Below are 66,125 nucleotides of genomic sequence, written 5' to 3'. Positions count from 1 at the left end.
GTGGTCCCCACCTATCAGCGGCCCTGCCTATACATGTCACCATACTGTACATAATATAATGTACATGCAGCAGCCATTGTTCATGTTATAAAGATCAATTGTCTACATAATGGTGGCCACACACATATCAACACCATCATTCAATCAGCAGATCGCAATTTCAGTGGAAATTGCTGCATCATTCAGTATTTTCATCAGTGGTGACCTGCTTGTTTGCAATCACTCATACTTAGATCAATCACAAATCAATACATGTATGGCCAAACTAACAATTGGTAAGGCCGGGCTTTTGGTGGCCACACACGCTTCGTTTTTTTTTATCCAATTAATCTACTAGTTTATGAAAACCATAGAATGTGAAAAAAAAATCAAATAGCTGTAACATTCCTTCTGATTGATTCACACAAATTTGATTGGATCAAACTGAGCTTGGTCGTGGATTGTTTTGCATTGATAGGTAGCACTGAGATTGCATGGTGGAAACAGAGATACGATAGGTGACCCACAATTGTCAGGTATGATTGTATCTTAACTAGTGATCAACCGATATTGGTTTTTCGTTGCCGATACCGATACTGATATTTTAGCCAATGCATATCGGTATTGACCGATAAGCGCCCATATTTATTTTTTTTTTTTTTGACAGGTACTCTTGTGGAGAGATCTGGGGGTCTAAGACCCCAAACCCCTCCTCTGCACTTAAAAGCATTCAAAACGCCAAGTTTGGCTGTTTTGAATGCTGTCTTTTTTTAAAATTTGGCGCCGAGTACCTGGAAGTGATGTCATGACATCACTTCCGGGTTTTTACATGGAGACCTGATCAGAGCCGAATGTGACTTTGATCGGGTCTTCGGCGGCAGTGCAGGCCGGTTGCCCGGTCTCCTGGTGGGACGGGAGACCCGGGAGAGCCGGGGGGGGGGGGGGGGAACATCCCCTCCAGCTCCTTGTAATGACAGCCGAGTGGCTTCTCAGCCACATCGGTTGTCATTACAAGACAGCCGACCGTCGGCTATGGACGCCGGTACCGGGGTGATGCCTCTAGCTGCAGGGATCACTCCGGTGCAGCACTTTCTGAAATATCGGCAATATCGGTAACCTCCGGGGCCGATTCCGATATATCGGGGAAAGTGCATATCGGCCCTCGATATATCGGCTTTGCCGATAATCGGTCGATCCCTAATCTTAACTATCAATCGAAAACTGCTCTATATAATCATTGGTAGCCAACCATACCTCACACAATCTGATTGTACAACGGCTATACAGTGTAATATTTTGAAAGCTGGCTATACACTATACAATCAGACTTTAGAATCTTGTTATTGTCAGGAACTATTTTTTTTACATTCAGTTGTCAGCGGGGAAGCCCGCTGACAGCTGATGATTCGTCAGTTGTTAAGGATGTGACAGCTTCTCCACCTGCTCCTTAACAACCAGCTATTCACACTTTGTTAAAGAAAAAACAAACAAACTGCAAAAGGCACGCAAAAACGCATCAAAAACGTGGGTTAAAAAAATGCAACAAAAAAACGCAACAACCGCGGCCGCATAGATGTGAACCTAGGGTGACCCTTTTCAAAAACACACTGGCTGAAAAACGTATAGATAGGAACTGCTATACACTATACAATCAGACTTTAATATCTCCGTACAATCTTTTTTTTTACATTAACAAAACATTGTAATAGAAGGACAGACCTAAACAACCCATTCTATTTTTTTTTCCAATCAGGCAGGCCCTTACACTACATAGTTGATTGTAGATCTAAAAGAGATTGTACAATCAGATTGAATAGTACATGGGCAGCTAAAGCGAATTGTACAAGCAGATTGTATAGTGTATGGCCATCTTAACCGGTTCCGGACCTTCCACCGCCCATTTACTGTGGCAGGCAGCTCTCCTGCGCGAAACGACGTAGACCTACGTCGGTCACGTGCCTGCAGCTAGGGGGCGAGCGCGCGCCATCGTCGGCATGCTCCCGCCCCCACTCGGCAGCGGGGACTCTGATGCACGGGGCATGTGGCTCCGATTGCCGCCTGCCACCCGCGATCGTTCCCCGCTGAGAGAGAACTGTTAGCTGTTGTAAACACAGCCGACCGTTCTTCTCCCTGGAATGATCATAGAGCTCATGTGATCCTGCTATATAGGATCACATGTCTCTATGGTCATTTCAGAAGCCACGCCCCCCCCAAAGTTAGAAACACTCCCCCAGGCTCACATTTAACCCCTTGATCACCCATAATGTTAACCCCTTCCCTGCCAGTGTCATTATTACAGTAACATTGCATATTTTTAGCACTGATTACTGTAGTAATGTCACTGGTCCCCCCAAAAGTGTCAAAAATGTCAGTTAGGGGTCCGATCTGTCCGCCGCAATGTCGCAGTCCCGCAAAAAATCGCAGATCGCCGCCATTACTAGTAAAAAAAAAAACAATAAAAATGACATAAATCTTTCCCGTAGTTAGTAGACACGATAACTTTTGCCTAAACCAATGAAAATATGCTTTTAGCAATTTTTTTTACCAAAAATATGTAGCAGAAAACAAATTGGCCTAAAATGTTAAAAAAATTTTATTTTTACATTTTTGTTTTTGAGAAGGTCATATAGCAGAATGTGAAAAATATTGTTTTTTTTTAGAATTGTTGCTATTTTTGTTTATAGCGCATAAAATAAAAATCGCACAGGTGATCAAATACCACCAAAAGAAAGCTTTATTTGTGGAGAAAAAAAGGACGTCAATTTTATTTGGGTACAGCGTCGCATGATCGTGAAATTGTCCGTTAAAGTAATGCAGCGCCGAATCGCAAAATAGGGCCTGGTCATTGAGGGGGCAAATCCTTCCGGTCCAGAAGTGGTTAAAGGAGATTGTACAATCAGATTGAAGAGTAAATGGGCATCTAAAGGGAATTGTACAAGCAGATTGTATAGTGTATGGCCATCATAAAGGAGATTGTACAATCAGACTGTAACATGCATGGTGAGCTATTGGGAGACTTTGTAGCGTTTGATAAAAATCCGTCTTCCTCCCTAGGCGATGATTCAGTGACTTTCGTTTCTCCAATTGTTTGTTTTCTCCTGTTTGTGGGCAGGTTTTCTAGAAAGCAGACGGGGCCCCGGGGTGAGCATTCACCAGAAGGGCCCGGCCTCTTCCAGGAGGGGTCTGTGGGTGAACAAGCATTGTGCAGTGTTGATGTCCCTTCATTTAGGATTCAGGAAGAGCCTTGCTGATTGGCTGAAGGGTCTCACTTGTCATTGACTTTCTGCAAGGCAGAGGTGGGGGGTGATGTGTTATGGGTGGAGACCTAGCCCTCCCCTTGGATGATGAGTCCTCCATCTTGAATGTGGCAGAGGAATATTATGCTGATTGGACATCAGTGAAAAGTGCACCTGTCATTTACATTGTACCCAAACACATTACTGATGCCCTTATTGAGGCTCAAGGCACACAGAGCCTCTGTGTCCTCTCCAGTAATTCTCAGGCTATGCGTGCAGGTTGTTAATCCACTGGTGGTTAAAGAAGTTACTGAGGTTTGAGGTACAAAGTGCCTCCTTCCAAGCAGGCCGTGTTTGAAACCACTCACCCATTTCTTACCTCTGTTGGGGATTCAAACAGAGAGATGTCTGTTCCCGGGTTCCTCTACGAAGCTCAAGTCTTATCAAGATGAAGGTTTCCCACCAAAACTGAATCTATGCCTGTTGTGCCAATTATGAGGGGTTACAGCCATCCCTGTGCTGAGTTCCCAGGTCTGTACACCTGCTGTGCCCATGTTGAGGGGTTCTCACCATCCCTGTGCTGAGTTCCTGGGTCTGTACACCTGCTGTGCCCATGTTGAGGGGTTCCCACCATCCCTGTGCTGAGTTCCTGGGTCTGTACACCTGCTGTGCCCATTATGAGGGGTTCCCACCATCCCTGATGTTTTATTGTTTATGTATTTTATGTTATGGAGAATGTAACAGGAGGAATTGGGAACACATTAAAGTGGGTGGTGACACCCAGAACTCCCAGATGGTCAGATATTATGGCCAGGAGATCTCAGCATTGAATTGCATAGGATATAAGAAGAGAGGGGCTGAAACGCTTCACCTATGATTGTAATTTCACTTTTGTGTGGACTGACTCTTTAAACTGGAAATTTTCAGACATTAAAACAATCTCTGTATCCTGTTTAGAGCAAAACTCAGGAAGCCCTCAGTCATTAATATGGTAATACCGGAAGACCGACACCCGTCTGTGTAATTCATATTATAATGTTGATCAATTGTCTCTTTTACATGATGGCTTCATATCACACCCACCCAACACTCAGAATATCAGACCCCAAGCACTGATCACCATGGGGGGCGCCTTACAGATCTCCATCACAACACTGAGCCAGTCGCATCAATCTCTGCACCAGAAGAGCTTACACTCAAATGTCTCCCCACAGTCACACTATTAATATTATACATTTATATAGCTCTGACATATACTGCAGTGCTGTACAGAGAAAACTGAGCCTGTCACCTAAGTCTCTGCACCAGAGGAGCTTACATTCTAATGTCCCCCAGAGTCACACACTATTATTCTTCTTCTTATTATTATTATTATTATCCATTTATATAGCTCTGACATATACCGCAGTGCTGTACAGAGAATACTGAACCAGTCACATCAATCTCTGCACCAGAGGAGCTTACATTCTAATGTCACCCCACAGTCACACACTATTATTCTTCTTATTATTATTATACATATAGCTCTGACATATACCACAGTGTTATACAAAGAACAATAAGCCAGTGACAACTGTCTCTACACCAGAGGAGCTTACTCTCTAATGTCCCCAACAGTCATGCACTATTATTGTTATATATTTATATAGCTCTGACATATACCATAGTGTTGTACAGAGAACACCGAGCCAGCACATCATCGATCTCTGCACCAGAGGAGCTTACACTCTGAGGCGGGTGATACATAGTTTAAATTCTCGGCCGGTTCAGCAGGCTGGCTGAATGTACGAAGTTGATCGATCAATTTGGGTAAAACCAGCATGCTGGGTTTTACCTGCCATTATCACCAGCGGCTGCTACAGCGACAAGCAATAAACACAGTCCCCCCCCCCCCCCCCTGGAGAAAACAATAGCCCTGCAGGAGGGATTCCCCGATCAACGCAATCTGTGTTAATGGGGGAACCAAATACATTTCTTTCCTGCAACCAGTGGTTGCAGCAAAAGATGGTTCTGCAAAGTAGTGACTAGGGGGGCTGAATACAAATGCATGGCACACTTTTCACATATTTATTTGTAAAAAATGTTGAAAACCGTTTATCATTTTCCTTCCTTTTCACAAATATGTGCCACTTTGTGTTGGTCTATCACATAAAATCCCAATAAAATACATTTATGTTTTTGGTTTTACCATGACAAAATGTGGAAAATTTCAAGGGGTATGAATACTTTTTCAAGACATTGTTAGTCCTACCACAGTCACATACTATTTTTATACACTTATATAGCTCTGACATATACCGCAGTGCTGTACAGAGAACATTGAGCCAGTCACACCAGTCTGTGTCTGTGCCACGTCCCTGAGGACGTCAAGTATGATGAAACGCGTCGGGAGGAGTTGAACCACGTGACGCAGACGCACTATCCGAGCTCGGCCATGTTACCGGTTTGAAACAAACCATTACTATTACTTCATCTTTGATTCTGCCTGATGTTTTTGTGTACATTGTCAGTACCCTGTACATTTTTTATCTTGTCTTCATTCAAATTTTAAAGTGATGCTTGCGCAATGAACGCTTTTATTTTCTTGTACTTATATCGTTGGAACCTTTTTCCATGAGTCTAAAGAATCTGGACCCAGCGATTGTTTTGGATACACAAGCGAGATTGACTGCTGCTAACCCCAGAAATCACCTGGATCTGGTAGGAGTCAGTGTGTACTTTCATCTTGGTGGTGGATCCATCCTTTTTCACATACGTACGGTCTGCTTCACCTGAGGACTTCGGAATGCTGTCTGAGCGCTGCTTTATTTTATACACCAGTCTGTGTGCCAGAGGAGCTTACACTCTAATGTCTCCTCACATATGTGAAACCTAAACGGTTGATAAATCTTGTCTTGTCTCTCTATGAAGGTGACATGTCCCCCCTATAATACCACCATTGTCTCGGCAATACATACAATCTGTACCGAGTACAATGACATTGGCGGTCCGGTGGGAGAAATCCGTCCCAGACTGGTGATTAACATGCAGATGAGTCTATTTGCAGTGATATCGGAATGCGCTGATTTTCTGTGGCTAATTTTAGCTTGCGGCATTAAATCTTTCATTGCCAGGTGGCTTTAATACATAGATGGGGAAGAATCTAACAAAAGACAAATACTGAGATCTCGTGTCCCCCCCAAACCCTGTATATCTAAAGGCAAAAACATTTTCCTGGTAGCTTTTAATGGAATGGAGAGAGGTTAGAACCTCTGTCAGATTTGTGTTGCTGAGTGAGTCTAGATTTAACCACTTGCCTACTAGGCCTATTTTTGACATTTGGTGTTTACAAGCTAAAATCAGTTGTTTTTGCTAGAAAACTACTTAGAACCCCCAAACATTATATATATATTTTTTTTTTTAGCAGAGAACCTAGAGAATAAAATGGAGATTATTGCAATATTTTTTTATCACACTGTATTTGCGCAGCGGTCTTCCAAACGCAATTTTTTTGGAAAAAAATCACTTTTTTGAATAAAAAATAAGAATCCAGTAAAGTTAGCCCAATTTTTTTCCATAATGTGAAAGATAATGTTACGCCGAGTAAATAGATACCCAACATGTCATGCTTCAAAATTGCTCAAGCTCACGGAATGGCGACAAACTTTGGTACTTAAAAATCCCCATAGGCGACACTTTAAAAATTTCTACAGGTTGCCATCTTAGAGTTACAGAGGAGGTCCAGGGCTCAAATGATTTCTCTCGCTCTAACGATCGCGGCGATACCTCACATGTGTGGTTTGAACACCGTTTACATATGTGGGCAGGGTTTCCGTATGCGTTTGCTTCTGCGCACGAGCTAACGGGGACAGGGCGCTTTAATTTTTTTTTTACTATTTATTTTATTTATTATATTTTATTTTCACACATTCCTTGTAATAGAAATAGGCACGACAGGACCTCTTTTTTGTGAGATCTGGGGTCAAAAAGTCCTCAGATCTCACAAGTACACTAATAAAGATAGAAAAAAAAAAAAGACAAAAAAAAGGGACCTTTAAGCCGGTTGCTAGGCAACGACGTTTGCCGTCGCTCCGGTCCTCCAAGAGCATAGAGTCGAGTGAGGGCGAGCTTGCCCTCACTCGACATCCTGTCTGTGAGAATCCGGAAAAAAAAACAATATAGTGTAATATTGTCACAATAAAAAATGACTAAAAATACCCAGAAAGAACGGAACCATCAAACAACACTCAATTAGTGCACTTAAAATTTGTGCTGTGAAACAAAATGAGTGCCCGTGAAAATATAAAAAACAATCATAATAATAATAAAAAACAACAGAATTTTTAACTTAAACTTTTACATTTTTTTTTTTACTTTTTGATCACTATTTGAGTTGGTATTATGTTTTTGCACACTTGGTAATAAGACTATTTGAAGACTTATCTGAACACAATTTTTTTTATAGTGGGCCTCATTTTCTGTTTATTATTGTTATTAAAGCGGCGTTTCTGCCTTGGGGGTGAAATTTAGCTAAAAATACCCCCGGGACAGTCAGGGCTAGTACATTCCACAATGGATAGCCTCTGAACTGTCCCGGGTCGCACTTACCTTTTAGAAGAAATACTTACCTTGAAAATTTCTTCTCCAGCGCTGCCATCTTGGATGTGGGCAGCTGAAGCCAGCGCATCCTCTTCTGCGTCCTCTTCCATGTCCTCTTTTCCGAGAATGCGCCTGCACCGGTCCTGCTCGTCACTTCCAGTGCGGGCGCGTCATCCCTCCACAGCTTCTGGGCATGCCCAGAAGCTGTTTAGCAGGGAACGATGCGCCCGCACCGGAACTGACGAGCGGGGCCGGTGCAGGCGCATTGACTCCTGGGAGCGATGATGTTCAGCTCCCAGGAATCAATGCAAGGAGTAAGAGACGGCGTGGGCCACGGCTGCAGAGGGAGGGAGTGGAAGAAAGGTGAGTATATTTTCTTCAATAACAAGGTAAGTAAACAAAAAAAAAAATCGTAATTATCCATTTGTTTTTCAGGTGACCTAGAGCAAGCAGATGGCCCAAAATCGATTTTGTTGATTTTGAGGCTGGAACTCCGCTTTAAATACATTTTTTTTTTTTGCTTACACGTACTTCTACACCTGAATACGACTCTATTTTACACACTTTAACCTCACAAGCATTTTGAGTAGTTGTAATGGTGAGTGCTGCAATTCACCTTATAGGTGTGGTCAGTTGTCACCATAGCAGCGCACCTTTCCTTTTGCCTTTTTTATTCCAGATATAAGTTTATAGTAAAGAAAACTGTTTACAAAAGTCAGATCTCTTTAAAATAAAAAAAATAAAAAATAGCTGTATGAATGTGATAAACATTTGCACAATCAAATAAAAAAATCGCCATATTTTGCCTAATATGATTTTTTCCTATGATTGCCAGTGCCATCTAGTGGCCATAATGTGGTATTTTTCCTGAAATTTTATTTAGAAAAGGACCACATTACGACCACTAGATGGCGCTGGCGATCATAGGAATTAATCATATGGCTTATGTCTTAAAATACAGCCCCTTTTTTTTTTTGTGGCAGTGCGAATGTTTGTCACATTTATACAGCATTTTTTTTAATTAAAAAAAACAAAAAACAAATAAGAAAAAACAAATAAAATATATATATATATATATATATATATATATATATATATATCTATATCTATATATATATATATATATATATATATATATATATTACTATTGATAACAATGTTACAAATAATACAATTATATCATATTTGTATTTTTCTGTAATTTTTATCAGTATTATTCCAATATTATGAGACAGGAAGTGATGGGAAATCTACAGTTTTTGCCACCAAAACAGGAATAGAGGGGGCAATGACAAGTGTCTAAGAAGGGAAATCCCTCACTTTGTAGTTTCCCTTGGGCTCCCTGTTGTGTCAATGAGACAGGAAGTGAGGGGGAAATCTCCCCAACAAATAAACTTACTGGATTTCTAACCTCTCTCTTCTCTACTAAAAACATTTTGGCTGTACATATACTTTACAGTCACTGGCAGGACATGTGTCCCTGTCACGAGGACAGTTATATAACAGGACAGGAGAGCGGTGTGTCACACTGGAATGCAGGAAATGTGCTGTCAGAGGGGTGAAATCATGAACTAGTAAACAGGTTAGTACATAGCTGAGATATTTAGATGACACCTGGGGACACTGAGGATGAACCAACCAATCAGTAATGGGTAGAAACAGTTTAAAAAATATTTTACAATTATAATCAATGAACAGTCACAAAAATTGGACCACAAATAACAATAAACACTCATCTGTTTTATTCTATGTATGACATCAGAAGAGGCCACAAGTTGTCACTTGGTGACCTGGTCACATGACCAATACTAAGAAATTGGTTGCATGGACTTGGCGAGAAGATTTTGGGGAAGGGGGTGTTCCGGCAGAGCCAATTTAGAGACCTCCTCTGCCTGAAAAATCCCCAATGTCGGTGTCTACAGAGCCCCTTCCTCCACAGAAGCACCCACATTGGTCCATTGACAATGTCCCTTTTTTGGTCACGTGACTAGTGCTCACAAAGTGCTCTATATTGGTCACATGACCAGTGTCTGTACATTGATCTGTTGATGGGTGTCCCATTTTGTTGCATGACTGGTACCTGTTCTTTGGTCACATGGCCAGTGCCTACACATCAGCTCATTGAGGGGTGTCCCTTTTTTGATCACATGACCAGTGCCTTTACATAAGCCTCTTGATGGGTGTCCCTTTTTTGGTCATATTACTGGTGCCTTCATTTTTGTCACATGACCTGTGCCTCTACATCAGTCCATTGAGGAGTGTCCCAATTTTGGTACATGACCAGCACCTTTACATCAGTCCATTGTAGAGTGTCCCATTTCTGGTCACACATGACCCCTCAATCACCGGCTCAGGCAAACCTCTATCCATCAGCACCTGGCGTTCAACAGCCAAGCCGTCAAAGCCAGTGACTGTAAAGCAGGATGGAAGATTGGTCCTTGGGACAGCAGATCCACCGCTGAGAGGAAGCTTCCAAGGAAAATCGGCAACCAGCCACACCAGATCGGCGTACAAAGCCCGACGAGGCCAGTCTGGAGCCACTAAGTTGACCGGCATCCCTTCTACCTCGGTCCTGCGTAGAAGTCTTGGAAGAAGCTTGAGAGGAGGGAAGGTGTAAATCAGAGGATACTGACCCCACTGGGGCACTAGCGCATCTGTGGCGACCGAGTCACAAACCTCTGCACCTTTCTGTGGAGCCAGGACGCCAACAGATCCACCTCGGGGATGCCCCAATGGAGACACAACTGATGAAACACCTCCGGATGAAGGGAACACTCCCCTTGGTCCAACGCCTGCCAACTGAGGTGATCCTTATAAATAAAAAGTGTGCCACTTCATATATAATCTCTAATGAAAATTCAGTATATGCAATCAATGTCTAAGTAAGAGTTAAAACAAATGATTACTAAAGGTGAACAATAGCCACAAATCAGGCTAAAATGAAACAATATTATATTCTGCTATAATCCAGTGAATAAAGTGTAAAAATGAAAAGAAACGTGTCAAACAGTCACCAAATATAAATAAGGAGGGGGGTGCATTGATAAGTGCTTACACCTCAAGTGAAATGTCCACCAACGTGTCTTCTCATGAAAAAACCGAAGCTCAAAAAGTGCTCCCCTCCAGGTCTTCTTTTCGGTGCCCGTTTTTTTATTGCCGATACCGATATTTTGGTCATCGCATATCGGTATTGGCCAATATTTTCGTACATTAAAATTTATTTTTTACTTTTTTTTTTACAGGTACTCATGTGGAGGGATCTGGGGGTCTAAAACACCCCAAACCCCTCCTCTGCACTTAAAAGCATTCAAAACGCCAAGTTTGGCTGTTTTGAATGCTGTCATTTATTTGAATTTGGCGCCGAGTACTCGCAAGTGATGTCATGACATCACTTACGGGTTTTTACATGGAGACCCGATCAGAGCCGAATGCGGCTTTGATCAGGTCTTCTCTTCAGCGGCCGTGCAGGCTGGTTGCCGGGTCTCCCAGTGGGACAGGAGACCCGGGTGAGCTGCGGAAGGCGGCGGGAGGGGGGACGTCCCCTCCCGCTCCTTGTAAAGACAGCCGAGCGGCTTCTCAGCTGCATCGGTTGTCATTACAAGACAGCCGACCGTCGGCTATGGACACCAGTAGCGGGGTGATGCCTCTAGCTGCAGGCATCACTCTGGTTCAAGCACTTTCCCAAAATATCGATGATATTGGTAACCTCAGGAGCCGATTCCGATATATCGGGGAAAGTCGATCCCTAATTTGAAGGGACCCGCCAGCTATCCCAGCTACCTTTAGCCACATAGGATGCGAGAGGATAATGGATGCCACGCTCTGATTGGGGGAACAATCTCAGTGGTCCGCCAGCTTAGCAAAGGCAGGGGGGAGCAACTCCCCCTCCAGGTCACGGCGCAAAAGCTTAGCCCATTCGGTCAGAGTTGGCAACACTAGGGCAATAGTGAATATCGGCCTCAATGCCGAACCAACCAGGGTGTAAATATTGCGGGCCACAGCCTCTGCCTTCCTGTCAGCCGGATCCTTAAAGGCGGGGGACTCTTCAACCGGAATCATAGTTGCCTTGTTCAATCTTGAAACCGGAGATTCCACCCCCGGTGGAACAGTCCACTTCTTAAGAGAGAACTCCTCATAGGGGTATCGCCTAGCAACTCGCTTAGGGACCCCAAGGGGACCCTTTGGTCGCTCCCACTCTTTAGTGACAATTCTGTCAAAATAGGAGGGGAAAGGGAAAACCTTTGCCGTTTTGGATGGCTTGTGAGCAGTGCAGGGACAAGGTCATCAAGCGCCCAGGGCAAAGATGCCAAACTGCACCCCCTATTCCCTTAGGGTTAGAGTCAGGGTGCCCCTAATCCCTGCAATAAACCATTGCCCCCAGGGCAGCCGCAGCTGCATCCTTCAACTTTAAATCTCAAGCACAGATACAATCAGTGCGTCCACCAGCGCCTTTTTGTGTGTGGTTGCAGGAGCGGAGGAATCAGGGCGTGTGGTCACAGACACAGCAGGGTGACCCACGTCCGCAGTGACCGAATCAGATTCAGGATCTGATGAGACAGGGGAAGGCAGAGGCGCCTTATGCCACCCCGTAGCCCAAAAGCCACCTTCACCCAGGACACAAATGACTCTAGAACTGCCGTCAGGGCATCGATGGATAGATGGGACCCGGAGGGCCCCGCAGCCCCACAAGGGACCCCTAGGTCTCAAGGACAGGCCCAGGAAGGACAGGGGGCCCCGGCAGGAGCCCCCACCAGTTACAGACCCCCCCCACACTCCCGATGGTCCGGTCGCCTGCGGCGCCCCGCCCCCATCGCCAACACAGTGCCCTGCCTCCTCCCCAGGACCAAACCACCCACACAGCCCCAGTATAAGTGGAGGGGGATATAGGATGGGGAGAAAGATGAAGGGTGGTGCCTGATTGGAACCCGGGGGTCCGACCGTCCCATGTTCATCTTGAATGGACAGTTACTCACCATACCAGGAGCCAGGCGGGCATCGCTCCAGGCAGAACCCCTCGCAATTGAAATGGGGGGCAGTCGGCCAGGAGGAGCGCTGCGTCTCGGGTGAGACAAGGTTGTATACGACCTCACGAGCCGTTTAACTTGCAGGCCAGCCCCCGTCCGGTGGGGCTATGTTGTGGCCGACCTAGTGCGGAGCTGAGGTTTGCACGCGCTCGCTGGCCAGACTGGGGTGACCACTGAATCTAGATTATCCAGCCCATCGCCAAGTCCGGCAGTTCATTGTAGATCTCACAGGAAACAAACAAGAGAAAAAATCTATCTAAAAAGAAAAAAATGCCAGGGCCAGAGATCCCAGCAAGGATCTAGGTCCTTACTCCTGACTAGGCAGAAAAAACCTATAGCAGACAGAAAGTCTATACCCCCCAGACTGCTCATAGGTGTAGCCAGACTTTTGCCTGCCTAGTGTCCTCTTCCTGTAGGGGGCAGTATAACCCAATGGTTAAGAAGATCTGGAGCTGTGTCCATCAATGAAAGAAAGAGAAAAAGGTATTTACAATGTATTTTTTATTTGTATACACAAATGTTTGCCTTCCATTTCAATTTTAAACTGAATGGATTGTTTAAGACCCCGTTCACACTGGGGCGACCCGTCAGGCGACCTGGTCGCCTGACAGGTCGCCTGCCATAGAGTAAGTGTGGACCCGTTCTAATAGGAGCGACACAAGTCGCTCCGACTTAGAAAAAGGGTCCGGAGCTTCTTTGGGGCGACCTGCATTGACTTCAATGATATGAAGTCCGTGCCGGCCGCTCCTGTGAGGTCACCCCGGCAAGTAGAGTCGCCCCAGTGTGAACGGGGTCTAAGGGAATTGTTTACAATCACTTTATTTCCATCCTTGGCAGGAAATATTCAAAAAACAGTAAAGGTCCCAGAATGAAAACTATAATATAATAAAAAAAAATATAATATAATATAACACAACAATATAATATAACACAATAATATAATAATATAACACAATAATATAATAATATAACACAATAAAATAATAGAATATAGTACAATAAAATATTATAATAATATACAATATAATAAAAATCTTAAAGTACAATATATAATAATATAAATAATATAATATTATTAAAAAATAAAATAATAATAATAAAATATTAATAATAGTTAATAATTATAATAAAAAAATAATATATAAAGTCTGACAACGCTATGACCCCAGGCTCTGTCCTGTCCCTGCTGGGAGTTGTAGTTCTCCTCTCTCCCCCATTATGTGACTGGGTCAGGTAGCTCTGCGGGGAGAGTCACGTGTTCAGACGGTCCCGTCCCCCTGCCACACGTAATATGGCGGCGGGGAGGTGCCGGATGACGTATCCTTGACGTCACGGGCCCGTGTTTTGTTTTGCCTGGCCGGGGCGGGCGCTGCACATACAGACCGGAGAACAGAGCGGAGGAAAGATGCCGTCCGAGAAGAGCTTCAAACAGAGGCGGACCCTGGGTGAGTGGAGGGGGAAAGGGTTAATATCCCTCATAGAGGAGAGGGGAGGGTTAATGTCCCCCCTGTACCGGCGGGGGCTGTGTGAGTGTTTTACCTCTATGGAGTGCAGGTGAGGAAAGGGTTAATGTACATGGGAGAGTTAGGGAAGGGTTAATGTACATGGGGGGGGGGGGCAGGGAAGGGTCAATGTACATGGAAAGGGGGGGAAAGGTTAATGTACATGGGGGGGGGGTGTCAGGGAAGGGTTAATGTACATGGGGGGGGGGGGTCAGGGAAGGGTCAATGTACATGGGGGGTCAGGGAAGTGTTCATGTACATGGGGGGGGGGTCAGGGATGGGTTAATGTACATGGGGGGGCAGGGAAGGGTTAATGTACATGGGGGGTGGCAGGGAAGGGTTAATGTACATGGGGGGGGGGGGTCAGGGAAGGGTTAATGTACATGGGGGGGGGGTCAGGGAAGGGTTAAAGTACATGGGGGGTCAGGGAAGTGTTCATGTACATGGGGGGGGGGGTCATGGAAGGGTTAATGTACATGGGGGGTCAGGGAAGTGTTCATGTACATGGGGGGGGGGGTCATGGAAGGGTTAATGTACATGGGGGGTCAGGGAAGAAGTGTTCATGTACATGGGGGGGGGTCATGGAAGGGTTAATGTACATGGGGGGTCAGGGAAGTGTTCATGTACATGGGGGGGGGGGGGGGTCAGGGAAGGGTTAATGTACGGGTGTACTCTGATCCTTTGTTGTACCTCCAGATTTCCTCTGATCACCTGCCAGTTGGAGTTTGAAGGGTTAATCCCTGTGTACAAAATACATTGTACCCTCCCCCCAGTGTCCTTCCTTGTGTAATCCCTAAGTGTCTGGCAGACATGGGGGGGGGGGGGGGGTGAAGGGGTTAAAGCCCAGGCTGTGTGTAGTCCCTCTGGGAAGTGACCTGTTACTTTGTATCATCGGATTCTCCTGATCTGCTGGAAGGGTTAATGTCGGCCTGTATGGGGCGTACAAAGTATCCCTGATCCATCCTTGGGGGGGGGGGGGGGGGATTCTTGTCTTTGGGGGACACGCTGAGTCATTGGGTAGATTTCCTGCTGCTTTGTTTACCTGCCTGATCTGCCCTCACCTGCCAGCTGGAAGGGTTTATTGTCCCTCCCCATGGAGAATAAAAATCCTGGTATCCTTCTTGGGGGGGGGGGTGTTAAAGGGTTAATGCCCTTGGTTGTTTCTTTGTCTATAGAGGCCCTGAGTGTTGTGGGAGTTGGTTGGAGTTATTGTTTTCTGTAGCCCCCCCCAAATCAAACACAGGGGGACAGGACTGTGAAGGGTCACCATTGCTGATTTTTTTTTTATACATTTAATCTTATCTTTAACCCTTTTATTAACCCCAAGCAGGTCAGGTGTGTTGGTAGATGTGGAGGTGGGGGGGTTAGATAAGCATTGCATGTATCGGACCCCCCTCCTCCTCCCTGTACTGCATTGTACTTTGTATGTTTATTCTGAGCTGCAGATCCCAGATGTAGAGCAAAGTGGGAGGGGTGACTTAAAGGGTTAACGCCCAGCAATGACACCAGAATGTTTATTTTCACTTTCTGTCTCTCACACTGGAATCATACTTGTTACTTTACTCAAATCCCTCATGGAGAGGGGCAGGAGAGGCCTGGAAAGGGGTAATCCCCCCCCCCCCCCATGTATATTGCTGTGTTTTGTTAGGGCATTAACCCTTCCCTCCCCCAATCTCTCCTGCATAGGATAATGCCCCCCCCCCCCCATACCAGAGAGGGAGAGGGGAAGGGTTAACGTCCAGCTATACAGTACAGGAGGAAGGAAAGGGTTAATGCCCCCTATACAGGAGAGGGAGTGGGAAGGGTTAATGTTGCCCTATACAAGGGAGGGAAGGGTTAATGTCCCCTTATACAGGAGGGGGGGGGATTAATACCCCCCTATACAGGAGAGGGGGGAGGATTGATACCCCCCTATACAGGAGAGGGGGAGGATTGATACCCCCCTATACAGGAGAGGGGGGAGGATTAATACCCCCCTATACAGGAGAGGGGGGGAGGATTGATACCCCCCTATACAGGAGAGGGGGGGGGGATTGATACCCCCCTATACAGGAGAGGGGGGGAGGATTGATACCCCCCTATACAGGAGAGGGGGGGAGGATTGATACCCCCCTATACAGGAGAGGGGGGAGGATTAATACCCCCCTATACAGGAGAGGGGGGAGGATTAATACCCCCCTATACAGGAGAGGGGGGAAGGATTATTACCTTCCCCTATACAAGAGAGGGGGGAGGTTAAGGGTGAATGTCCCCCTATACAGAAGAGGGGGAGGGTGAATGTCCCCCCCCCCCCCCCATGATACAGGGCAGGGAAGGGATAATGCCTCCTATACAGGGGAAGGGCAGGGTCAATGTCCCCCCCCGAAACAGGAGAGGGGAAGGAAGGGTTAATATACCCCTGATACAGGAGAGGGGAAGGAAGGGTTAATATCCCCCCGATACAGGAGAGGGGAAGGAAGGGTCAATGTCCCCGATACAGGAGAGGGTGGAAGGAAGGGTCAATGTCCCCGATACAGGAGAGGGTGGAAGGAAGGGTTAATGTCCCCCTATATTGGCTAGGAAGAAGGTAAAGATTAATGCCCTCTATACAGAAAAGTAAAGGGTTCAGGGGTACATGGGGAAAATAGAGGGTTAATGCCCCCCCCCCCCATACAGCATAAATTGAGACTCTGTGACCCTTCCTGTGAAGGTGACATCTTGTAGCCGAGGAATATTATTTGATCACTTTTGTTTCTCTTACCCATAATATCCTGCAGAAAAGGGGATTATTACAGGGGCTGCTGGAAGGGTTAATGTCTCTGTTCTGATCAATACAATATAACATAAGTATGGAAATCCAAGGCTGGAGCTTGAAGGGTTAATGCCTAGCTCCTTGTACATGGGATACATTGTAACAAATTATTGTCACTTCTCTCCCCATCCCAGCCTGGAGCACTGAGGGTTAATGCCCATGATGGCAGCCCTGGGGTAAGAGCGGGGAAGTATCCGGTGACTTTGCGAGGGCATCTGCCGTACGGCTGGCGGTGTCGGAATATTGCTGCATTCTTCCGGTCCGGGGAGATGATGAACCCCCCCCTCCCTGGAAATCCAGGCATAGAGTGGATGAAATCATCTTTTCGCAGACACTGCGGATTGCTGGCGGTGGGGGCCGGGAGGGGTACAATGCGCCAGGCCTGACCGAAAACTAATGGACGTTATTTGGATTATTTCCTGGTTGGCGCTGGAGTGACGCCTGTTGGCATCATTTGTCGGAGGGTACTGTAGGCTTGATCGGGTTCTTGAACTCCCTGAATGGAACCGATTCACTTCCTGTCTGTGCCATGGCAGAGCGATCATAGACCAATCAGTGCAATAGTCTGCATGGGCCAGCATCAGCAGGGTCCTTGTCAAGCCCTTCATCCTTTATCTGACCGTAAAAACATATTAATAGGACTGCAGCATCCAATGGAACGCAAGGAGCTCAAACGCAGCCCCTGAGCTGCCATGTGTGCGATTCAATGAGGTTGATGAGATTTTGTTGAGTTGCGATTGACAAACCTTCCAAATGCTGGAAATCGGCGCCCGTGGACATGAGCCCTCAGGTTTTGTCTTTGTGCCCGCCCACTCTACCGCGGGGGCGTTCACTTTTTTCTATCTGCTGGGAAGTGATCTGCGATTTTCAGTGCAGGGATCTCTTTATGGGGCAGATGTAAGGGAGATTTATCCTGGACGTAGACCCGCCATTGTATGACGGAGCGCCGGCCTTTTCTAGGTCATTCCAGGGGAAGCTTGAGGTGGATTTAGTCCTGGCTGGTGCCAGTCTGCTGCCTGGTTGGGTAATGCCCGGGGTGTGCCCTCATTGGTTGTCAGAGCTGTAGATCCGTGTGATGAGGGAGTACAAAGTACTGTAACTTGGGCCAACCACATCCCTTTAAATCTCTGGCCATTTAAATAGTAATACAAAAAGCAATTATGAAAAATGTGATTTTGGTCAATCAAAAATGTATTTTGAATGGGCCTTCAATGCATGGAAAATGCACCTGTGCGATTTTAAGACCACATCTTTCTTTGACATTTATGAAAACAAAGGGAAAAAATTGGGACTTTAATTAAGGCAAGATGGCGTTTGAAAAATTGGTCCTGGTTAAAAACCATATGTTTATTAAATAATAACAGGTACGAAACATATATCGATGGTAGCATCCATATGCAATAACACATGCATAACACACACGTTTTCTTTGACACACGTACCGATTGTCGGCCGTAAATATTCGGCCGACGACCGATCGGCCGATTGTAGGCTTGTTAGTATGATGCTTCCGACAGCGCATTTTCGGCCGAACAGAATCTGGTGTGCAGGCATTAAAATTTTTGTTGGCCAACACCAGAACGGCCGATTGTTCGCCAGTCAGTACAGATTTCGGCCAACAGACAGCAGATGAGCAAGACTGGGCATGCTCAGAGAAGAAAAAAGACAAGGAAAGTTAACCATCACATGACATCACTTCTGCAGTCGGCTGTTGTTGGCCGACAAAATTCGTGTGCAGTCTTTTGCAGTTTTCAACAGACACGACAGCACTGGACAAAAGACGGCCGACGATCAGTACGTGTGTACGGGGCTTTACAAGTAAAAAATCTGTATTTTTTTTGCTAGAAATACTTAGAACCCCTAAACGTATCTTTCTTTTTTTTTTTTAGCAGAGACCCTAGAGAATAAAATGGTGGTGGTTGCAATATTTTATGTCACACTGTATTTGGGCAGTGGTCTTTCAAACGCAATTTGTTTGGAAACAAAATACACTTTAGGCTCCTTTCACACGGCCGCTTCGTGTGTCCGCAAATCATCCTATTTTTTTGTGGATGATTTGCAGACATCAATGTAAGTGAATGGCACTGCGGATGTCAGCGGAATACCATCCACTGACATCCGATTTTCCTCCTTTCAGTTCTGTTCCGTTTTTACGAATGGAACAGAACCCTATTTTTCCATCCGTGTAAAAAACAGAAAGGAAGGAAAATCGGATGTCAGCGGTGTCATCCGCTGACATCCGCAATGCCATATACTTACATTATGTCCGCATATCATCCGCAAACGGATGGGATGATATGCGGGCACACGGAGCGGATGACACAAATGTCATCCGCTCCGTGAAAAAAAAAAAAAAAAGTCCCGCAGCGGACTTAAGCAGCGGAGCGGCCGTCTGAAAGGAGCCTTAGGCTGTGTTCACACTTTATGCGATTTGGATGCGAGTTTCCCCGCATCCCATTCACATGACAGGAGACTGTGACGGCTCTGAATGGAGCCGGCTTACACATACCCGGGACGGCTGCGATCCGCACTGGAAAAGGGTCCTCTGTGTCTCTTTGTCTTTGCCTCTGTTTCAGGTCCCAATTCAGGCAAAAATTAGCACCTGAATAAGTGAACAGGGACGCACTGAACCCCCACTGCAAGTCGCAGCAAGTGTGAATCCAGCCTAAATAAATTAAAAATAAAAAAAAAAAACATTAAAGTTAGCCTAAATTTAGCTAAAGTTAGCCCCATTTATTTTTTATTAATGTGAAAGTTGATGTTATGTCGAGTAAATAGATACCCAACATGTCACGCTTTAAAATTGCACATGTTCGTGGAATGGCGACAAACTACAGTACTTAAAAAATCTCGATAGGTGACGCTTTAACATTTTTTACGGGTTACCTATTTGGAGTTGGAGAGGAGGTCTATTACTAGAATTATTGCTCTTGCTCGAACGATCGCGGCGATACCTCACATGTGTGGTGCAAACACCAATTACATATGGGGGCTCTACTTGCTTATGCGTTCGCTTCTGTGCGCGAGCACGTGGTAATAGGACACTTTAAAAAAAAAAAATGTTGTTTTACTTTTTATTTTTACACTGTCCCTTTTTTATTTTTTTATTTTTATCACTTTTATTTATATTACAAGGAATGTAAACTTGTAATAGAAATAAGCATGACAGGTCCTCTTTGTTGAGAGATCTGGGGTCAGAAAGACCCCAAATCTTTACCTTTTTTTAAAAGAAAAAAAAAAGTTGATGGCCGAGAACTGGAAGTGACTTCGGAGGTTGCTTCAGTCCTCCAAGGGCATAGAGCCAAGTGAGGGCCATTTTGCACCCTGCTATTATCTGAAAGCCAGCTGCCTAACCAAAAAAATATATACGGGGGGGGCGTTGGGGGTTATGCCATATTCCCGGTATTTGACATAAAAAAACATGACTTTTATTTACAGTCAGGGGTCGGCAAGTGGTTAGAGGATAATCCACCCTTTGCAAAAAATAATCAATGCACTCATTTTATTTATTTTGCATCGGAGCCTGCAAAGTATTGCAGTTGCGATCAGTGGATTAGCGGATACAGGGCTCTTGCTCCCTCCAGTCTCGGGTCTGTACAGAGGTAAGGCCCTTCCATCACAGGGCTGGACAAAGTATTGATGGGCTACACCAGTGTTTCTCAACCTTATTTCAGCCAAGGCACCCTTTAAAATTCTGCACAATTTCGGGGCACCCCATTCTAAAGTGTAAAAAAACGAATAGTTTTTTACAATGCAGCAACATCCACACACGTAGGACACCCAACGTTGGAGGTGATTTATTCTTCCAAAGCAAACACACTTTTGCACACTGGTACTGACTAGTATTCCAATGTTTCTCTTCTCCCTCAGTTTCTCTCTCTCTCTCGCTCTCTCTCTCATTCAGCTAATGTGACCCCCCCCAGTGCTAATAGAGAGGAGCATGGGAGGGGCAAACAAATATGCTGTACAGGCGCCCGACATCCTCCTTATCAACTGATGACATCATTGGTTGTTAGGATGCTGGAATCTAGAAGGTTGTAATGGTGCACAATGAAAAGCTGTGGCTCTGGGTAACTAAAAAGCACGCTTCATCCACCCGCTGACTTAAACTATTTTTGGGCAATTTTTATACATTTTGCCAAGGCACCCTAAAGAAACCATAAGACACCCTGGCTGGACCACAAGTGAGCTTGTGCTCCATTGAGATCTAGAAGTTCTTCTGCCTCGGTGACAGATGGGACTTGTAGTCTCTATTCACAGATTCCTGTGAATGGTTGGCACAGCTGTGTGGGCGGAGCCACGCATAGCTGAGTCAAATTAAAAGCAATGGCTGGAGCCTGCGGGAAGGATGACCCCTGGACTCAGTAAGCCGTTGTGGGGTGGGTGGGGGGCTGCTGATTGTGACCATGTTGTGTTTTTTTTTTCTTTTAACCTAAATATAGGTGTGACATAAATTAGTAGGAAAGGTTAACCTTCTCAGATGGCCCAATGTGACGTATATCATGTTCCAATATTCCAGATGGTAAAAATCACCTATTAACCACTTCAGCCCCGGGACACTTACCCCCTTCCTGACCTGGCCCTATTTTGTGATTCAGCACTGCGTTACTTTAATGGACAATTGCGCGGTTGTGCGACACTTTACCTAAACTAAATATACAACCTTTTTTCCCCACAAATAGAGCCTTCTTTTGGTGGTATTTGATCACCTGTGCTATTTTTTTTATTTTTTTATTTTTTTTTTGCGCTATAAACAAAAAAAGATTGACAATTTTGGAAAAAAAACAATATTTTTCACATTCTGCTATATAACATTCTCAAAAAAAAAAAATGTAAAAATCAAATTTTTTCACATTTTAGGCCGATTTGTTTTCTGCTACATATTTTTGGTAAAAAAAAATCGCAATAAGCATATTTTGATTGGTTTGTGCAAAAGTTATCACGTCTGCTAACTACGGGAAATATTTGTCATTTTTATTTTTATTTATTTTTTTTACTAGTAATGGCGGCGATCTGCGATTTTTTTTTTTTTCTTTTCTTTTCTTTTCTTTTCTTTTCTTTTCTTTTCCTTTTTCTTCGAGACTGGGACATTGCGGCGGACAGATCGGACCCTTAACTGACCGCTGTCTCTCTCGCTCCCTGTCTCTCTCGCTCCCTGTCTCTCTCGCTCCCTGTCTCTCTCGCTCCCTGTCTCTCTCGCTCCCTGTCTCTCTCGCTCCCTGTCTCTCTCGCTCCCTGTCTCTCTCGCTCCCTGTCTCTCTCGCTCCCTGCCTCTCTCGCTCTCTGCCTCTCTCGCTCTCTGCCTCTCTCGCTCTCTGCCTCTCTCGCTCTCTGCCTCTCTCGCTCTCTGCCTCTCTCGCTCTCTGCCTCTCTCGCTCTCTGCCTCTCTCGCTCTCTGCCTCTCTCGCTCTCTGCCTCTCTCGCTCTCTGCCTCTCTCGCTCTCTGCCTCTCTCGCTCTCTGCCTCTCTCGCTCTCTCTCGCTCTCTGCCTCTCTCGCTCTCTCTCGCTCTCTGCCTCTCTCGCTCTCTCTCGCTCTCTGCCTCTCTCGCTCTCTCTCGCTCTCTGCCTCTCTCGCTCTCTCTCGCTCTTTGCCTCTCGCTCTCTCTCGCTCTCTGCCTCTCGCTCTCTCTCGCTCTCTGCCTCTCGCTCTCTCTCGCTCTCTGCCTCTCGCTCTCTCTCGCTCTCTGCCTCGCTCGCCCTCTCGCTCTCTGCCTCGCTCGCCCTCTCGCTCTCTGCCTCGCTCGCCCTCTCGCTCTCTGCCTCGCTCGCCCTCTCGCTCTCTGCCTCGCTCGCCCTCTCGCTCTCTGCCTCGCTCGCCCTCTCGCTCTCTGCCTCGCTCGCCCTCTCGCTCTCTGCCTCGCTCGCCCTCTCGCTCTCTGCCTCGCTCGCCCTCTCGCTCTCTGCCTCGCTCGCCCTCTCGCTCTCTGCCTCGCTCGCTCTCTCGCTCTCTGCCTCGCTCGCTCTCTCGCTCTCTGCCTCGCTCGCTCTCTCGCTCTCTGCCTCGCTCGCTCTGTCTGTCTTATTGAATAAGCTGTATAGCGCTTACATTTAGTATAAAAGCATTTAGCATTGTGAAAACCAGGAAGTCCGGGACGCGATGCGCTCCACGGACGTGAAAACCCGAAGTGACGCAATGACGCTGTAGCTCCGCCCCACGCCTATTGTTACACTGACGTCATCAGGGAACTTGCTTTTTTTGCACAAAATTCACCATATATATAATTTCATGTATATTTTTTATCTTTTATAGTTATGTTTTTACCTTATCGGGGATTTTTGGGCACGGTATGATACATGACTTCTTTAGTCTAACATTGAGGTATGAATAGAGCAGCACCAAAACCCACTCCTCTTTGCAAAGTCACTTTTTGGACACTACCTCAGTAGATAGTTTAAGTGGGGGCAGCAGCTATATATATATATATATATATATATATATATATATATATATATATATATATATATATATATATATATATATACCAACATTCATAGCGCGGAAACTCACAAATAAACACATTAAAAAAAAATAAAAAATTCCCAGAAATCTTACCAGCTAAAAACTACAATCTAAAAATGTAACTTTTTGTTGCGATTTGAACAGGAAAAATGTTCCCCTTCCAGTTATACTGTATCTCTTGATTTGCAGTCTAAAAATGCTTGACAAAAAAAAAAGCTACAACCTCAGTAAAAAGGGGTAACATTTTCCAGCTGTTTTCTTTTTTGTGTTTGACCCATAAAAATCCCCAAATTAAATACTGAAACGCTTGCAGAATTGAAGTATCGAATTGAAACGTGTGTGACGCCATGCCTTGGATTTAAGACAGACATGTTGTTGTGTGTTGCGGGGCCCCAGCAGTCACATGACCAGCCAGAGCTTTGGTTACAGCTGTATCTTGGAGAATGTATTTTGGTCTCAGTGCTCCTGGCTGGCTGCCTTGTGTTGTGCTGTGACAGGAGGTCTTATGTCATGCCTCCTTCCCGGATCCGCAGCACCCACCCTGTAATGAGTGATTGATTGCACCCCTCTTAATAAGATTGCAATACACCGAGCCCAAATGTAGCGTAAATGTGCATAACTTCTGCAGCTAGGACCCGTCTCTCTCCTGCAGGGCTCTGGCCAGCAGAGGGTTAAATTGTCATCTGTTGAGCTTGGCTGTGAAATGAAGTCATCTTGCAGTGTTTGGTGCAGCCCGAGTCTCTCTAAAAACCACAGGCTGCAAAAAACGGCGCTGGAGCCCAACAGCTGCCGGAAATCCAAAAAGAAATGCTACTCGGTGCAGGATCAGTTTTTTTTTTTTCTTACTTACCTGTTGTGTGTGTGTGTTTTTTTTTTTTTTTTTTTCCCATTTTATTTTATTTTTTAAGAAAACGTGTTTTTATTCCCCATATGTATTTAATTTTTTTATTGTTTCCCTTTTGATGTCTATTCCTTTGAAGTTTTTCCATGTTGCTTTTTTATACCTAAATCCGTATTAAACACCAACACAAAAATGTAATATATTTTAATATATTGCCTACTATATGTTGGTTATACATTACCAATCCTTCGTAGTAAACCCAAAGCAGACCTTATATTGCAGCTGACCAATCATGTGGTAGATGCATTCGTTTTCTTCTCCTCTTCCTTTTTTTTTTTTTTTTATTACCTTTTTGATCTTGCCACTTCCTAGAACGGACCAAGCTGACCAGCAGATAGAGGCTTTGAGACAAACCATTTATCATTGACAGGGTTGTTATAGAGAAGTTCCACCTTCCCCTAAAACAAGGGTGGGGAACCTTTTTTCTGCCAAGGGCCATTTGGGTATTTATAAAACCATTCGGGGGCCGTACAAAATTATCACCTTAAAAATTAGCCTGTTATATTTGGTCAAACATTTAATTAACTCACCCCTAATGTGATGGCTGCAACTGCTTCTCTTTGGTGAGGTGTGTGATGTTAGCTGGTATTGATGATGTTGCTACTCGCAACAGGTTTCCCAGGTTTGCGTCGGTCAGTCTGGAGCGCAGTCGACTTTTTTGTGGTGGTAAGTTTTGAAAATAACTGCTGGCAGGTACTGCTGGTAGGTACTGCTTGCTCAGGCTGGTACTGCTGGCTTGTACTGTGCTGCGCCTGCGAGTACTGCTGGATGGTACTGCTGGCTCAGGCTGATACGGTGCTGTAGGTACTGCTGGCTGGTACTGCTGGCTCACGCTGGTACTGATGGCTGGTACTGTGCTGTGGGTACTGCTGGCTCAGGCGGGTACTGCTGGCTCAGGCTGGTACTGCTGGCATGTACTGCTGGCTGGTACTGTGCTGTAGGTACTGCTGGCTGGTACTGTTGTAGGTACTGCTGGTTCTGCTGTGTGTACAGCTGGTTCAGGCTGGTACTGCTGGCTAGGAGAAGTGTAGCAGCGCCACGCTGGAGGAAGAGGTGATGTTTCCTATATTGGTTACAGGCGGAGTGCATTTGATATCACTCCACCTGTGACTCACTCAGACTGTAATAACGGAGCAGGAACTATATAGGAAGCATCGGCTCCATTCTGACAGATCAGATGAGAGACACAGACTCAGCTGCATGGGGGGCCGGACCAGATGACTTCGGGGGCCGCATACGGCCCCCGAAACGTAGGTTCCCCACCCCTGCCCTAAAAAATTAAAAGTCAGCAGCTACACATACTGTACACATACTGTACACATACTGTAGCTGCTGACTTTTAATATTCGGACACTTACCTGTCCTGGAGTCCAGCGATGTCGGCACCCGAAGCCGATTTTGGTATCGGCTCTCGGGTGCTGCCACCGCCATTCAGGAAAAGGGAACCCGGCCGTGAAGCCTTGTGGCTTCACAGCCGGGTCCCTACTGTGCTTGCGCGAAGCGCGCTGCGCATTCCTATTGGCTCGACGGCAAGGGAAGGAGGGGGGGGGGGGGCGAACTTCCGGGACACTGCGCCGCGGCCCGTGTCCCGGAAGAGGGGAAGGGGTACCTGTCAAAAACGGGTACCGCCCCCCCCTCCCCCCTGAAAGGTGCCAAATGTGGCATTGGAGGGGGGGGAAGCAAAATAGCGGAAGTTCTATTTTTGGGTGGAACTCCGCTTTAATATCAGCTTTTATTTATTCATGTAAAACCTTTATCCCAAAAGGAGAAAAAAAAAAAACTCCACTTAGAGAGGAGACCTACTAATAGTGTAAAACAAATGCAGCCACCATATTTAAAGCAATATTAAACCCCAAATCAAAATTGGCATATATTGCAGCTTACCAATACTTGGATGTAGTGGCTACATTCATATTATTTTATTTATTTTTAAAGCTTTTTTTTTTTTTTTTTTTTTATATATATATACTCTATTTACCTGGTGATCTGGCCAGTAACACACCTCCTGTATTAGTAGGGTACAGCAGGTACTGTGCTGAGACGGACCTGTCGGATCCCCGCTCTCCTCTATGGGAGATCGGATGAAAACGGACCGCCATCCGTTTTCATCTGATCCTCCAGATGAATGGAAAACGCTGATCATTGTAAACACCCCTGTCAGTGGCAAATGGTTTGCCCCAACCGTCTGTCCCTTTTGCTGGACACCGTGTTCTGCAAAAGGAAATAGAAAGATTACTGGCTGAATCACCAGGTGAAAATAAAATCTAATTCAACCATCACATCTAAGGCCCCATGCACACGGGGCGTTTTTGCAGCTGCTGTTAGGAGCGTCCGACGTTTTTAATTTTTTTGCAGCTTAAAAACGCCTCTCGTTATTTTATGGCCTCGTGCACACACAGGCACAGGCTTTTAGGAGCTCCAAGTGGCATAGGCGTTTTTAAGCTGCAAAAAGAAAACCCAGGGCCAGTGCGTTCCGGAGCAGCAGTGTTAAGCTGTAAAAACGCCCAACGCTGCTAAACGCGGCTTAACGCTGTATATCGGCTTTTAGCAGCGTCAGGAGTTTTTTAAAATGTGATTGGTCACAAATAGAAGAGGGTTGTGTTTATTTAAAAATGCTGCTAAGCGAGCATTGACGCCAATGCGAAATGCTGCTAAAGGTGCGTTTTTGATGCCTGGCGTTAGAAATGGCTTTGCAGCTCGTTTTTTTTTTTTTTTTTGATGCCCTTTGTGCATGGGGTTGCAGTAAAATTAAGTTCTGTTAAACAAGGAAAACATTGTAATACAATCAACAAAATATTCTCTTCTGTGTTTTTGGATTTTACATAAAATACAAAAAATAGAATTCTAAATGAACCCAAAAGTGAGATATTTATTTTATTACAATTTTTTTTTTTCCTAAGCAGTGAAAACACTATATCATGGAAAAGTATTCTTTTTTTTTTTTTTTTAACCTCACAATATATATTGGGTTTTGGATTGCTCCTTGTGTAGTAGCGTTGCTGGTGAGAGTTCTTGATGTTTTGCTATCATTCAGGCACACGGGCGACCTTTCCTCTCTGGTTCAGCGGGCAGTGTGTAGTTGGCAGTGTTCTTGTTTGGAGAAAATGATGTGTTTTCTGCAGAAGACAAAGGACTGAGTGTTCAGGAGCTGTCCAACAATTAGGCCTCTGCAAGGCTTATCACCCTGGAACATGATCCTTGCTGATTGTTTTGGCTAACTGTATAATAGCAGGGTATGGTAATGGGATAGGACAATGAGACCAAGGGCCCGCAGCTGGATAAGGGCCAGGGAAAGGTAGAAGTTCTGTTCCTTTTTATGGCTGGACATGAAGTGCCTTAATTTTCAGGTCTGAGTAAATGGTCGCAACCTTTTGTGTCCACAGTAACTACTAGTAAAAATGTGAAAATATTTTTACCAAAATTTTATTCATGAAGCTAATTCTTTAGAGCAGCCTTTCTCAACTGGGATGCCATCTGAGCTTGTCAGGGGCAGTGGCCCAGTGTGGGTTGTTGGCGCCTGTGTCAACTTAGGTATTGCACCCTCTAACTTGTGGATTGTTGGCACTCCCTTCCACCAGAAAGGAAAATAAATGTAATCTATCTATCCCAAAACCTCTTTCCTTTTCCAGCACAGCTTTTTTACACCCTCCATTTCCCACCAGCACAAATCACCCCCCCCCCCCTGTTTTTTAGCACAAATGCTCTCCCCTCAAATCCACCCTTCGACCTTCCCTCCCACTTCCAGCAGAAATCCTCTCCCCCCTATAATTGCCCCCCAGCACATATCCTCTTACCCAACCCTCCCCCTTTTTTATTTAATCACTTCTCCCAAAATAAAATGACCCCAGTGTATGACACATCTGAGCTGAGGTGAATTTGTGGAGCAACTGGACTCCAGGACTTAGCCCAGATCCATGGAACACCAGGATTTAGTTTAAATCCCAGGATAGTCCCGCGAAATCTAGGACAGTTGGGAGGTATCGTTTTTTTTTTTCGCCCAGGGCAACAGCCCCTGTGGCACTGCCCATGCTACCCCACTGGTCAGAGGTGTCATCCGTTTATGCCCCTTGATGGTGTAACACATACTATATATGGTGCATCACTGAAGTGGCTTTCTTCCATGGTGCGGTACATGTTTGTGCTCTATCTATCCATTAGAGCACTCAGAGATGGTTCAAAGTGATCTATTTATTCTATTTATCCCAAATCTTCTTCCTCTTCCAGCACAATTTTTCTTGCACCCTCCCACCCACACCAGAACAAATTCTCCTCCCCTCCTTCTAATACAAATACTACCCCCCCCCCCCACCCAATCCACCCTTTAACCATCTAGCACAAATCCTCTCCACTCTAAAATTGCCCCCCCCCCCTCTTTTAAATCGACCCCAGTGCATGATACACATCTGAGCTGGGGTGAATTTGTGGAGCCAACGAGAAGTTCCGGCACTGGACTCCAGGACTCATCCTGAAACAGTGGGACCTCAGGATTTTGTTGAAGTCCTGGGGCAGTCCAGAATCTGGGACAGTTGGGAGTGCCCATGCTACACCACTAGTCAGGGATGCCACCGGTTGATGCCCCTTCAGTGATGCCACATCTATGTGTTACACAGCGAAGTGGCTTTCTTCCATGATGCTGTACATGTGTTTGTGCTATGAGGGCACTTAATGGTGTGCCCCCAGTATGGAGACCCAGTTGTCACCAAGAGATCCTCTCTCAATTGTAAATCTGGCTTCTGATATGTGATAACCCGTCATATTGATCACTAACAATAGAACCCACTTCTGTACTGTTTCTCCTCTGATAGCAGATAAAGATGCATTTTGGGGAGAGTTACAGAAACTGGAGAGTGCAAAATCTGGTGCAGCTCTGCATAGAAACCAATCAGCTTCCAGGATTTATTGTCAGCTTAATTAAACAAGCTGCACCAGATTCTGAGTGCTCCAGTTTTAGTAAATCTCCCCCACTGTATCTCACTATATTGTTGCATATTTGGGTTGAAGAAAACAACACAAGTCCAGTTACAGCCCATTCAGACTGGCGCGATCCGACTTCGAGGGGCGACCTGTGAAGTCGCGTCGGCGCGACTTGCAGGGACTTCACATAATGGAAGTCAATGCAAGTTGCTCCCAGGTCGCCCCAAAGTAGTACAGGACCCTTTTTCTAAGTCGGAGCGACTTGTGTCGCTCCTATTAGAATGGGTCCTGTGCTAATCAATGGCGAGCGACCGAGCGCGACTTGTCAGGCTGACAAGTTGCCTGACAAGTCGCGCTAGTGTGAATGGACTCTTAGTTCAACCAATAGAAAAAAATAAATAATAAATAAATCTCCTTTATACACAATCATATACCCACAGTTGAATAGATTTCTGCAGTCTGTGAAAATTTAAAAAAAAAAAAAAAAAAGTGTAATATTTAGTATCTGAATATTTAGGTTTGATAAAAAGAAAAAGGCAGAATGCGCACTATTGATTCTCTACTCTGCTAATGAGTACAAAAAACAAATAGCACACACATATGTGGTATCCTTGTGCACGTCGGGAGTAGGACATTTTTTTTCTCTTACGTCCTCTGACAGTCGCCGCCCACTCATTCAGTCTTCACCAATGGGTATTGACCTCTAATCCATAGGAGCAAGCTAGGCATAAGACTTGTTAAAAACAAAGTAATTTATATAGACACACCTATGGGGGCTGTCCCACTGGTCCAATACCCCCCTGCTATCAGTATTCCCAACTCAGTTGAAAGCCAGGTCCTGAGAGATAGGGGTCTCTCATCGGAGGTCATTCCTACTCTGCTCAAGGCTAGGAAGGCCTCATCTGGTAAGATCTATTACCGTACCTGGAAGGCTTATTTTCACTGGTGTGAATCCAGGGGCTTCCCTCCTCGCTCCTTCTCGGTGGCGAGGGTGTTGGCTTTCCTGCAAACTGGTGTGGACCAGCGCCTGGCGTTGACCACGATTAAGGGCCAGATATCTGCACTGGCTGTCCTTTTCCAGCACCCTTTGGTGTCAAAATCTTTGATTCGCACCTTTATTCAAGGTGTGGGTCTTTTGGCCCCTCCTCGGAGGGCGCCTTTACCTCCTTGGGATTTGAACTTGGTTCTGTCTGTTTTGCAACGTCCTCCCTTTGAAAACATCAGGGAAATTTCTTTGCCTCTGCTGTCGCGAAAGGTTGCCTTTCTAGTGGCGATCACTTCTGCCCGCAGGGTGTCGGGAGTTGGCGGCCCTGTCCTGCCGCTCCCCTTACCTGGTAGTTCATAGGGATAAGGTGGTCTTGCGACCTAACCAGACTTTCCTTCCTCAGGTGGAAATCAGAAACCACCTTAATGAGGACATTGTTTTGCCTTCGCTCTGTGCGAATCCTAAGCATCCTAAGGAGTTTGCTTTACATTCCTTGGATGTTGTCAGGGCGATCAGGGTTTACCTGTCGTCCACTGAATCCTTTCGGAAGTCGGATTCTCTTTATGTCCTTCCTGAGGGACCTCGGAAGGGTATGGCTGCGTCTGCGGCAACCATTTCTAGATGGATCAGACAGACGATTGTGCAGGCCTATTCACTTAGGGACCGGGCTCCGCCCTTCCCTGTCATGGCGCACTCTACCAGAGCAGTGAGTGCGTCCTGGGCCTTCCGGCATCGGGCTTCGGTGGCCCAGGTGTGCAAGGCTGCGACTTGGTTGTCAGTGCACACCTTTTCCAAATTTTACAAACTTGATGTTCTGGCATCAGCTGATGCCTCCTTTGGCCGCAAAGTTCCCTGTGCGGCAGTGCCTTAGGTGGACCCTGGTTTTGCGGGTCCCTGGCTGTTGGGGTTGTTTTTTCCCCCTTGTCTATTTGCTTTCCTGGGTTGTTGCTCCAGTTGAGCTTTCTTGTTACCCAGAGGATTTACCTTTCTGTTTGAGTAAGATTCCTTTCTCTGACTTGGGTGCTGCGTTGCCTTTATGACGGTTATGTTTCCCACCACTCATGTCTACACTGCTTTGGGACATCCCATTGGTGAAGACTGAATGAGTGGGCGGCGACTGTCAGAGGACGTAAGAGAAAATGGAATTTTTGTAAAATCTTACCTTAAAATTCCTTTCTCGGAGTCCTCTGACAGTCGCCGCCCCCGCCCATCTATTGTGGTTCTTTTGGACTTTAACTGCTTGCTACCAAACTGAGTTGGGAATGCTGATAGCAGGGGGGTATTGGACCAGTGGGACAGCCCCCATAGGTGTGTCTATGTAAATTACTTTGTTTTTAACAAGTCTTATGCCTAGCTTGCTCCTATGGATAAGAGGTCAATACCCATTGGGGAAGACTGAATGAGTGGGCGGCGACTGTCAGAGGACTCAGAGAAAGGAATTTTACGGTAAGATTTTACAAAAATTCAGTTTTTTTGGTGCTGGATAGAGATATGCTCAGGTGTGTTCGGGATCCTAATCCCAACCCACCAGCCCGATCCCACCAGGAAGCCGACACTGCACACCGCTAATCATAGGCATTGATTCTTTTGCACTCCTGTTGATCACAGGAGTACTGATCGATTTGCACTAGTGTGACCTGTTTTCCGCAGACAGCGGGCTGAAGCCCACTGTTGATTGACTTCACAGAGCCTGTCCAGGCTCCGGAAATATCAGGACTATATGGTCAGGATCAGCCCACATGCCTGGACCGGCACCAAAATCGGCCTCCTGAAGCTGGTGAGAGCCTGAGCTGGTTGCTCCTGCATCCTCCATGGCCTAGCACTCCAGTGAGCACGGTGGGGGGATTGGGGCTGAAAGCCAAAGATTGACAGTCACAGCTCTCTGCTCAGAGCAGACATGAGAACTGAGCGATCAGCTACGTTAGATCGTTCGGTTCTCAGCCTAAGAGCCGGCGGGGGACCTATGCTGCATCCACCTAGATAAGTATGCTTAAAAAAATAGATCCCATACTTCTCTTAAGATTTTGTGCCTTGACTGATACAAGGTTAAGAAATGCTGTCATAGAGAAAAGGGCCAATAAGAGAAGAGATTTAGGCTCCATTCACACCTGAGCGTATAGTTTTCAGGCATTTTTTTTTTTTATGCAGGTGTTTGGAGGCAGGCATTGACATCTTACAAAACCGCTTGTAATCTGCCAAAAAAAAGCTCATGTACTTTTTTGAGCTTCGGGGGACAAAACACTCATATGTGAACAGGGGCCATTAAAATGAATGGGATTTTGATTGTTGGGCATTTTGAGACTTCAGAGATGAGCATTTTATGAACTGAAAAAAGCTCAGGTGTGAACAGGGCCTTAAACTGACACCATAGGAATTGTATGGCTCGTTCCTGTAAAGTCCTTCTGATAAAGATGTTTTTGTGGAATTTCTGATGAGAATCCCGCCTGTGTATGAATGTCACATTCCCCCCCCCCCCCCCAACTTAAATTTTTAGCATTTTTGAAGCATTTCTGAGTAAGCTTCTGAAGTGCTAGAAAAGAGTTGGAAAAAGTTACTAAATAATAAAGGACATGGAAAATGGGCTTAGTTGGCTCCGGTGAATTTGGCCATTCACTGTACAAATTCACTCAGTAGATGGCCCAGTTGAAGCCACCTCCTGGCCGACATCCCTTAATACCATGTTTCTACTGGCTGTACGTATATATGCGGTGGGTGGGCCTTAACGCCAACCCGCTGCACATGGGCATCCATGGGGGAATGGCTTTTCTGTGCTGAAAATACAGTAACAAAGATATCACAGGCAGCTCCTAGTGCATTCTTGTGATTGGTAGCTTCGAACCACATGACTGCCAATCATAGTGGACGCACGAAAGTTCGCTTCTACCTTTGAAATTCCCTGAATGGGGAGTAAGGCTGCCTTTTAAATGTGTAGGGTTGGTTGTGGCAGGAGAGGAGGGAGGGGGACGCCAAGTAGCTTCTGTTGTACTTTGGAATCAAATAAATGGAGGTCATACATTGGGCTTTGGTCGGGCAAAGTTCAACCAGTTACAAAGATTACCAAACCACACAACCTATATAGTACCTTGAATGGTATAGCATAGAATTGGGAAAATGTATACTATTGGTATTAAGATTGTTTTGATACATTTGGCTATTTTCTCAATCAAAATGTATCTATAGGCCAAACTTGTTTTATATGGGGTGGGGAAGGATGAGAACGGTCAGGATTTAGTGCCTGACTTGGTCGCCTGACAAGTAGCGGACCGTGCTGTGCAATTGGAACCGTTCTAATAGGAGTGACTCAAGTCGCTCCGACTTAGAAAAAGGTTCCTGTACTACTTCGGGGCGACATCGGAGCGACTTGCATTGACTTCCATTATGTGAAGTCTTTGCAAGCCGCGCCGAAGTCGCGGTGCACGGGCGACGGCATAACTCGCCCGAAGTCGTGTCGCCCTAGTGTGAACCGACACTTAGGCTAATTCACCCTAGTGCGTCGATCTGTGTTTTAGCGCACTTGTAAAGATCAACCCATAGATCAGTGTTTCTCAAACTTTTTTTCAGTCAAGGCATCCTTTAAAAATTATAGACAATCTCCGGGCACCCCATTCTAAAATGTAAAAGCTATTCTAATAGTCTTACATAATGCAACAACATTCACAAGTCCAAGTAGGACACCCAACGTTGGGGGGGATTTATTCTTCCAAAGCAAATACTTTTGCAAACTGGTTCAGACTAGTATTCCAGTGTTTCTCTTCTCCCTGAGTTTTTCTCCATCATTCAGCTAATGTGATCCCAAAGCTGATGGAGAGGATCAAACAGGGATGCTATGCAGGCAACGAACATCCTCCTTATCAACTGATAATGCCATTGGTCGTTCGGACGCCAGATGTTCGAAGGTTGTAATGGTGCACAATGAACACCTGTGGCTTTTAACAAAACAAAAAGCAGCCTTTATTCACATGCAAGCTTGTATACAATATTTGGGCAATTTTTAGACGTTTTGCCAAGGCACCCCAGGGTACCTGGGTACCTTGGTTGAAAAAGGCTGCCATAGACCCATTAATTTAAAATTTTTTGAATTTTAACACAACACATCTAAACTTGTATAAAACACATCAATGCAGTGCAACACAAGTAAAGAAAAAACAAACTTTGCCTTGTCAATAATTTTTACCTTTACAAGCACCCATACCATACGCCTTTAACCCATAAACAGGAACAGGATGTGATGTCACAGGAAACATGCAAAATGAATCGCATTTAAACTTGCGTCCATCCACGTCAAAAATGCGCATCAATGCAAGTCAACGCGCAATAAAACCAGGGTGGATTTGATTTTAATCAAGTCAATTTAAATCACTAGTAAAAAGGATCGATTTAAATCAACTCAATTTAAAATAATACATTTTAAAGAGCAACTGTCCTCTCTGTCCCGACTAACTGACAGTCCCATTCACTTTAATGGGATAGCTGGTGATGTGGCAGTGACACCACAAGGTGAGGGACGTGGTGGCAGCAGGTGCGTGGATGCCCGCTAAAGGGCGCTGCCATGATGGATCTGAAATAAGTGCTCTTTACCTGTAAGGACTCATTCTTGCTGGTAGTTAGTGTAAATTTTTGTGAATGCATCAACGCAGTGCATGTTATCTCAGCTTGCAGAGCTTGGATTCAATTATTGAGTTTACCAAAAATGTAAATATTGCAGAATATACAGCCTCATGCTACATAACTAAGCTCCATTTCATGCTGAATAAACTAAATTATTAATGTTTTTTCAAATAGAAAACTATCTTTAGATAGATTTTTACTCTAAAAGCATTTTATTAAAATAAATTTGCTAAAAACAGAAAAAAATCAGATATTTAAATAAAAGAAAAAAAAAAATCTGATCATTGTTTTTTTTTTTTTTTTTTTTTTTATCCACTGTGGTTAAAAGGCATATAAAATGGATGGAAATGTACATCCATTTTCCTTGCATTATACTGCAAGCCAGTGTGAATTGAGCTTCAATGTCACCTGAGGATCTGTTGACACAATGTATCCCTCCATTCTTTGTATCAGTAGCATGGTGGGATCTGTTGTTCCTTTTATAAAGGCATGTAGTCTGACTTAATGTGTTCTCCTCGTGAATGGAGTCTTTTGCCTGGAGGAAGGTTGATGTGGTTCCTCCTATAGAAGAGCTTTTTGTGCGTTTCTCATTAATGATACATAGCTCCTGTTCCTGGACAGGCAGATGGTGGACAAGGCCAATCTTCTACCCATGTTTACTAACGGGCTGCGTCATTCTTGTGAATTTCACTGTGCAGTCACTGTTCTACAACTGCCATCCCCAGCATCACTCAGTGAGGAACGCATGCCGCACACACCCTGTTCATCCGAGCCTCCAAAACTACTGCCATGCACTGCTGCTCAGCCTTAAAGAAACTTTTTTTTTTTTTTGCAACCTGAAAGACAAACACATGATGAGCTAGTATGCATTGCATACTAGCCCATTATGAAATACTTACCTTAGAACGAGCCCCCGTCGTTCCGCCCGCTTACCTCTATGACGGGCGACATGTCCAGTCGCCTGTGTTCCGGGATCGCGGCATCCGGCCATCTGATTGGCCGGAGCCGCGGGGACGTCACTCCCGCGCACGCGCGCGGGAGCCGACGGTCACGCCACGGGACTCTGAAGGCACCAGCGGGCGTTCCTTCAGAGCGCATGCGCCAGTGACGTCATTGGCTGCATGTAAGGTAAATATCTCCTAAACGGTGCATGTTTAGGAGATATTTACAGTACCTATAGGTAAGCCTTAAAGTGGCAGTATCACGATTTTTTTAACTTTTAACTACAGGTAAGCCTATGATAAGGCTTACCTGTAGGTACAATTAATATCTCCTAAACCGGCACGGTTTAGGAGATATTTGCAGTGCATGCAGCCGCTAGCACGAGCGGCGCATGCGCTCTGAAGGCCCGGCGGACCTTCAGCTTCCCTTGCCGGCAGCTTGCTGGAAAATCGCTCCCGCGCGCATGCGCGGGAGTGACGTCATCGTGGCTCCGGCCAATCACAGCGCCGGCAGCAGTGTCCGGGGGTCCGTGACAGGGCTTCGTTCTAAGGTAAGTAATTCATAATGAGCTAGTATGCAATGCATACTAGCTCATTATGCCTTTGTCTTGCAGGGTTTGTTTTTTTTTTTTTTTTCCCTGGGTTTACAACCGCTTTAATATAGGCTATCCTATAGGTACAAGTTGCAGAGGAGGGTTTACTTCCTTTTTAAAGTGGACCTGTCCTAGAGTTAGGCCCTGTTTCCACCTGAGCGTTTTTCAGCTCTTAAAATACTCATCTCTGAAGTCTCAAAATGCCCAACAAGCAAAATTCCATTCATTTCAATGGCCCCTGTTCACAAATGAGCAATTTGTCGCCTGAAGCAAAATGCCAGAAGCTCAAAGTACATGAGCTTCTTTTTTGGCAGATTACAGGCGTTTTTGTTAGATACCTGCCTCCAAACTAGGGATCGACCGATTATCAGCAAAGCCGATATATCGAGGGCCGATATGCACTTTCCCCAATATATTGGAATCGGCCGCCAAGGTTACCGATATTGCCGATATTTCAAAGTGTTTTACCGGAGTGATGCCTGCAGCTAGAGACATCACCCTGGTACCGGCGTCCATAGCCGACATCACTTCCGGGTACTCAGCGCCAGGTTCAAAAAATGACAGCATTCAAAACAGCCAAACTTGGCGTTTTGAATGCTTTTAGGTGCAGAGGAGGGGTTTGGGGTCTTTTAGCCCCCCAGATCCCTCCACAACAGTACCTGTCAAAGGAAAAAAAAAATTTATATATTTGTTAAATGCACGAAAATATCGGTGCATATTGGCCGATACCGATATGCATTGACCAAAATATCGGTATTGGCAACAAAAAACTGATATCGGTTCATCACTACTCCAAATGCCTGAAAAAAAAACGTCAAAAAAAAAATCGCCTGAAAATGATACGCTCTGGTGTAAATGGAGCCTGAAAAGGAATCTATGTTCTTTGTAAATCCTTTTCAGATACTATGTGACTGGATTGGGCTTCAGTTATATGATATTGCCATAATAGTTGAAATATCTGATGTCTATTCATCTTTCATAATCTTATCTGTATATTCGCCATCTTTGTTCATTCATTACATGTGCAAAATCTGCTTCCAGGTGAGCAGTGCTGCACAGTGACTGCGCATTTCTGCTGCTCTCTTGGTGCCGCTCTATTAGTCTGGCCTGACGGAGAGAAAACAATGTAGCCCTGAGGTTTTATGTCATCACTTATCTCTACAAATGGAAAGGTAGGAGGTAGAAACTGTAGCATGTGAAAGTTGCATTAAAATGTGTGTTCGCTGAAAATGGACTCTACTTCATTGCTTGACTATTAGGACAACATGGCTGTTGAATGGCTTTCAAAGCGGCAGCGGTTTTATGGGCCTCCTTTGATCCGGCGCCAGCTGGAGTAAAAGCGGACTGTGGTGAAATCCGCCAACGATAACCTTCTGCAGACAGGCAGGGTCTTAATTGCTGAATAACCGTATTGCTTGTCTGCCGTTACTTAATACGATTCAAAGCAGAACACTTTCATCTTCCTGCGGGTTCTTATGACTCCCCAGAGCTCTGTGACATCATCGATAGAACCATTAGAGGAAGGAACATCCTCAATTAGTGGAGAAGCTGTGATCAGCTGTCGGGTATAACCAGAAACTGCGTCTCCTCCCCGAAATCAGCCATGGTGGGGGGAACTTCTTTATTGCTGCACCAGTATGCCAGTGGAGTGCATTCTCTCTGCACTGGTCCTCAATGGCAGCTATAGGGCTATTTTACAAAAAATGGGTGCAGCCATTGTGCCTTATAACATGCATCTTTAATTCTACATTTTTCAGTCTGCAGGAATGTGGACATGTTACCTATGACTTCACTTAAAAGGAACCTGGCTTGGGCAGATTGCCCAGATGGCTTTCTTTTCCTGCTGGCCACGATGGTTCTGTCACATGAACTGGTGTCTCTTTTAGTGCTGCAAGCTAAGTCCATCACCTCCCAGTGCCTACTCTTGAGTGCCAAACAGGCAACGCATCGCCTTAATCAGTGATGGTCAGCTTTAAAATGTATAGAGGGCCTCAAATGTGGCCCCTGACACTTCAAGGGGGCCACACAATAGTGGCTTGATTTTGTGCATTGAAGTTCATGTTAGGCAGCTAATTCAAAATTAATGGCCTGTAACCTGCATCAGAGCACCAAAATTTTATTCCTGCTGCATTTTTTAGAGAGAAAGTGGGAGTAAAAGGAGTCCCAGCATTGGTGTCAGTAGATGCAATTATAACCCCCCGGGGTTGGAGTCGGTGGAGGCAATAACCCCCCCCGGGGATGGAGTCGGTGGAGGCAATAACCCCCCCGGGGTTGGAGTCGGTGGAGGCAATAACCCCCCCGGGGTTGGAGTCGGTGGAGGCAATAACCCCCCCGGGGTTGGAGTCGGTGGAGGCAATAACCCCCCCGGGGTTGGAGTCGGTGGAGGCAATAACCCCCCCGGGGTTGGAGTCGGTGGAGGCAATAACCCCCCCGGGGTTGGAGTCGGTGGAGGCAATAACCCCCCCGGGGTTGGAGTCGGTGGAGGCAATAACCCCCCCCCCGGGGTTGGAGTCGGTGGAGGCAATAACCCCCCCGGGGTTGGAGTCGGTGGAGGCAATAACCCCCCCCCCCCGGGGTTGGAGTCGGTGGAGGCAATAACCCCCCCCCCCCCGGGGTTGGAGTCGGTGGAGGCAATACCCCCCCCCGGGGTTGGAGTCGGTGGAGGCAATACCCCCCCCCGGGGTTGGAGTCGGTGGAGGCAATACCCCCCCCGGGGTTGGAGTCGGTGGAGGCAATAACCCCCCCCGGGGTTGGAGTCGGTGGAGGCAATAACCCCCCCCCGGGGTTGGAGTCGGTGGAGGCAATAACCCCCCCCCCCGGGGTTGGAGTCGGTGGACGCAATAATAACCTCCGGTGTTTGTCGGTGGATGCAATAATAGCCCTCGGTGTTGATGTCGGTGGCCGCAGTAATAACCCCTGGAGTTGGTGCTGGTGGGCGTAATAATAAACTTCAGCTTTGGTTTCAGTGGACGCAATAATAACTCCCGGCATTGGTGTCGGTGGACGTAGTAATAACCCCCTGCGTTGGGTGTCGGTGGACGCAATAGTGACCCCTGACGTTGCCGTTGGTGGAAGCAATAATAACCCCCAGTATTGGTGTCGGTGAATGCAGTCCTAACCTCCAGCATTACTATCCTGATATTACCTCATTGTAATAAGCCCTCACATTGCTTGGTGGTCAGCGTCTATCCCCTGTTGCGATCTTCCCAACCCACACAGGTGGTCGTGACAGGGTAACCCTCGCTCTCTGATGTCAAGCCTGGACTATAATTCTACAGTCAGGTGGGCCTGACCAAATTGTCTTCATTATAGTGCTGGGCGCAGTAATGCCTCTCTGCCAGCCTGCACTGGTGCCCAACAGTAGGCGGACTCTGCCCGGGATGCAGCAGGTCACGCGTTTCACACCAAGCTCCTCTATCATTCTCTCCTATATCTGTGTCTCTGTGGTTTTACCATCTTAGCGCCTTGATAAGGTTGTATCATGTTATTGAAATATTGGAAGCCTCTTATGTTACCGAATATGAGCAGTAAACCTAACATTACATTTTTAGTATTTGTCTGATAAAAGGAGATGATTCTTGTAGTTCTAATACATTTTTAGAAAATCTGATCACAAAACTGAGACAATCATCTCTATTCTAAACCATCCCTCATCTTTAGAACGGACACTCAGTGTGGCAGGAGCGCAATCCACATTACTTATTCATGGCTCAGCCTGAACACTCTTTATAAGGCTCAGGGTATGTCTGGAGGGGGAGGGGCCGGGAACCTGCTGGTGGCTTCTTTTTGTGTCGCCTTCTAAAGGCCAAATCACAGTGTGATAATGGCAAACAGCTCATGTACTAAAGAGCAACTCCGCTCCAAACCAACACCAGAGCTAAAGCCAGAGAGGTTTAAATTGCTAAATACAACCCATGAATTTCTGAAGCTGAGAATATGCAAATGAGCCAATCTACTAAACCATACCCGGAATTTGCCTGAGCCCAACTGGCTATAAGATTATTGGGAATTAGTGGGAGGTGTGTCATGTCTGTGCCCTGCCCCACCTGTGATGACATGTGGAGGTGGCAAATATTTTTTTTTTTTTTACCTTGGCGGAAACCTAATGGAAGAAATTCCCCAGAGCACAGGTGTTGGTGATGGCATTTCCTTTGAAAATTATGCAGAATCGGTTTTAATTTTTGAAGGATTCAAATCCCAGCTGGTGACATTCACCTATTTGTCCTGGTGACCATTGTCATAGCTGTTTGTCCTGGTGACCATTGTCCTAGCTATTTGTCCCGAAAACCTGCATGTACATTTTATTTTGGGTGATTTGGGCGAAAATGAATGTACTTTCGTTTTCTCTTGTAAATTAATGTTTTTATTATCGCCACTAGATGGGGCTGAGGAGCATTGGAACTACAAGAGCTACAATGTAACCATTCTAGAGGGCTTTAGCAAATATATGTAACCAATATTTATTTTTATTTGGTAATTCCCTCTAGTGTTCTCCAGAATTGCTACATTGAATTTCTTGTTATCACGATGTATGCCTATCCTATGCTTCTTAGTTCTATCATGTGGCAAGGTAAAGAACAGATTTGGGGTTTTTTTTTACCCCAGATCTCTCCATAAAGAGGACCTGTCACCTTTATTTCTATTACAAGGGATGTTTACATTCCTTGTATTAGGAATAAGAGCCGGTTCACATTGCAGCGACCCGACTTGCCGGGGCGACTTGCGAGGTCGCGGTGCACAGCGCACACCGCGACCTCGGAGAGACCTGCACGGACTTCATATCATTGAAGTCAATGCAGGTCGCTCCGAGGTCACCCCAAAGAAGCTCAGGAACCTTTTTCTAAGTCGGAGCGACTTGTGTCACTCCTATTAGAACGGGTCCTGTGCTAATCAATGGCAGGCGACCTGTCAGGCGACCAGGTCGCCTGACAGGTCGCCCCAGTGTGAACGGAGTCTAAAAGTGATAAAAAATTAAATTAAAGGGACAGTGTAAAAATAAAAATTTAAATAAGAGAAAAAACAAAAGTAAAGCACCACTATCCCTCTGTGCTCGCGCACAGAAGCTAACGCATACGTAAGTCACGCACGCATATGTACATGGTATTCGCACCACACATGTGAGGTATCGCCACGAATGTTAGAGCGATTAATTCTAGCACTAGACCGCATCTGTAAATCTGTTTAACCACTTAAGCCCCGGAAGATTTTACCCCCTTCCTGACCAGGGGGTTTTTTGCTATTTTTATTTTTTTTTTATACTGCGTGACTTTAACAGACAATTGCGCGGTCGTGCGATGCTGTACCTAAACGAATTTGATGTCCTTTTTTTCCCACAAACAGAGCTTTCTTTTGGTGGTATTTGATCACCTCTGCGATTTTTTTTTTTTTTTTTTTTTTTTTTTTTTTTTTTTTTTTTTTTTTTTGATCATGCGCTATAAACAAAAAAAGAGCGACAATTTTGCAAAAATAACAATATTTTTCACATTTTTTTTTTTTTATATGAAATTCCCCAAAAAAAAATGTAAAAATCAAAATTTTTTAACATTTTCGGCCAATGTGTTTTATGCTACATATGTTTGGTAAAAAAAATTGCAAAAAGCGTATTTTGATTGGTTTGCGCAAAAGTTATCGCGTTTACTAACAATGGGAAAGATTTTTGTCATTTTTGGTGGTTTTTTTTTTTTTTTTACGAGTAATGGCGGCGATCTGCGATTTTTTATTTATTTATTTTTTGCGGGACTGCGACATTGCGGCGGACAGATCGGACCCTTGACTGACATTTTTGGGGTTACCAGTGACATTACTGCAGTAATCAGTGATATACATATGCACTGTTACTGTAAAAATGACACTGGCAGGGAAGGGGTTAACTGTATTGGAGAGGGAGGGATTAAGTGTGTCCTAGGGGCGTGTTTCTAACTGTGATTGGCTGTGGCAACTAGTGTAAAAACGGAGATCAACGGTCCTACATAGTAGAACCGTCTGATCTCCAATTTTACACAGGGGAGAATGACAGGCGGCTTTGTTTACATTAGCCGCCTGCCTTTCTCCCTTCCCGGCGAACGATCGCGAGTGACCGGCGGACATCGGGTCTGCCGGTCACACGCACTGACTTGTTAGGGAACGAGCCGGGGCGGGCGCGCGCTCGCCCGCTATTGGCTCACAAGCGAGTGACAGGCTAGTGACGTACCGGTACGTCACTTTGCCTGGCCGGGGCTGACCGCCGCAGTATATGTACTTGCGGCGGTCGGCAAGTGGTTAAAGCGTCGCCTTTGGAAATTAAGTACTGCAGTTTGTCGCCATTCCACGAGTGCAGACAATTTTAAAGTGCGACATGCTGGGTATCTATTTACTCAGCGTAACATCTTTCTCAGTATACAATAAATTGGCGTAAATATTTGTATATTTTTTCCAAAAAATTGTGTTTGCAAAACCGCTGCACAAATACTGCGTGGCATAAGAAACTGCAACCATCGCCATTTCATTCCCTAGGGTCTCTGCTAAAAAATATGTATCATGTTTGGGGGTTAGAAGTAAGTTTTTCTAGCAAAAAATGCAAGAAAAAGCCTGATCAGCAAGTGGTGGTGAACATTTTATTTTTCTCAGTTTGAACAAATAAGGCTCCATTCACATATTGGCATCTCAGATCTTCCCCCAATCCCGAAACATTGCAAATTGTGTGATGCCCTTGCGATTCCTGTGACTTGCAATGGCACCCCAAATGCGGCGTGATTTTGTTGCGATTGTCACGGTAAAATCACGCAAAAAGAATTGCGGGACGCCTGTCGCCTAAAAAAAAAAAAAAAAAAAAAAGTACAAGAACATCTTTTGGGCGACAGGCATCCTGCGATTCTGTTTGCACGATTTTACCGCGATTCGAGATGCCAATATGTGAACGGAGTCTAAAGATTTAAAGATTCTGAAGAGCTAGAACTTTTTATAACTAGTCTCTAAATGATGGGAAAATCCAAAGTTTTTACAGTTGTCACTGAAGCAAGAGGAAATCTTCGAATGGAGAGACGTTTCAAAGACAGCTGTTACTTTTGGAAAGAGATCCTCTCATTCCCTGTGGTGTCCCCGGGACAGGAAGTGAGGGTAAATCTCGCAGAGGTTCTACATATTGCCTGCTCCATTTTTAAAATGGAAAAATTTGATTTTTGTACCCGCCATACCTGACTTAATTCAGTGACGTAGTGTGATAATAAGAAACCTAGGGCTATACTGCAGCCTACAGGAGACATGGATACTAGACACATGGCAAACTAAAGGCAAGCCCACTTGAGGCTATAACCCCTCCCACCTCATGCCTGCCCGTAGTAAGCTGTCGAATAGAGGGGCGGAAAACCAAAACACACACAGGTGAACCAAATCGACTGAGCAGGAGGGAGGGGTTATAGCCTTAAATGGCTGGCTTTCAGTTTCCTATGTGCCTCATGTCCATTGCTCCTGTAGGTGGCAGTATACCTCTATATTATGTAAATATCATTAAGCTGTGACCCTCAGTGGATAATGGAGAAGATTCAGGTTCAGATCCTGTTTGTCAGGTTATAGATCGTTCATCTGAAATGTATTCTTTGTATCCTTTGTTTCCCGCTGCTCATTAATCTGTCTCTGTTCTGTCTCTAGAGCAAAGAGTAGAAGATGTGAGACTCATCCGAGAGCAACATCCCACCAAAATCCCGGTGAGTAGAGCAACGCCACACTTATCCTGTTCTCCGGAGATAACTCTTCTGTAGAATGAACATACAGACTTGTATCAAAGAAATGTACCTTCACGTGTGATTCTTCTTTCCTAAAACTGATATTTCTGTGTTTGGTACATGCGTCTATATGAGGGATTCCCACCATCCCTGTGCTGAGTTCCTGGGTCTGTACACCTGCTGTGCCCATTATAAGGGGTCTGCACCATCCCTGTGCTGAGTTCCCATGTCTGTACACCTGCTGAGCCCATTAGGACGGGTTCCCACCATCCCTGTACTGAGTTCCCGGGTCTGTACACCTGCTGTGCCCATTATGAGGGGTTCCCACCATCTCTGTGCTGAGTTACTGGCTCTGTACACCTGCTGTGCCCATTATGAGGGGTTCCCACCATCCCTTTGCTGAGTTTCCAGGTCTGTACACCTGCTGTGCCAATTATGAGGAGTTCCCACCATCCCTTTGCTGTGTTCCCAGGTCTGTACACCTGCTGTGCCCATTATGAGGGGTTCCCACATCCCTGTGTTGTGCCCATTTATGAGGGGTTCCCACATCCCTTTGCTGTGCCCATTTATGAGGGGTTCCCACATCCCTGTGCTGTGCCCATTATGAGGGGTTCCCATATCCCTGTGCTGTGCCCATTAATCAGGGGTTCCCACCATTCCTGTGCTTAGTTCCCAGGTCTGTACATCTGCTGTGCCCACTATAAGGGATTTCCACCATCCCTGTGCCCATTATGAGAGGTTCCCCCCTATCCCTGTGCTGTTTTGTTAGAAGCTTGGCCATCCAATCTCTATCTAAGATTGGGATGTCATTTTTGTTTGGAATTATTTGTGCAAAACTGAAGGGAAGACCTTCAGGATGATCGCCCCGATTGCGGCAGAGGAGGAAAGATCTTCAGTGATGTCTTTCGTCAGTCAGTGTTTAGCAAATTTCCAAGATTTTCTCATCTCACATGTTCGTGTTACACGCAGGATTGTGTTGCTTAATTCATGCAAATGAATCATATGCGTCCGCTGTGGTTTTAATAGCCAGAAGCAGGAAGTGAAAGAGATGTTAAAGTGGAACTCCAGTCACTTTTTTTTTTATTACGTTTTCAGTAAAGCGGGAAAGAAATAGAACTGCTCTCAGGTGTTCACTGCTGTCTGTGTCCTCCCAGGGGAGACTCACCCTCTCTATTTTTTGCATTGTTAAATCTGACCTCCGGCATTCCCTTCAGTCTTGCACAGTTGTAGCGGCTCCTCTCCTGGACTGAAATTCCTTACTCTGATTTCACTGCACACTGTGAGCTTCTCATAATGTGCATCAGAAACTGCAAGTCTCATAAGGCCCACTTCATTTCCTGGCTGGAGTACGTCAAGAATTTGTTGTCACTGCCCCCCCCCCACTTTATAATCATTGGGAGTTGTGCTGTGCTCAAACCAATCACTGACAGCTATGACGGGCTGAAGGGGAGTGGTAACACAGACTGATTTTATGAATTCCTCTTCATGTTTGGGACTGTTGAAGGCAGGGTGCCCCATGCCAAGGTCTTTTTTTGTTATAATTCCATCATTCTTTGTGATCAGTTTAAATGCTAATAATGCTTAGTTGATTTTTCCTGTTTTTGTTCCTTACTCACCTGATGCCCCATTTTTTTTATTCCAGGTCATTATCGAGAGGTACAAGGGGGAAAAGCAGCTGCCGGTGTTGGATAAAACCAAATTCCTTGTTCCAGATCACGTCAATATGAGCGAGCTCATCAAAATCATCCGGTGAGAATGAAGGATGACCCTCCTAGAATGAGTCTTCACTGTTAATTCAGACTGAACCATTTATAGGTTGATGTGGAACTACAAGTCTCAGCATGTCCTGGCAACTCCCAGGTTGGCATAGTATGCTCGGACCTATAGTTCAACGACTGATATAATCAGAGGCGTAACTAGAACCTTCAGGGCCCCGGTGCAAGAAACCATGCAGGGCCCCCCAGACACCTGGCCGGGGCCCTTCCCTTTAAGCCTGGGGCTCCTCCCACTCATCCTGGGGCCCTTCACTCTCGTTGCGGGGCCCTTTATTACGGTCCCGCAGTGGGACCCTTTCACAAGTTCTGCAGTTGGCCCAGTGGGGGGGGCAGGGGAGCACACAGGGGCCCAGAGATAGCAGAACACAAGTGAACTGGATAGGAGTGTCAGGGGCAGCATACAGAGGAACCAATCTCCTCCATTTTTCTCCTGCAGCTACAGGAGGAAAAAGGAGGACAGTGGTTTCTCTACATGCTGCCCCCGCCGCCCCTCCTATCCAGGTATACAGTGGAGCTGCACGGGCCCCCTGAAGCTTGGGGCCCGGTTGCAGTTGCAACCCCTGTAGTTACGCCCCTGGATATAATACTATGTATCCAGATGGCTGTGGTCACCTGACCTTCACCTATATGAGCCTGTTGGCCATCCCATTCAGAAACCATGGGCTTTAATATATAGTGCCGCCCCTTTGCAATTAATATGAAGTTGCCCCCCTTTTGTGGCTATGTCATCCTCCATTCTTCTGGGAAGACTTTCACAAGATTTTGGAGGGTGTGTGTGGGAATTTTTGAGGTCAGATACAATTGTTGGTTGGGAAGACCTGGCTCACAGTTGGTGCAGTGCTGTATCTTGGCCTAGGCTGACAAGGCCCAGGCCTAGGGTGGCACTTTGCAGGGGGGGGGGGCAGCAAAAAAGCTGCACCCTGCACGGAAAAAAAACAGCCTCCTCCCGCATTAAAAAAGGCTCCCCGCCTGGCTTGCGCTACACTTTTAGTATAGTGCCAGTCTTATGGGGTGAATTGAGCCTTTGGGCAGCAAACCGAAAATCAAATATCTTAAAAGAAAGGAGTAATCTTACTCATCCAGTGACATAAGGCTGCACTGATGAGGCGGCCACTGATGGCACGAGGTGGCACTGATAAGCTTCACTTATGGGCTGCACTGATGGGAACTAGGCGGCACTGATAAGCTGCACTAATAGGCACTAGGCGGCACCGATGGGCACAAGGCAGCACTGATAAGCTGCACAGATGAGGCTGCGCTGGTGGTCTGTGATTTACAGATGACAGGGTGGGTCATATTTAAATTAGGGGGTGCACAAGTTTAGTCAGGCCTAGGGCAGCACAAAACCTAAATACACCACTGAGTTGGTGTTCCAATTCATCCCAAAGGTGATCAGTAGGGTTGAGGTCAGGGCTCTCTGTACAGGACACTTTAGTTCCTCCATACCGAACTCCTCACACCATGTCTTTATAGAGCTGGCTTTGTACACAGAGGCACAGTCATGGTGGAACAGAAAAGGGTCTTCAGACTGTTACCACAAGGCTGGAAGAGCACAATGGTCTCCAACGGTTTTGTATAATGTAGTATTAAAGCGGAGTTCCAGCCTGTACAGAAATAAAATTTAAAAGTCAGCAGCTACAAATACTGTAGCTACTAACTTTTTAAATAAAGACACCTACCTGTCCAGGGTTCCTGCCATGTCGGCACCGCAAGACAATTCGTCTATCCGTTTCGGGTGCAGGTGCTGGCATTGCAACCAAGGGAAACCGGCAGTGAAGCCATCAGGTGTCACAGCCGGTTTCCTTCTGTGCATGCGTGAGTCGCGCTGCGCGTGCTGAGTGGTCCCCTCATCTTCTGGGACACACACGGGTCCCAGAAGGCAGCGGGGGGAGGAGGTGGGCCTAAAGCAATCGAGGAAATTACGTACCCTGCCGCGGCGGGGTACATAGGAAGTAAAGAAGAAGAACCATGGAAAAGAAGGTAAAGCAAACAGAAAAGTTAGCCAATACGGTTTTAGGATAAATGGATTAACTAGATGGCGCAAAGTCTTATATGTGGGTGGAATTCCGCTTTAACAGGACCCTTCACTGGAGACACCCAAACCCAATATTTGAAGGGGAATCCACATACTGTTGTTGATTGGGCCATATTGTGGATATGGGCTCCAGAACAAACAGAATAAACTAGATTGTGCTGATTTTTTTTAAAGGAGGCACACCTGAATTGTATGGCTGACATTCTTGCTTTACTATATTAAAACAGTATTAGGTCTATAAGTAAACCTTTATTATATTGCAGCTTACCAATTCTTAGATGCGGTGGCTGCATTAATTTTGTATTCTTTAGGCTTTAATCAGGTGATCCAGTCAGCAAGTCCAGTTTTTAAAAAGCTTAAAGCGGAGTTCCACCCTGGAATTTTTTTTTTTTTTAAAAAATACCCCCGGGACAGTCAGGGCTAGTACATTCCACAATGGCTAGCCTCTGATCTGTCCCGGGTTGCACTTACCTGTTAGGACAAATACTTACCTTGAAAAAGTCTTGTCCAGCGCTGCCATCTCAGATGTGGGCAGCTTGAAGCCAGCGCGATCCTCTTCTGCGTCCTCTTCCGCCTTCTTCGGTCCCACGATGCCCTGCGCCGGCCCCACCGTCACTTCCGGGCGCGTGCGTCATCCCTCCACAGCTTCTGGGCATGCCCAGAAGCTGTTTAGAAGGGGATGACGCGTGCGCCCCGGAACTGACGTCGGGTCCGGTGCAGGCGCAATGATTCCTGGGAGCGATGACGTTTAGCTCCCAGGAATCATTGCAAAGCGGAAGTGACGACGGGCCGCGGCCGAGGAAGAAGGAAGTAAGGTAAGTATATTTTCTTCGCTATGAGGTAAGTAAAAAAAAAATGCGATTAGCCATTTGTTTTTCAGGTGACCCGGAGCGAGAAGATGGAGGTAAGTATAAAATTAGGGTGGAACTCCACTTTAAGCTCCCTAGCAGATTGTATTAGTTTACATGGATGAGATAGACCATTTAACACTGGCAGGGGTGGTTAAAATGATCAGCTTTTATTTATTCATGTAAAACCTTTATCCCAATATGAAGAAAAGAAAACAGCTGTAAGACTCCTTTCACACTGGAGTTTAAGCGCTTTAGCGTTAAAGTGCCAGAAAACACTGGGGCAGTGCGCTGAATTTTTTTTTTAGAATGGTGGAGACGACATACGTATCCCCTCTGGCTGTCTGGTAGGCTTTAGGCTTCATTCACACTTGTCTGACTCAAACGTTGCGTGACTTTGGAATGCAACTTTGGTTGGTGCGACTTTGGCCCAATGATGATGGACAACTGTTGCATGTATAACATTCAGGTGTGACTTTTATGCAACTTTTGAAGGTTTACATTGCAATCTAAGGCACTCAAGTTGCATGAAAGTTGGACCAAAGTAGTGCAGAAACTTTTTAAAGTTGCTCATATTCGAACAGTTGCCATAAAAAAAAAAAAAAAAAATGTGGTGGGGCTTTAGTGTCCCCATGACAAGTCACACAAGTGTGAATGGAGCCGTAGGCCCCTTTCACACATGGAGTCTGTCAGGCAGACTCCGGTTTTCTCAGCGGGGGATCGATCCGCCGATCCACGACTGAGCAGGATGACAGCTGTGTGCTGAGACACAGCTCTCAGGTCCCCATTCTTCACTAGTCGGTCCGTTCCCATCCGATCCGCCAGACGGATGGAAAATAGGGTTTCCATCTGTCTGGTTTTGATGGATCGGATGTCAGCGGACATGTCTCCGCTGACGTCTGATGCCCCATAGAGATGCATGGGGTGTCCGTTCAGATCCGCCAAAAAAACTGATAGGCGGATCTGATTGGACTCCATGTGTGAAAGGGGCCTTAGGCGGATGGTTGGAGGGAGGGAGGGATAGGTAACAATATGTATTAATGCCTGTCTTTTCTGCCCATGTGAAAGGGGCCTAAGAGCCACTGGCATGACTCCCAGATGTAGGGCCATAATTGGATTTGTAGTTTCCCCACAGCTAGAGTGCAGGGGTTGTCTACACCTGGTCCAGGTAGCATCCAATGTGTTGCTTCCCTCTTCTTGATACATTATTTTTGTCTTTGCACCACAGGCGACGCCTACAGCTGAACGCCAACCAAGCATTCTTCCTCCTTGTGAACGGTCACAGCATGGTGAGCGTGTGCACGCCAATCTCTGAGGTGTACGAGCGCGAAAAGGACGAAGACGGCTTCCTCTACATGGTCTACGCTTCACAGGAGACGTTCGGCATGAAAGACGCATAAATGACATCACGGCTGACATTTTTGGTTTTATTTTTGTACTTTTTTTTTCTCCTGTTTTAAGTCCTTTGGGGAAAACTGCAACACAAAGCAGGTCTTCTCTCCCTAGGTATACAGTATGTATGTATTCGTGCTACCCCGCAAATCATTTTTTAATAATGGCTCTTCTCCGCTTTAAATTAAAAACATATGAAAAAAAAAAGTCATAACGTTTAATTTATGGTCCTTTTGTATAAAGCAAGTCAATACCGTCATGGTGGATGACCTAACTTTTTATTTTTATTTTGTATTAATGCTTGATTCGGGGCCATAGAGCATTTACACACCGTTGGCTACTTATGGCGTTCATGTAGCATGTCGTCTTTGTTTGATGTGGGGCTCCAGAGAAGCTGCATTTCTGGAGTCTGAATTAAATAGAAAGCCATCTAGAAATCGGAAACTAGTTTGGAATTTTTATTTTTTGTTTGTTTTAAATGTAACCTTTTAGAATAAAAGGACAGGGAGTTATATTAAGTGGCATATATAGGCTTTATAGAGGGCTGAACTGTAATCAATATAAAAGTTTGATTCTTGCTGACAAGTCTTTGACTGTTCCAGTTTTCCTATATTTTTTGCCTTTAAGTGTAATACAACACAAACTGCCAATAAAATGCTACCGGGTTTCAAAATCCTTACAGCATAGATGTAGTCCTACATAAAGTACACTGACATGGAAACATTATTCTAATAGTAGCTGTTGCCTGTATTTTTTATTTTGGTCATGTGACCACCAGACGCAGTTAGTTCCTCTGCATGGGGGACAGGACCGCCTTACTTGACCTATAGAGAGGTAGGGAAAGATGTTCCCGGTCTTCTACTTTGCAAGCTAGAAAGGGCTGGGGGGACTACAGGCACCCCTGTGCATCAGCACAGCATCCTGTCACTCAGATTGCAAACTGATTAGACCGACAAGGATCTATTTCTGTACTTGGCAAGGTCGGGATGTGCTAGGAAGGGAAAAAGACTGCCAAGATCACAAGGTTGCTAAAATAAAAAAAAAATGTCATACTGACAAAAGTCCATTATTAAGAACTATTATTTTTAGATGAAGCTCTTTTAATTATTGCCAATTGTGCTGAAGCTTTATGGATGAGGCCTCCCGTCTCCAATTGTTGATGACCTGGAAACTGTTTGGGGGAAGAATATTAGATGGTGGTACACTACAGGGGAATTCACTTTTTAAAGGTAATTTTTGTTTTAGTTTTGGATGGAGTAGGAGGGATTTAGAACCTGTCTGGTTTTTATTGCCATCTAGAGCTCTGTGGGGTTTGCCTGCACTCCTTACTGCAATGATGCATTTATTAGGAGCTGTTGATTGCTATATTTTTTGCTTGAATGAAGATTTTTCTACAGAGAGAAAGGACATGGAGCAAAACTGGGCAGGTAAGAGCGGTTATAGTTTCTAGGGGGCTGGCCTTCTATTTTTATAGTTAATTTCTCCTGTAGGTGGCAGTATGACCTTAGGTTTCCTTATTAATAAAGCTTTGTCCCTCAACAATTGATTTATTTTTTTATTTTTGGTAGAGTAAGGGAGGGTTAGAACCCCTATCAGCTTGTTATTGTCTTTTTTGTGGATTCTCCCCCATTTCCAGTCTTAAGGCCCGTACACACGCACCGATTGTTGGCCGTAAATAGTCGGCCAACGTCCGATCGGCCGATTGTCGGCTTGTTAGTATGATGCTTCCGACAACTAACTGCGAATTTTCGGCCGAAAAAAAAATCTGTCGTGCAGGCTATAAAATTCTTGTTGGCCAACAAAGAACGGCCGATTGTTCCTCAGTCAGTACAGATTTCGGCAGACAAAAATCAGATGAGCAAGACTGGGCATGCTCAGAGAAGAAAAAACACACGGAAAGTCAACCATCACATGACATCACTTCTGAAGTTGGTTTTTGTTGGCCGACAAAAGTCCAGTGCAAGTCTAGAGCACATTTCAACCAACACAACAACACTGGACAAAAGACGGCCGATCAGTTGGCCAACAATCTGTGCGTGTGTACGAGGCTTTAGTCAAGAAGAAATCTTTGTAACCCAACAGGAGTTCTGTTCCTTCCTTATTCTAGCCAAAATAAAAGAAATTTGGTTTGAGATATACACTTTATTATTTTTTTTTTTACAAATATTTAAAATAGGCATGAAAGACCAAATAATCTTTTTCTTTCAGCTGGGGTTTAATAAAACACTCCAGTCAGCCATTTTGGAATGATAACTCCACCTTTAAAATTCCATAGGAAAAGGACGTCCCTGTGTCCAAGGAATTTGTGCGCTGAACAGCCTCGTCCACAAAATGGCTATAGGTTGTAGACAGGTCCTCTTTGACCTTGTATATTAGATGGATATAAAAACTATTGCAGAGTTTAGCAATATATTAATGTGTTTTTTTGTTTTCTTCTCACAAGAGCATTTCAATTTAATGGACAGTTGTTAATCTTTTGCACCTCTGTTTTAATTTTCAGTTTTTAGCCTATAAATTATAGATTGGAGACCTGCTTAAATTCATGTTCTGTAATAAAGCTTTCTGATTTTATGTTTATTTTTGGTTTTTCTGTCAGTGTCTTCCTGTATAAATAAAGCTTTTTTTTTTTTTATATATATACATTATTGTACTGTGAATGAATGGTGTGCTTGGCTATTTTGCATCTCGGTGGGGAAAGGGTAGCTGGCGTTTTAGTAAGCACACTGAGGGCCGATCTAAATCGCCCCCATTTAATCAGTTCTGTATCTAACAATTACCAATTTTTTCCATTTTTATTTGCCTGTGCAAGCGGGGGAGATGGAAAGCGTTGTCACCCCTAAAGAGGAAGTGCCTAAACAAAGACAATCATGGCAGGATCACCAGACATTTTAGGTAAATCTGCAGATTTACAAAGCTGGAAAAATGGATTTTTGACTTACCATAAAATCCATTTCTCTGATGTTTGACAGACACAGCTCCTGATCATCTTGACCATTGGGTTATACTGCCCCCTACAGGAGTAGGACACTAGGCAGAAAAATAACTTAACTATGCCTATGGGCAGTCCCAGGAGTTATACTCCCCCTCTCTTATAGGTACTCAGTATTGTTACTAGCAGTGTCCGTCAATGAACATCAGAGAAATGGATTTTACGGTAAGTCAAAAATCCCATTTTCTCTTTCGTTCGTTGATGGACACAACTCCTGATCTTCCTGACCATTGGGATGTCCCAAAGCAGTGGGAACAGCAAAAAAAAAAAAATTCCCAAGGCTAAACTTTAGCCAACCAGGTAACAGGAGCCTACGTGAAAAACAGTACACCCCCAAAGAGGGAACAAGCCCCTTAAACAGCAGCCTGCAAAACCTTGCAGCCAAAAGAGACATCCACAGATGCCAACAACATCCACTTTATAGGATTTTGTGAAAGTGGGCACCGACGACCAAGTAGCCGCCTTGCACACCTGCGTTACTGACGTCTGATGACAGAAGGCCCAAGAAGCACTGAGCGCCCGTGTAGAGTGCGCCTTCGCAGGGAAAGGAGGAACCTGACCCTTAATCGAATAGACCTGAGTCACCATCTAATCCATCTAGAAATGGCCACCGGTGAAGTGGGTAGTCCTTTTGGAGGCCCATCCGTAAGCACATAGTGAGTCTGATGCCCTGTACACACGTGCAGATTATCTGAAGACTTTTGTCTGTAGACTTACCAAAACCATATAATATGAGGTCAAACCTAAACACTTTCAATTTGTATGCAATCTGGCAGGCCCTTGCACTACATAGAAAAGGTAAATCTGAAGACAAAAGTCTTCAGATAATCTGCACGTGTGTACGGGGCATTACTTCCTAAAATGATGTAGCTGCCAGGTACACCCAAATAGCCCGAACCACATCCAGGAAATGCAACGTAACTTTTTTAGGATGTTTTGGCCTTAAACACAGGGAAGGCAACACAATGTCTTCCTTCAGATGGAGATCAGTGACAACCTTTGGAAGGATGGACAGGGGAGAAGAACCACCTTAAAGCAGACAACTGGCCCTAATGGTACTTAAGGCCAACTTCTGCTCAACCCCTGTTGAAGGAAGGTCAAGACCCAAGCCGGCAAAAAACATTGAGGGTGAACACCAAGCGACTCGCACCATGAAATGTACGCTTTCCATGTACGACGGTAGATCTTCCTAGAAGTAGACTTCCTAGCCTTCAGTAGTGTAGGAATCACTCACCCAGACAAACCTCTATCCTTCAGCACCTGGCTTTCAACAGCCAAGCCGTCAACTATACAGTAAAGCAGGATGGAAGATTGGCCCCTGGGATAGCAGATCCTCCGAGAGGTGATCTCCAAGGGGCGCCGGCGACCAGCCGCACAAGGTCGGCGTACCAGGACTCGCGGGGCCACTAAGATAACCGGAATTCCTTCTGCCTTGATCCTGTACAAGAGTTTCGGCAGAAGCTTGAGAGGAGGGAAGGCATAAATCAGATGATACTGGCCCCAGGGGGCCACCAGCGTGTCTGTGGCATCTGCTAGCGGATCCAGTGGCTGTGCAACAAACCTGTGCACCTTCCTGTTGAGCTGGGATGCCAACAGATCCACCTTGGAGGTGCCCCACTAGAAACACAGCTGAAGAAACATCTCCAGGTGAAGGGACCAACTCCCCTTGGTTCAACGCCTGCCAACTGAGATAATCCGCCTGCCAATTTTCCAACCCTGGAATGTGTATGTGAACAAACCGCTCTGCCCACCAAAGAACGCTGGCTACCTCCAGGGCTGCCAATACACTTCTTGTTACACCCTGGTGATTGACATAAGCCACAGATGTGGCAATGTCTGATTGAATTCACACCAGACACCCCTGAATGCGATCCGTCCAGTGATTCAGGCACAGCCTGATCGCTCTGAGTTCCAGGACATTGAACAGGAGTCTGGACTCTTGCAGTGTCCAAACTCCCTGAGCGGACTTCTGACCCAGGACACCTCCCCACCCAGATAAACTGGCATCTGTAGTAACCACTGTCCAATACAGGGGAAGAAAAGATTTGCCCTTGCAAAGAGCTGGAGAGCAAAGCCATCGGATCAGAGACACTTGTTTTTCGGCTCATCTAGATTTGATTGTCCAGACTTTGGACACTTGTTCTGTTTGGCCAAGATCTCCATTTGCAAGGACCTCATATGGAACTGTGCAAACGGGACCGCCTCAAAAAGGTAGAAACCATCAGGCCCAGCACCCTTATGCAAGTCTGGCGGGATGACCACCTGCTGGACAGCAAGAGCTGAATCGCAGCATGCAACTCCTGGAGCTTGTCCATAGGAAGGAACACTCTGGCTAGAGCCAAGTCCAGAGCAGACCCAGATAGTCCAGTTTTGTGGAAGGAACCAGAGCAGACTTCTGATAATTCAGAAACCAGCTGAACTCCCTCAGTGTCCGTATAGTGATAGCCACATTGTCCATCAGAGCAGGAGGAGACTCTGCTCGCAAGACAAGGTCGTCCAGGTAGCACAGCACTGCGATCGCTCGCTGACTTAAAGCCAGCACCGGGGCCAACACCTTTGTGAAGACCCGAGGAGCACAAACTGATAATGCTCCCCTCCCACAGCAAAGCGGAGGAATCGTTGATGACAGACATATATTAGAATGTGTAAGTAAGCATCCTTGATGTCAATAGAGGCAAGGAAATCCCCCTGATGAAAGGATGCCGCAACCGTGCGAATAGACTCCCATTTTGAACTTCTGTACCTGCACAAAGCATTTCAAAGCCTTAAGATCCAGACTTGGACGCACCTTGCCTTCTTTCTTCTGGACCGTGACCAGGTTTAAATAAAACCCCTGAAACCGTTCCAAAGTTGTAACGGGAACAATCACCCCTTAAAGCAACAGGTCTTGCGCCGCCCCAAAAATGGGCTTGCAATCTGTTCAGGGACAGACGCACATTGGAAGGAAAGAACCTTCCCAGGGGGCAAGAACAAAACTTGATATTGTAGCCGAACCATATCACTTCTTGGACCCACTTGTCTTGCAGCAGGGGAGTCCACGGGTCCAGGAAACCAGCGAAGACCGCTGCAGCTTCCTCCATTTTTAAAGTCTCATGCACAGACACAATCAGTACATCCACCAGCGCCTTTTCGTGCATGACTAGAGATTGCGGCGGGGGGGGGGGAGGGGGTAGAGAGGCCTGCATCCACCTCGCAATCCTCCAGGGGGGGGAGGGACAGCTACTCACCATACCAGGAACCAGGCGGGCACTGCTCCAGACAGAACCTCCTTGTTATCGAAATAGGGGGAGGGGGGGCTGTCGGCGAGGAGGAACATGGTGGCACAGGCCAAGACCCGGTCGTATACAACCTCGCAAGGAGTTTACTCCCAGGCCAGCCCCCATCCGGTGGGGCTATGTTGTGGCTGACCTAGTGCAGAGCGGAGGTCTGCGCGCGCTTGCTGGCCAGACTGGGGAGACCACTGGATCTAGATTATCGAGCCTGTCGCCCAGTCCGGCAGTTGATTGTAGATCTCACAGGGAAAAAAAAAAACAGGAGAAAAAAAAAATCTAAGAAGAAAAAATTGCCAGGACTGGAGATCACAGCAAGGAACTAGCTCCTTACTCCTGACTAGGCAGAAAAAAAACTGAGTACGTATAGCAGAGATGGGGGAAGGGGGGGTGGGGAGTATACCTCCTGGGACTGCCCATAGGTGTAGTCAAGTTCTTTTTCTGCCTAGTGTCCTGCTCCTGTAGGGGGCAGTATAACCCGGTCTGCAGTATAAACTGTCAAGAAGATCAGGAGCTGTGTCCGTCAATGAACGAAAGAGAAGATTCATTTTAAATATTAAATCTACGAGAGTTAGTGACTGGGTTTACATCTACTTTGTTTTTATTCTATTTTAAGAGACATTAGCTGCCTCAGCTTTCGAGAAAGCCAACCTCATGTCTCTATCTAGTTTTCAGTGTTTTTGCACACTCAGAAGCCGGAAGACCGTGAGCTAAAATAAAACTACTCCGCTAGGCCGTGTTCAGGATCTCCCATGTTCGATTGGTCTTCATCCAAACTTTGAATGGTGGCTTGGCATTCCCCAGTTGCCTCAATGGATTGGACTTGTTTTTCCAGCACAGCCCAAAGATGCTTGATATATTGAGAACAGGAGAATTCAGAGGCCCAGTCAACATTTCAAACTTGTGTTCCTCAAATCATTCTTGAAACATTTTTGGGGTGTGGCAGGTAGCATTATCCTGCTGAAAGAAGCAACTGCCATCAGGGAATTTAATTTCCATAAAGGGGTGTACTTGGTCACCAATAATGTTTAGGTAGGTGGTACATGTCAAGTAATATCCACATGAATAGCAGGACATAAGGTTTCCCAGCAGATCATTACCCAAAGTATCACACTGCCTCTGCTGGCTTGCCTTTATCTCATACTGCATCCTAGTGCCATCTCTTCCCCAGGTAAGCAACGCACCCAACCATCCACATGATTCATCAGACCAGGTCACCTTCTTCCATTGCTCTGTGGTCCAGTTATGATGCTCACATGCCTGCTGTTTACATGGGTCAGCATGGGCACTCTGACGAGCCTGCGGGTACACAGCCCCATACATAAACTATGATGCCCATTTTTTCTGCTTTCAAAACAACTTCAGGGACAACATGTTTGCTGCCCTATATGTCAACCCACTTTTAGCTGTCGTTGATACAAGATAATCAACGTTCTTCATTTAATCTGTCAGTGGTCAAAGTTTTGGCTGATTAGTTTAAATCTTAAGCCTGTACACAGAGTCAAAGTACAGCTTGCATTCTGATAACAGTTGTGAGTAATCCTTTTCCCATTGTCAATTTACAAGCATTAGACCTCAAATCAGCCCCAATTCCCACACCATCAAACCTCAGATAACCCCAAATTCCTGCACCATCAAACCTCAAATCAGCCCCAATTTTTCCCACAATCTAACCTTAAATCAGCCCAAATGTCTACACCATCAAACCTCAAATCTGCTCCAATTCCCACGCTATCAAACCTCAGATTAGCCCCAATTCCCGCACCATCAAACCTCAAATTGACCTCAATTCCTCCCACCATCAAACCTCAATTCCTCCCACCATCAAACCTCTAATCTGCCTCAATTCCTCCCACCATCAAACCTCAAATCGGCCTCAATCCCACACTATCAAACCTCAGATAAGCCCCAATTCCCCCACCATCAAAACTCTGCTAAGCCCCAATTCCCCCACCATCAAAACTCAGATTAGCCCCAATTCCCCCCCATCAAACCTCAGATTAGCCTCAATCCCCCCCCCACCATCAAACCTCAGATTAGCCTCAATTCCCCCACCATCAAACCTCAGATTAGCCCCAATTCCCCCACCATTAAACCTAAGATTAGCCCCCATTCCCACACCATCAAACCTCAGATCAGCCATAGTTCCTACACCATGAAACTTCAGATCAGCCCCAATTCCTGCACCTTCATACCTCTCAATTTTCCCCAATCCCCGCACAATCAGACCTCAAATCAGCACCATTAGGCCACAGATCAGCCCCAATTCCTGCACTTCCACACCTCTGATCAGTTCCTAATCCTACATCATAACAAAAGCAGGGGCTTTACTTTCTTATCACTTGAAGAAGGTAGGTGGGCATTAAGGCGTCTTCACGTTATCAACTGTAGACAAAGGCAGACCTTTTACTGGTAATGGCAGAAGAGCTGCTTATTTTGCCATCAGGTAGATCTTTTTGTAACATCATGGAGTAGGTGGTCTATTGGCGGGCAGGCAAGGCTTTGTAATTGACAGTGGCGCTGTATGTGTATGGAGCAGGGGCACATTGGAGGACCTCTGGTGGGCCGGTTCAAGCCTGCGTAATGATCTTTCAGTGCCACTGAAAATTAGATTACGTGCCCCATGTTGCTCATATCTGCGATAAAACTCCTTTAAATCTTCCAGCAATTACATATTAAACAATTCCTCCTAAAGCCCCGTACACACACGTCGATAATTGGCTGTGAATTTTCGGCCAACGTCCGATCGGCCGATTTTCGGCTTGTTAGTATGATGCTTCCGACAACCGACTCCGACTTTTCGGCCGAAAAAAAAATCTGGTGTGCAGGCTATAAAATTTTTGTTGGCCGTCAACACAACGGCCGATTTTCCGTCAGTCAGTACAGATTTCGGCAGACAAAAATCTGATGAGCAAGACTGGGCATGCTCAGAGAAGAAAAAACACACGGAAAGTAAACCAGCACATGACATCACTTCTGAAGTAGATTTTTGTTGGCCGAGAAAAATTGTGTGCAGTCTAGGCACATTCCAATCAACAAACAACACTCTGGACAAAAGTCGGACGATTGGTCGACCGATAATCGTTGCGTGTGTACAAGGCATAACTCGTTACAGGTGGGGCTTCTACTGCATAGTTACGGCAGCTGTAAAGGAAATCTATGAGCATCTTTAGCTCCTATTGATGACACCACACTTATCACACACTGAAAAATGGCACAGACAACCTATTAAAAAAAGATGGTTTTCCTTTATTTGCCTTTTTTTGTGCATTTTGTATAAACCATATTTTATCTTCAGTACATTAAATTTACTTTGATAAAAACGTCGTTTCTAAAAATGTACAATTATATCTCTTAACAAAGTATAATAATAAACCTTAAAAAAAAATTCCGATAACCAATACTTGACCGTGTACAGTTCAGAAGGAGCTGGATAAATATGTACAGAGTGACAATTCACATGCACGTTCAGTATACTGTAACTGAAAGAACTCGCCTTAAAAGTGGACTGGTCGATAAGACGGAGGCAGACATTTTGCCTTCCACAGATTGCTCACCCTCCGCAGTGCAGATGCACCCCAAGTAAAATGGCTCAAAACAGAAGTAGTGAAGGAAGGAGGGGGAGGGGCGCATCTGTATTTGTCTTATTTTTAAAATTATATGCTATAGTCCCGCCCACTGCGTCATAAGTCTCCTATAAAATGCATGTGCTTATTTCATGGGAAAAAAAAATACAAAAAAAAAAAAAAAAAAAAAAAAAAAGAATATGAATGATTACAAACTGGAGCTTAGCGGTGAGAAATGAAAGAAATACCTTTAGGCTAGTGAGAGCTTTGTATGAAAATAGATAAAAAAAAAATGGGGAAAAATATATGATATATATTTTCTTACCCGATCCTAAAAATAAGTCCTATGCTGGAACAAGCAAGGTTTTCATTGAATTGTTGTCTCCCATATGGGGTCAGTGAAGGCAAAGAAAATGAGTAAGAGCCGGATGAAGTGTGAACACGCACCTCTTTGCACAGGGAAGCCTGAGGCTGTGTGAATTCAGAACCCTTATATAAAATCAGCTGTGGGAATATCAGGAGAGGTTCTACTATAGCTGAGAATCTGCGGCTTCATACTGCCCTCACCTTTGGCAGTTAATGAGCTGTGGGCTTGTTCTAGGATTTAATGGGCGGTGGGCTTTCTCTGAAAGTTAATGAGCCGAGGGCTTGCTCTGGTAGGCATTGAGTTGATGGCACCTAATGGCTACTAATATAAAATTTTACAACTGACCACCTAAACAGATACAATCTTGTTGTGGGACTATTAGGCGAGGTGCTGCTATAGGTACAAGTATCTGGGTTTGCACAGTCCTCACTTCTGGGACTTGATGAGCTGTGGGCTTGCTCTGGGAGTTAATGAGCTGATGGCAGTTAAATTACTAATACAAGATTTTACAACTGACCTCTGGAACAGATACAAATCTGTTGTGGGACAGGTGAGGTGGTGTTAAAGCTATCAAAGGCATTACATAGTCCTTGCCGAGCTGCGGCGTTAGCGAGCTGTGGGCCTTGCTCTGGGAGTTAGCGAGCTGTGGGCGTGCTCTGGAAGTTAGCAAGCTTGGAGTTGGTGAGCTGTGAGCTTGCTCTGGTAGCTAATGAGCTTGCTCTGGGAGTTAGTAAGCTGTGGGCGTGCTCTGGAAGTTAGCAAGCTTGGAGTTGGTGAGCTGTGAGCTTGCTCTGGTAGCTAATGAGCTTGCTCTGGGAGTTAGTAAGCTGTGAGCTTGCTCTGGGAGTGTCCAAGCTGTGGGCCATGCTCTGAGAGTTAGCGAGCTGTGGGCTGTGATCTGGGAGTTAGCAAGCTTGCTCTGGGAATTAGTGAATTTGGAGGTAGTGAGCTTTCTCTGGGAGTTAGTGAGCTGTGAGCTTGGCTCTTGGAGTTAGTGAGCCGCGAGGCTGGAGCTAATGAGCTTGCTCTGGTAATTAATGAGCTGTGAGCTTTCTCTGGGAGTTATTGAGCTTGCTCTGGGAGTTCGTAAGCTGTGAGCTTCTTCTGGGAGTTAGTGAGCTGTGAGCTTTCTCTGGGAGTTAATGAGCTTGCTCTGGGAGTTAAGGAGCTTGCTCTGGGAGTTATTGAGCTGTGAGCTTTATCTGGGAGTTAATGAGCTTGCTCTGTGAATTAGTGAGCTGTGAGCTTGCTCTGAGAGTTAGCAAGCTGTGGGCTGTGATCTGGGAGTTAGCAAGCTTGCTCTGGGAATTAGTGAGCTTGGAGGTAGTGAGCTTTCTCTGGGAGTTAATGAGCTTGCTCTGTGAATTAGTGAGCTGTGAGCTTGCTCTGGGAGTTAGTGAGCTTGTTCTGGGAGTTATTGAGCTGTGAGCTTTATCTGGGAGTTAATGAGCTTGCTGTGGGAGTTAGTGAGCTGTGAGCTTGCTGTGGGAGTTAGTGAGCTGTGAGCATGCTTTGGGAGTGAACGAGCTATGGGCTCTCTCTGGCAGAGAATGATCTGAGGGATGAGGGGCAGTTAATGAGCTGACCACTCCTGAACAGATAAAATCCCAACAGATTAATTTGGCTCTATGTTCCCATCTACATCATTTGTCCCACTTTTAATCCATTGCTTTTCAAGGCATTATCTAACTTATGTTTCCACCTTAAAGGCTATTCTATCCAAAATATATTTTATTTCTGGGCAGATGCGAAAAGTACAATCGCCCGCTGCTCCCTCTTGTATCTTTTTTGGGGGGTGCTCCCCTGTGCTTGGCTTCATATGATCACAAACCGGCCACATCATAAGTACAAAACAAGAAACTGAATGCCAGGGAAAGAGGGAAAAGGAAGCTGACCACGAGTCAACCCACCAGCTTCTTCCCATAACAGAGTTCTTAGTTTTGGGTTGGATGATGCAATGAAGGAAGCGCATTTTTTTTTTCACGTTTATTCGCTTCTACGGGTTACCAGATTAGAACTTGGTTAAATTTGCAAGCAAAGTGCTTTAAGACAGTAAAGGCAGTGCTATAGCGAGGGGTCGGGCAAAAGAAATAGAATGCCGCTAATACAGCTCAATTAAGTTACAATAATGCCCTCCTTACCATGAGACTTGCCTGCTATATTTTGTAGATCAGAAAAGCTATGCGAAAATGCTACACTATGGGCAACAAAAGAGATATGGGGAAAAATAAGGTGCAAAAGGTAATACTTTAAATATAAAAAAAAAAAAAGCGCTGATTAAAGATATTAACATTCAGTTTTTTTTTTCCTTTTTTATCAATTGCACTCATAAGACAAGAAAAAAAGTCACTATAAAACTTCCAGACCTATTTTAAAAGCTGAAATATATCTTAAAATGTCCAAAGTAACAAACAGTCCCCCATTTCTAAGTTATTCTTTTAGGCAGCATGGAACATTTAAAAAAAAAAAAAAAAAAATCTCAGCCAGTAAAGTTTTAAAAACAATCCTGCAGATTTTTTTGTTTTAGCGCACTGGCCTGGAAAAAAAAAAAAAAAAAAGGCGTCAAACATCTGTTGCTTAAAAATATACATACAATATTTTTCTAAGTCATTAAATATGATTCAAGCTTTAAATAATTCCTTAAAAAAAAGACAAACATTGTTTGGCTTTTAGAGCACAATGAAGCCACAGCAAAAGATCATATATATATATATGTAAAAAAAGTAAACATTAAAAAGTAAAAACCGAAAAAAAAAAAAAAAAGAAAGAATACAGAGTCTCCTTTAAAGTCGTTTAATACACCACGTACGGCATCTAAAAACTATATTAAGGCTTAGTGTCTCTTTTATGGGACCCGAAGACTTCTGTTCCGAGAGTGAGTGGAACGGGAAAGGGGAGGGGAGATTAAACTTCTTATAAAATTTTGGAAAGCAACAATTCCTAAAAAGGTTCTGTGTCACCGTAATGTTCTTTGTTCCTATATCCTGTATGTGGAGAGCCAGAAGAAGAACTGAAACTATTTTCTAGTAAATAGAAGCCCAACATGAGATCTACAAACCTTTTTGGAATTTGCAACTTTGGAAATATTTTATTTACCAATTTGATGCAAATTTATTAAAGCATAAGGCCCCGTTCACACTGGGGCGATCCGACTTCCCGGGGCGACCTCCGAGGTCGCGGTGCGAGCAGCGCGCCGCGACCTCGGAGCGGCCGGCACGGACTTCATAACATTGAAGTCTATGACGGTCGCTCCGGGTCGCCCCAAAGAAGCTCCGGACCCTTTTTCTAAGTTGGAGCGACTTGTGTCGCTCCTATTAGAACGGGTCCATAGCTTCTCTATGGAAGGCGACCTACGGCGACCTGTGAGGCGACCAGGTCGCCCCAGTGTGAAACGGGGACTCAGTGCACATTAAGAACTATTCATCCTTTTTGCCCCCTTCCCCTCCCCTCCACTGATGCATACTTACCTAGGTTTTTTTTTTACATTGCGTGCTGTAGGGCCGGCCATACACGCGGCAAATTTCTTTCCTGCAACCACAGGTTGCAGGAAAGAAATTTGCACAATTCCCCTATCAACACAGACAGTGTTGACCAGGGAGTCAGGCAGCAATTGTCTTCTCCCAGCGAGGGCAGATATCTGTAATTCTCGCTAGCAGCCACTAATGATAATCGCAAGTAAAACCGGCAGGCTGGTTGTACCCAAGTTAATCGATCGATCAACTTGGTACATTCAGCCTGCCGATTAACGGTTCAAATCTCGGCCGGTTCCTGCTGAACCAGTCGAGAATTGAACTGTGTATGGCCGGCCTTCTTCTTCACTAACCTGGCTGCGTCTGTGCATCACAGCCCTATAGACTTTTTAGGGCGCTGCCTCAAGGCCCAAAACACTACTGGTTGAACTGGCTAGTGTCTTTTTCAGAGTAAATGACCATCGGGCTGTAATGCGCACTCAGGACAGTGCCAGGGCCATCTTACCGAATGGGCACGCTGGGCAGTTGCCCGGGGGCCCCACCTGCCCAGCAACCCAGCCCCAGCCAAGCATTAGTCCCGATACCTATGTGCATCCCCCTGCCGAACTTAGCAGGTGGCAATTGCCCGTTGGCCCTGCGCTGCTGTCAGACCACTTGGGTCATGGAAGGGGAACCCACAACTGCAGGAATGCCTGTCTGCCTCCACGGGAACAGGCACACACAGGACAGTTGAGTCGAGTCTGACCTTATCGATAATTTGCATTTTTATTCTCGTATGTGAATGTGTAGGTGGGGCCCCAGTGCCCTGCATTTCCCGGGGCCCTTTAATGCTCTTAAGATGGCACTGGACAGTGCTGGATATAAACAAACAATAGAACTGCAGCCATTAAGTAAAAGTAAGTATGCATCAAGGTAAGTATGCTGGGTTAGATCGGGGGAAGTGAGCAAGAAGGATCGTTGCACTTTGTTTTAAAGTGCACTTATCTTTTCACCTTTTTTCTATGCATTTTTCACATGTTCCATCAAACAGTTGCCCTGACTTAAGTAGGAGAGTCAGACCCACAGAGGTTAATCTACTAAACCTAGAGGGTGCAAAATCTGGTACAGCTGTGCATGGTAGCCAATCAGCTAACTTCAGTTTTGACAAAAAAAAAAAAAAACTGAAAGCTGATTGGTTTCTTTGCACAGCTGCACCAGATATTGCACTCTCCAGTTTTAGTAAATCAACCCCACAGTGTCCAATTCAGAACATTCTACCTCCCCTTTTCTCTGCTGCCCATTCAGGCAAAAGGTTGTGTTAATACATTGGTGCTCAGTTGGGAGAACCCTGTGTGAGCTCCCTTTTTGGAGCCAACAAAGGATTAAGGCTCCATGTACACGGGACGTTGTTAAAAGTCCCTTTGAATGCTGGAATTTTTAGGACGTTTGAAACGTCCGTTCGGTCGCGTTTGTACCCGCGTTTAGCGGGCGTTTAGCAGCATTTGCGTTTAGAAGCGTTCCTAGAGGTCAAAAAAATTATTCACCTTTATAATGGAAAAACGCGAATGCTAAACGCGGGTCATCGCGTTTAGACGCGTTCAGACGCGTTCGGACGCGTTTGTGCGTTTGAAACGCCGGGAAACACACGTTCGAACGCAAATAATTGCGTTCTAAAAACAGTCCCTGAACGCAACTGCCTGCAAATGACTGTAAACGACCTAGTTTACATGGACAGATAAGATAAAATGTAGATGGGTTCAGGGGCTTCTGAAAAAAACGCCCAACTGCTCCTAAACGGCCATTTCCAGCGTCCCGTGTACATGGAGCCTAATCCTCCATGTCAGTGTTTAGGTCTGGTGATTGGCTGCTCAAGCCAGAGCACTGCATCCTGATAGGAAGGTAAGGGCTCATGCTCTCCCATACTCGGCAGTACCAAAATTTCCTAAGGGCTTTGATGGAGTGGTGGAGGAACCTGGTAAAGTTTAGTATCAGCAGGGTGGGTCTTGTTCTTTCAAGACGACCAATCATTTTTGCTCTAAATAGGCAAAGTGACAAGAGTCTCTAAAGAAAGCCTATCAGAATACTAATATGGGAATTGCAATCAAAGGATGACTGCACTGGAGCTTGCTCACATATTTTTTTTTAATCACAATATACCTTTAAACTCTGTAGCAGAGAAGAAGCGGCTTTGCCAGGGAACCACGAGGGAGGTTAAAGCAAAA

The 66,125-nt window shown here is 45.4% G+C and overlaps 1 protein-coding gene across 1 annotated transcript; it reads left to right on the top strand.

The window, feature by feature from the left end:
* Nucleotides 1–14,156: 14,156 nt before the first annotated feature.
* On the top strand, nt 14,157–50,470 carry MAP1LC3B (microtubule associated protein 1 light chain 3 beta). The gene is made up of 4 exons (XM_082270904.1): nt 14,157–14,262; nt 44,140–44,195; nt 45,856–45,962; nt 50,100–50,470. Exons 1-4 carry the CDS (start codon nt 14,223–14,225, stop codon nt 50,269–50,271), a joined length of 375 nt encoding a protein of 124 aa, XP_082127030.1. The 5' UTR covers nt 14,157–14,222; the 3' UTR covers nt 50,272–50,470.
* Nucleotides 50,471–66,125: the final 15,655 nt, after the last annotated feature.

This window comes from Pelophylax lessonae (genome assembly GCF_965119305.1).
Source record: "Pelophylax lessonae genome assembly, chromosome: 10".
Classification (NCBI taxonomy): Eukaryota; Metazoa; Chordata; class Amphibia; order Anura; family Ranidae; genus Pelophylax; species Pelophylax lessonae.
Note: the sequence above shows the minus strand (reverse complement) of the source record. Positions and strands in the feature narration are given on the sequence as shown.

Bases quoted from the DNA above. Each gene is read 5' to 3' on its own strand.
- MAP1LC3B (XM_082270904.1), top strand. From the start codon at position 14,223: ATGCCGTCCGAGAAGAGCTTCAAACAGAGGCGGACCCTGG. The intron at 44,196-45,855 runs GTGAGTAGAGCA...TTTTTATTCCAG, and splicing joins AACATCCCACCAAAATCCCG to GTCATTATCGAGAGGTACAA. The intron at 45,963-50,099 runs GTGAGAATGAAG...TTTGCACCACAG, and splicing joins GAGCTCATCAAAATCATCCG to GCGACGCCTACAGCTGAACG.